This window comes from Pinus tabuliformis, chromosome J (assembly GCF_031772625.1).
Source record: "Pinus tabuliformis cultivar Carrire ecotype Pingquan chromosome J, CPIR1, whole genome shotgun sequence".
NCBI classification, from domain to species: Eukaryota; Viridiplantae; Streptophyta; class Pinopsida; order Pinales; family Pinaceae; genus Pinus; species Pinus tabuliformis.
Window position 1 is genome coordinate 1,541,742,941 of NC_142295.1, and position 72,089 is coordinate 1,541,815,029.

At 39.5% G+C, this 72,089-nt stretch overlaps 1 protein-coding gene across 4 annotated transcripts; it reads right to left on the reverse strand.

Moving 5' to 3' along the window:
• Positions 1 to 13,999: 13,999 nt before the first annotated feature.
• On the reverse strand, positions 14,000 to 53,410 carry LOC149233381 (uncharacterized). Of its 4 annotated transcripts, none has more exons than XM_089379739.1 (2): positions 52,427 to 53,409; positions 14,000 to 14,222 (listed from the first exon to the last, which is right to left on the reverse strand). In XM_089379739.1, exons 1-2 carry the CDS (start codon positions 53,066 to 53,068, stop codon positions 14,184 to 14,186), a joined length of 681 nt encoding a protein of 226 aa, XP_089235865.1. In that variant the 5' UTR covers positions 53,069 to 53,409; the 3' UTR covers positions 14,000 to 14,183. The 4 variants fall into 4 exon arrangements, with proteins under 4 accessions (XP_089235865.1, XP_089235863.1, XP_089235864.1 ...); XM_089379737.1 differs by lacking the exon at positions 14,000 to 14,222 and adding an exon at positions 15,780 to 15,927 and having other exon boundaries at positions 52,427 to 53,410; XM_089379738.1 differs by lacking the exon at positions 14,000 to 14,222 and adding an exon at positions 37,897 to 38,069.
• Between the last annotated feature and the right edge of the window lie 18,679 nt (positions 53,411 to 72,089).

Here is a 72,089-nt window from a genome sequence, read left to right on the forward strand (position 1 = left end):
CATTAGGAATTCCAACTTGTGGAATTCATGGGATGATGGTATGATATCATAGGAGGTGAAGCAGATCAAGGGATTGAAGTTTTTTTTCAATCAAGGAAGTTGTTGAAAAAAAGTCCAAGATGAACTAAAGTAAAATGAGGTATGTATGTTTGTATTCGATATTTTAGAGTCATGTCATATGGTTGCAGGTATCATGAAGAAATGCTCTATCTCAAGAGCATGATCAAAATAAAGGATCTCCTTCCTCGAAAGGACGCGAGAACTCATGAATCACACATTCACTAGATGAAATTAACATAATATGTCCTCATATGCAATATGAGGTGGTTGACAATAATTAAAGGAACTCTATTGGAAGTTCCTAGGAATGAAATGTGTAAAGAAAGGAAGAGATCGTGGAATATGTTACCATGGAAAAGGAAATCAACATCCAAGGACTAGAAGATTTGACTAGGATGTATCCATGTAAGATATGAAGACTCTAATGAATTCTAAAAAAGAAAGAGACCCTTGACAGTATATATCTTTTGGAGATGTGTCAACGCATATGCAGGATGTTGATGCAAAGTAAGAGATGTCATAATGAAAGACCATCACAAAGGTAATTTTGATTGAAGTGTTCATTTCTTATTTTTGAACAAATATATGGATGGGCTTATGCAAGGCGGCCGAGGGAAGAGCTATGGATGTCTTCCACCACTGTTGACCATGTAGTAGGAAGGAAGTTCCTTCAGGAAACATGGCATGAAAGAAGCAACATAGCATGAAAGAAGGCAACATGGCATGAAGGAAGGCTAGATATGAACTAATGGATCACTTTTTGATGATGACATGACTAACTCTAGATGAAAGTGTTGAATGATATGTGCCCCTATGAAGAACTCCCAAAAGATGTAAACTCTATGACAAATAATAAATTCACGACATCAAAGGAAGGAGTTCTACAAGCCATTGGTTGTCCCATGATATCCACCTTGAGAGTTGTTGGAAGCAAGTCCCTGCTCAAGAGGGAGTTTGGGTACATTCCTTTATGGAATGGGTTGGCCATCCCTAGTTAAGAGGGAGTGATAGTTGTGGTTCTCTATCTCATGTGTTGTGCACTAGACCAGGACTAACAATTGTAAGTTTTAATGAAGGCCATGAGGAGAGAGGTAGACACATCATTCTTGTATTCACTTGGGAAGACATAATGAAAGATTAGGTAAACATCTGGCATTTGATGCTCTTCGAGGATGAGTTAGGGCATCCAAGATAAGAGTAGTCGTAGAGGACCGACATTCTTTGAGGACTAGGAATCCAAGATAAGAATATTCCTGGTGGAACACACCCTGAAAACCCGGGTGGGGTATGTTTCGAGAGAGACAATGATGAGGGTATCCATATATCATTGGTCTCACCAGCATTGAGCTCAGATCTTGTGGAGAAACAGAGTTGTTAGTCAAGGCCTTGCTATGTGACATTGTTGGTTGATATGATGCTATACAAATGGGTTACCAATCCGACTCTTCTTATGAGAATTCTTCAGATTGAGAATGACCAAGTACCATTATGAATACTCCCTAGTTAAGAGGGAGTGTTGAAAAATGTAACTAGGTTTGGTCTTCATAATGACGTGTAATTGTGATTTTATGTAATTGATGTAAAGAAGAAAATAAAATCATTATTGTAATTCTTGTCTCACGGGTTTCATGAGCAAGAAATTTTATTTTTAGTAATGGCTCCCATTGTGAGCCCTTAGGATTGGTCATAAAGTCAAATTGATTCAATGTCATGTATGGAGGACCCTTCTTGGGCATGTTACATTTGTATGAGTCAATGAAAAAGCCAAATAGCCCTCCAAGACCAAGCTCAAGCATCTCCATCAAGTCGGCCTTAAATGAAATAATGAATTTGCTCCAAAAGACATGTCAGTTCACCCTTAGTTCAAGTCGGCCTATTATGGATGTTCCAGCCATTATAAATAGGGCAGCTTGGCCTCATTTCAAACACATATTTTCGATCTGCAATAGGAAGTGCGAGATTCACCCAGAAAGAAGTCTCATAGCCGGGCGACAGGAAGGAAGGAAGAGCAAAGGTGTTTTTGGGTTTGTTTTTGGGTTTGTTTTAGGGTTGTTCTTCTATCACACATGCGAATAAAGGGTGTTGTCCACTGCAATAGAAGTCAAGGTATCACAATCTTCTTTGAAGGACAGAATAAGGAAGGGAATCAAGGTTCCATAATTGATAATTTACACGTGCTAGGGTTTCTGAAGGAAGTTTAGAAGTTGCAGCTCTGAATCAGAGAAAAGGAAAGCCGAGATCTAAAGTATAGTTGAGGTACAAAGGAAGGCAAGCAATTAGACCAAGTGTGGACTTGGGCACGAAAGAGAAGCAGTGAACGATAACTTGTGTCTTGGTCTTGGAGTGGCAAATAGGTCAAGGGTATTGGTTTTGGTATTCGTCAATTGAAGTCTCTTAAGAAGAAGAATTTGTTTGGGTTTTCCTCTCAAGTGGGGGAGGTTTTGGCCCTGGCTGATGGCCTATATTCTGTGTCTTTTGTCTCTTTGTTGCTTATGCATTGGCAGTTCTTTGATGAAGACGAACACTATAATAATCTAAAGAAAGATAAGATCCTAATTTAAAGAAGTAAAAAGCATTCACAAACAGTTATCAACAAAAGAGAAATCACCTAATCGCTATGCCCTATATTTCTCAACAGATGTTTTTTGGATGTTCTTCAAGGATAAGGATTTTCTTTTGAGATGAAATCCTTTGCTTCAAAGAGAGGGAAATTGATGACAATGCCTTTGATTTAGCTACCCTTGGATGAGTAGTCTTCAAGATGCTTCAAATCCAAGTCCTTCCTTTCTTGAGTAGAGATAGGGTCTTTGAGATCTCCTTCTTTGAGGTGATGATTGAGTGTGGATCCCAAGAATGCTCCTTTCATCGAACTAGGGTTTTGACTTTCTTCAAGATGATGATGTGATCCTTGTCCTTGAAATGCCTTGGAGATGAGGGAATCATTTTCATTCTTTGATGTCCTTTTCTCAAACTTTGATCCTTGAGTGCCCTTTATTGAGTTGTCACTTTAGCTCTAAAACCATGTTGAGAAATCTAGGGCATAGAGATTAGATGATTTCTCTTGTAACAATAACTGCTTGTGAGGACTTTTTACTTTTTCTTAATTAGATTATTCTTGTACTTGATTATTATTATGTGTTCTTCTTCATCAAACAACTACCAAACCATAAAGAACAATGGGACAAAAGACACAAGATGTAGGCGATCAGCGAAGGCAAAAACCTCTCCAATCTTGAGAAGAAAACCAAAACGAATTCTTCTTCTTATAGAAACTTCAATTGACGAATACCAAGTCCAATACCCTTGACCAAGCATCCTCCAAGACCAAGTCAATCCTTAAGTCAAAGCAGCATCTTCCCTAACCTTACTTTTTGACCTCAGCAACACTCTTACTACAACTTTGTCCTTCCTTACTGCAATTTCCGCTTTTCTGCAATTTCTGCAATTTTTCAACCCAACTTCAAAAACCCTAGATCACATGAGAGAGAAGATAATGGGGAGATTTATCTTTCTTTGCCTTCGCTATGCCTCCTTCTCTTTTCTAGTGAACTTTTCCTTCAAACTAAACGTTCTTGACACCACTCTTTGACATTTCGATGTTACTGCAACTCGGCCTTTCTGCAGCAGATTGAAACCCTAAACCTTTTTGCACATGTGGAGAGAAGTAACCCAAAGACTAATCCAAAAACTTCGATCTCTTTGTCTTCTGTCATCCTCCTTTATCTCGCCCATTTTTATTCTTCCTTGAGCTCGAATGATGAGTGTGAAGTGTATCCTTGAGGGAGATCGAGTGCCTCTTTATATAGGCTTCTAGACCATGACTTGATGTTGACTTGCAATTATTTCTAGGTCGACTTGATGGTTGATTGCTTTGATGAAGGCCGACTTGTGGGAGGTGCTTTGAATCGGTCTTAGAGGAACTTCTAGACTCAAATACATATGTAACATGCCCAAATGAGTCTCCAATCCTTGACATTGATACACTAGACTTTATGACTTTATGACCAAGCCTAATAGCTCACAATGGGAGCTTCAATTAAAATAAAATTCTTGAGCATGAAACCCATGACTTTGGCATTACAAAAATAATTTTATTTTCTTCTTTACATCAATTACATAAAATCATAATTACACATCATTATGAAGACCGAACCTAGTTACACTTTTCAACATTCTGAAGCGGATTTTTTGCAACAAATTGAAGTTTGTGCTCCAAAATGGGTTGTAGCCTCCTTCCTATTGGAGTAGGGAAACCCAAGGGAGTTGATGCTCCTTGTCAGTTGCAGTGGACAAAATATCAAGGGGTTGTAGCCTCTTTTGAGTTGGATCTCAAAAATTTTGGAGATTGTTATCGCCGTATGTATTTGTAATAAATTATGAGTTTATTAATCTACTCTCATTATTGAGTTTTCAATGTAAATTTCATGCAATATTGATAATGATCTACTGCATATTGGTTTATTGACTTTAAATGAGTCTTCAATCCTTGACATTGATTCACTAGACTTTATGACTTTATGACCAAACCTAACAGCTCATAATGGGAACTTCAACTAAAATAATATTCCTTGAGCATGAAACCCATGACTCAGGCATTAGAAAAATAATTATATTTTCTTCTTTACATCAATTACATAAACTCATGATTACACATGTCATTATGAAGACTAGACCTAGTTACATTTTTCAACATTTTGATGCGGACATTTTGCAACAAGTTGAAGCTTGTGCTCCAAAAGGGGTTATAGCCTCCTTTGAGTTGTAGCTCAAAAAATTTGGAGATTGTTATCTCCATATGTATTTGTAATAAATTATGATTTTATTATTCTAATCACATTATTGAGTTTTCAATGTAAATTTCATGCAATCTTGTTAATGATCTACTGCGTATTGGTTTTTTGACTTTAAATGAGTCTTCGATCCTTGAAATTGATTCACTAGACTTAATGATTATATGACTAAACCTAATAGCTCACAATGGGAGCTTCAATTAAAAAAAAATTCCTTGAGCATGAAACCCATGACTTAGGCATTAAAAAAATAATTTTATTTGCTTCTTTACATCAATTACATAAAATCATGATTACACATCATTATCAAGTCCGAACCTAGTTACATTTTTTAGCATTCCAAAGCAGACTTTTTGCAACAAGTTGAACCCTGTGCTCCAAAAGGGGTTGTAGCCTCCTTCCTATTGGAGTAGGGAAACCCAAGGTTGTAGCCTCCTTTGAGTTGGAGCTCAAAAATTTTGGAGATTGTTATCTCCATATGTATTTGTAATAATTATGATTTTATTAATCTAATCTCATTATTGAGTTTTCAATGTAAATTTCATGCAATCTTGTTAATGATCTACTACATATTGGTTTATTGACTTTAAATAAGTCTTCAATCCTTGACATTGACTCACTAGACTTTATGACTTGATGACCAAACCTAATAGCTCACAATGGGAGTTTCAACTAAAATAAAATTCCTTGAGCATGAAACCCATGACTTAGGCATTACAAAAATAATTTTATTTTCTTCTTTACATTAATTACATAAAATCATGATTACACATCATTATGAAGACCGAACCTAGTTACATTTTTCAACATTCTGAAGCAGACTTTTTGCAACAAGTTGAAGCTTGTGCTCCAAAAGGGATTGTAGCCTCCTTCTTATTGGAGTAGGGAAACCCAAGGGAGTCGATGCTCCCTGTCAGTTGTAGTGGACAAAATCTCAAGGGGTTGTAGCCTCCTTTGAGTTGGAGCTCATAAATTTTGGAGATTGTTATCTCCATATGTATTTGTAACAAATTGTGATTTTATTAATCTAATCTCATTATTGAGTTTCAATGTAAATTTCATGCAATCTTGATAATAATATACTGCATATTGGTTTATTAACTTTAAATGAGTCTTCAATCCTTGACGTTGATTCACTAGACTTAATGACTTTATGACAGAACCTAATAGCTCACAATGGGAGCTTCAACTAAAATAAAATTCCTTGAGCATGAAACCCACAACTCAGGGATTACAAAAATAATTTTATTTTCTTCTTTACATCAATTACATAAAATCGTGATTTGTTAATTTTAGGTATGTTCTATGCTTAAAGCAATTTATTTCAATTTTTACAGTTAGCTCAATATCTTTTCCATATTAGCAATCACATCATCATAATAGTAGATTGCAGATAAAATATAAACATAAATCACAGAAGACAAGCCAAGATAAGAGGACACAAGATGCGGCGCTAGCCAGGGACAAACTCCATTGTGGGGGAACCCTTGATCAATTATTCTTATATGTTCTTCAATAGTTCAGTAGAGAGAGATAGTACATATACAACAAAAGTCAACACTTTGACTTATCTAAATAGGAGCATAGATCATCTCTAAGAAGATGATACATGACGTAGTTGAATTCAGTTGAAGACATGTTGCTTCAACTGATTCTCCAAGGTGACACCATCATCATGTTGCACCTATCATTAGGTCGCACCTCATCATCATGTTGCACCTCACTGTGTTGCACCATGCTACACCCATCATCACTATGCTGCATTTCATCATGCTTCACTAATCATGATTGTACCCATCATTGTATTGCATCTCCTCATGTTGCACTATGTTGAGCTCTTCATTGCACTATGCTACATCCAAATGCATGCTGCAATACATTCTCGTTGTTGCTATATGCCCATCATTACCATGTTGTCCCATTGTAGCACCATACTATGTCCAGCAACACTGAGCTACACCATGTTGCACCATCACTACCACTGTGTGCGCTATGATGCATTGTACATCATGTACCCATTGTCGCTCCTATGTGAACTATGTTGCATTGTACATCATGTACCTATAGTTGCTCCTATGTGCACTATACATCATGTACCCATTGTTGCTCCTATGCTGCACTATACATCCCATAGTGTTGTCTATAATGTTACGAGATTCATTATAAGACTTGGATCTATCATTCATGATTGTGATTCAATCCAAACAGCAGATGGAGCATCCTTACGTAGAACAACGTTAAGGATAGCTGAAGGTGTGGCTTCTTTATCTCAGCGTTAAGTGTGAGAGCATTCCTTCCATGACAGCGAGGGTATTCCTTTCATCACTATGTATACGATGAGGGCTCTTCCTTTCATGATACCAAGGGAATTCCATGTGTAAAGCACTTCTTCTAAGACAGTGTTTAGGTGTCATCTCCATTAGGCAGTGTAGCAACTAAGTTTAGGGCATCTGTTCTCCTTAGACCTGCAGCTAGGGTTTCTACCTTCATTTCCATGGTTGCGTATTTAGGGCATCTCCATAACTGCGGTTAGGGTCACCCTTGGGACAGTGTATTAGGTGAGAGTTGTCTTCCTTAACAATGTATTAGGTGAGGGTTGTCTTCCTTGACAGCGTAAAGGATCTGCATCTTCCTTGACAGCGTATTGGATTAGGGTTGTCTTCTTCACAATATGACTGCATCCTAGATCTAGGCCATGCGTAGGGCTGCTAGGGCATCATCTAGGATTGCGTTTAGAGCATCCTTTAGGACAGCGTTTATCCCTTAGAGATTCTTCTTTCCACTAAAACCCAAGACAAGTGGAGAAGAAGAAATCTCGAAGAGTTGTGTGTACAAATGACTTACAAAGCACTTGTATTTATACCAAAACATGGAGCACAAGTGCGAGCAGTTTAGTTGCTAGCCGACCTTGACGAATTGTCCCATAACACAAATAAATTCATATCTCCATGAATACTTATCAGAATCGAATGATCTTTAGATCGATCCTACACCTCTCGATGAGAGGAATCCAAGAAAAATATTAGCTACCATAAATAAGATGACCCACATGGAGTTTGGCCCTCCTTGCTAATTTTAACATGATTAAACATGGCATTATGAAGACTAAACCTAGTTACACTTTTCAACATTCTAGCACAGACTTTTTGCAACAAGTTGAAACTTGTGCTCCAAAAGGGGTTGTAGCCTCCTTCCTATTGGAGTAGGGAAACCCAAGGGAGTTGATGCTCCCTGTCAGTTGCAGTGGACAAAATCTCAAGGGGTTGTAGCCTCCTTTGAGTTTGAGCTCAAAGATTTTGGAGATTGTTATCTCCATATGTATTTGTAATAAATTATGATTTTAATAATATAATCTCATTATTGAGTTTTCAATGTAAATTTCATGCAATCTTGTTAATGATATACTGCATATTGGTTTAACGACTTTAAATGAGTCTTCAATCCTTGACATTGATTCACTAGACTATGACTTTATGACCAAACCTAATAGCTCACAATGGGAGCTTCAACTAAAATAAAATTCCTTGAGCATGAAACCCGTGACTCAGGCATTACAAAAATAATTTTATTTTCTTCTTCTTTACATCAATTACATAAAATCATGATTACATGTCATTATGAAGACCGAACCTAGTTACACTTTTCAACATTCTGAAGGAGACTTTTTGCAACAAGTTGAAGCTTGTGCTCCAAAAGGGGTTGTAGCCTCATTCCTAGTGGAGTAGGGAAACCCAAGGGAGTTGATGCTCCCTGTCAGTTGCAGTGGACAAAATCTCAAGGGGTTGTAGCCTCCTTTGGGTTGGAGCTCCAAATTTTTGGAGATTGTTATCTCCATATGTATTTGTAATAAATTATGATTTTATTAATCTAAGCTCATTATTGAGTTTTCAATGTAAATTTCATGCAATCTTGTTAATGTTCTACTGCATATTGGTTTATTGACTTTAAAAGGTTTTAAAGGAACTCAATACTGATTCCCCCCCCTCCCTCTTAGTATCGCATACATTTTCAACAATTGGTATTAGAGTCGATCACCCTCAAAATAGTTTAATTACAGGAGGGAAGATCAAATGGAAAGAGAATCTCTTCAAGAACAATTAAGGTATTTTATGGAAATGATTATGCATTATGGAGCAACAACGTGGACACCTGATTGAAGGCTTTATGAGTGGATGTTTTGCTCTCCATTGTTAACGGCTACAAAATTCCAAAAAAATCCTCCAACTAACCCAAATGAGAAATTGTTTAGTTGTAATTCAAAGGCTCATCATGCCATCACAAGTGGATTGTCAAGAACCGTTAAAACCAAAGTGATGACATGCACCACAACTAAAGAGGTTTGGGATAAACTTAAAAGTATTTATGAAGGTGATGATAAAGCCAAATAGGTCAAACTTCGATGATATATAGCCCAATTTGAAAATATGAAAATGGATGAAACAGAAAATATTGCATCCTATTTACACAGAGTAGATGAAGTTGTCAACGCCATCAAAGGAATAGGAGATGTCAAAGAATCCTTGATAGTACAAAAGGTGCTAAGATCACTTCCTTTGAGATACAATGCCAGGGAATCTGTCATAGAAAAAAACAGGGATTTGAACGAAATGACGTGGATGAATTTAGGTGATGAATCAAATGAAGAAGAAGCGAATTTTGTCAAGAAGCTCAAAAGGGGAACCGGAAAACACAAAGGTAAGTTACCCTTTAAATGTTTCAATTGTGGCAGAATAGGTCATTATGCTAAGAGATGTCCTTTTGGGGAAAAGAAAAGCTTCCACAAGAAAAATCTTTATTCTAAAGAAGACAACAATTCTTCAGATGAGAGTGATACAAAAGAAGGGGATGCAAGAGAAGTTCTCTTCATAACCCAAGAAACCCAAAATGATCATGATGTCAATTTTGATGAAGAGGTCATTGATTCAGATGAAGAAACAGAAGAACCAAACATGAAAATAGATTCTTTTTGGGGACTCAGAAATGATTCAGAAACCGAACAGGAAGATGAAGATCTTAAAGAAAAATTGAAGAATAATGAAAAGGAAAATGGCAAGCTCATAAACAAAAATAGAGAATTGAAAAGCCTACTTGAAAAACGTGATGAAGAAAATATCTCTTTAAAGGTCCAACTTGAAGAAGCAAAAAGAGTTGAGGAAGTAATGAAGATCCAAATGATGAAGAAAGAAGAAGATTGTAAGAAGCTTGAAAAGGAAGTTGTGTCATTGAGGGTTGAAGTTGACAAGCTCAATAAGAACTTGAGGAGCTCGCAAGTGTTGGATAACATTCTCAGTTGTCAAAGGTCACCATGTGATAAAACAGGTCTTGGCTATATAGGTGCATCTTCAAGCAAAGAGGACACAAGTTCCAAGCCTCCGAAGAAAGAAAATGAAAAAGAGTTTAGAAGTGTTGCTCATCACAAAGAAGACAACAATGAAATCAAGGACAAAGATCAACAATAGATTGAACCTCCTCCAAGGCAGAACGATTTCAAAAGATCATCATGGCAATCTTATTCTCCTAGATATGAAAACATTTTTCTTGGTCATTGTTAGTCCAACAGAAATTTTGGGCATAAAGCAATTCATTGTAAAATTAATACAAGATGCAACTATGCAAGAAGCAGGAATGATTATGGATATGCAAGAAATGACCATAGATCAAGAAATGTTCATGGATCTACTAACAAAACTACAATCCATTTGAACCACTGCTGAATCAGAACATTGTATACTGTAAGAGAAATAATCATGGTCACGAGGCAAAAAATTGCAGGTTTATAAAAGAAAATGCTCCAATCATAAAGACAGAAAAGCCAACTATGCTATGGGATAAGAAGAAGAAGGAAGATTGCAATCTAGTGTTGATAAAGAAGAGGAATGGTATATACACAGTGTGTGCTTGAACATATGGCAAGAGATCAAAACAAATTTGTTAGTCAAAAAGGAAAAAGCAACAATGTTGCATTTGGAGATAAGTCCTTGGTTAAGATACTTGGAAAAGGTGTAGTAAATATTGGAAGTGAACATGTAAAAGCAGCAAATGTTTTGTTGGTTGAAGATTTGAAACACAATCTTCTCAATGTCAGAAAATTGTGTGATCAAGGGTATAATCTCTTTTTTAATCCCCGGAAATGTGAAATCGGAGAAGAAGACTTGGGAATTAGTTGCAATAGCTACAAGAAGACCAAAAAACATATACATTCTAGACCCAACAGAGCCAAAGAAAATTATAGACAAGCAAAAGAGTGTTAGGGACAACAAAGAAGGGAAGGGTAAGAAGACAGAAGTCATGTTGAGTGTCCTGTATTCAAAGGGTGCAGAGCCAAAGAAATAAGTCACCCTTTGCCATTGATGTCAAAGGGGGGGATAAAAGAAGTGAAGCATGGACATAGCGGGAGCAACCATATTGACATCAATGACAAAGGGACAGATTATTGGAAGAAAGTTGTCATTGATGTCGAAGGGTGAATGGGTCATTAAGCCAAAAGTAAGAGCTAAAGAAAATCAAGAATTTGGTGGACAGAATCAAACCAAACACAAGAATGGATTACACCATCTCGTAGTTCTCGCTGAGACCTTTCCAACAGTGGGTGGCATGCCCTCTAACTCCTCACAGTTGAGGAGATTTGAATTTTTCAAGATAAATTTTGAATTTCTTTGGCCCTACTTGGGTTTAAGTCAGCCCTGTTTGGGGGGTCAATCAGGCCTCTAGATAGGTCATCCTCTCTCCCATTTCTGCCAAGTGATTTGGCCAAGCAAGCAAAGAGTCGCAAGACCAGTTTCTGGGCAGCAGACCGAAGTTTTTGGCAGAAGGACAAAATTTTAGGGGGCCGAAATTTCTCAGGTTTGACCTAGGCTTGTTTACTGGGAAGTTTGACATTATTTGATGATAAAAGACCACATTGTATCTCTTGTTGAATTGAATAAGTTCTCTAAGAAAAGGCTGTTGGGTATTTTTCCCTAGAAAAGGGTTTTCCTAGGGTAAAAGTTTGTGCCTCTTATGTTTGGTTGTCTCTTTATGATCCTGATCCTGATCCTACTGTCATTATTGTTTCTACTATTGAGATCTTTTGTGTAATTGTTTAATGATGAATGTTAACACAAGGATTAAACTAAGAAATCATTAGAACTAATTATCAGATTAGAAGGTCTTTGAAAATCAACAGTTTGGGGGGTCGATGAATCCTATAAATAGGTCATCCTCTCTCCCATTTCGGCCAAGTGATTTAGCCAAGCAAGCAAACAGAACTCGGATCTGTTGAGCAGAAAAGAAGAGAGGTTCATACCTTGTGAACTTAGGCAGCAAAGAAGTAAGGAGTAGAACAACGAATTTGTAAGATCCTTTTCAGTTTGGTTAAGGCACTCTTGATCCTTAAGACTTTGAAGCGGGTTTTTTGGTTATAAGAAGACCTTGGTTACAACCCTAAAATTCAGCCCTGTGATAGCTCTGAATTTTGAACTGTGGAAGTCTGAGATTCAGCCCTATGGTGGCTCTGAACTTCAGGCCTGTGGAAGTCTGAGATTTGGCCCTGAGTTAGACCGAAATTCTGCCCTTGTAACAGCCTTAGCCTTGACCCTGTTGGAGCCACAGTGACTCCCATTTTTTGTGGTTTGTCTCAGCATGTTTTAGAGTCAACTTGAAATTGTTTGATGCTGACTTGGAGCCTGATTTGAAGCTGATCAAAAGAAGTCAGATCTGAAGCTGACTTGAAGAATATGGACAGAGGATCGATGATATAAGCAGATTTAGACAATAAGTTGAGGTCTGATTTAGAGCAGACTTGAAGGTTGATTTGAAGGCAGTTTTGGACAAGATTTCAAATCAAATTTGTAATTGTTTACTATACTTCTGATGGATACTTTTTGCAACAAGTTGAAGCTTGTGTTCCAGGGGGTTGTAGCCTCCTTCCTGTTGGAGCAGAGAAACCCAAGGGAGTTGATGCTCCCTGTCAGTTGTAGCTGACAAAATCTCAGGGGGTTGTAGCCTCCTTTGAGTTGGAACTCATAAATTTTGGAGATTGATATCTCCTTATATATTTGTAATAAAGTATGATTTTATTAATCTAATCTCATTATTGAGTTTTCAATGTAAATTTGATGCAATCTTGTTAATGATCTCATGCATATTGGTTTATTGACTTTAAAAGGTTTTAAAGGAACTCAATACTGATTCACTCCCTGTATTGCTGACATTTCCAACATTCACTTACCAGAATTTTCATAATTTATTTATTCAACGACAAGTTGTAACACTATTGTTGTTTAGATTTATTTTGTTAAAAGGTTTTAAAGGAACTCAATACTGATTCACTCCCTCTAAGTATTGCTGACATTTCCAACATTCACTTAACAGAATTTTCATAATTTATTTATTCAACGACAAGTTGTAACACTATTGTTATTTAGATTTATTTTGTTATGATAAAATTTTGATATTTTCCATCTTGGTTTTCAGTTGCCTCCATTATTATGTGTAAATACATAAAAGTCCCACACAGATGAGACAACCACAATATCTCGTATACTTCGAATTGTTTTCAGGAATTGGATTGTTCCCCACATCTAATCGTAGGTCCACATCTAAGACATAGTTATTGTTTTTACTGAAAATAAGCTCCTGCATGTATTTACTACAAGTGCATAGGTTATTCTGGCTCTATGTTTTTTATATTGAATAATTGGTACACTAAGCTCCTTTTATGCATTTCACTCAAAGAACATAGGTTATTTGGGCTCTATGTTTTTTTATATTGAATAAGTGTTGCAATAAGCTCCTTTTATGCAGTTTACTCAAAGAACATAAGTTATTTGGGTTTTATGTATTTTATATTGAATAATTGCTGCATATGAAACCATCAAACTTGGCTAACTTATATAGTGATCCCATGCCATCACTTACTGGTTGGAAAGAGGTGCCAACAATGCATCCAAACAAGCAGGGTTCAAACCTCAGCGGGTGTATGATCCTTATGTGTGTAAGAGAAGGTGTTTGACCTTTTCAAGTTGGTTTCCCTCCATTATCCAAGAGAGCTAACACATGTCAATTTTGAATACTATAAAATAATCCTTTTTTATATAACCATCAAATTCAATAAACGTATATTTGAGGGCTCTGTCTGCCAAAGTTTGAACATGGATCATTAACGTGGCAATGTCTATGTTTCCCTTAATACTCAACTTCTCAACATCAAAAATCGAAAGGAGATCCTTTGTAATGAGTTAATGGCATTCCTCTAGAAAGTAAAAGCACTATCAGCATAAGCATTCTATCCTCCAAGATAATTATTAGTTATACGTTTTCTATTTTTCTGCATAAATTATGTCATCCCAAAATTCAAGTAAAGAAGATATTTGTGTGTCCCGATAAAAATCTCTGTCATGCAAAAACCAAAAGCATGCATTAGCAATAGTTCTTTGTTTAACTTTCAGGTTATGTGGAATGAAAAAAATTGTGAAAAGACAACCAGAAGCTCGAAAGCACAAAGACATTTGTATGAGCCATAAATGTATTAGTAGATTTATGGCTTTATTTCCCTACACATGCAGGTAGCCTGACTACTTTGTTTGATTTTGTATTTCTATCTTTCTTATAACAGGAAACTGCTATTGCAACTTGCAAATATTGAAATACAATCAATACTGTTGTTATAAAATAGGCTGTTACGTTTTAAATACTGCAATACAATCAAATTTGCTGCAATATAATAGGTTGTTACATTTTGTGACAGACAATTATAAGGAATTGCTAATATTGGCAACTAGAGACAAATTCCATCTTGGGACAGCTCATTTGATGGAGATGATGATTGCATTGGATACTCTTTTCGAGAGGTCCAAGATTGATATAAAGACCATCTCATTCGGACAAGCAAAAGTGTGATTTTGAATTTATGCCCACTCATGTGCAAATTGATCAACTCAACTTCATCATTATGTAGGCTCAAGAAGCCCAGTGGATGTGTTTCTTCACCCACAATAAAGTGTATAAATAGAAGAGACCTCGCACCTCATTTGGACATCCATCACTCACACATTCTTCTCTCTTCATTAGATTGGTTCGTACAACTTGAGGCAGCCTCTCTCTCTCTCACATGTGCGGCTAGGACAGAATTTCTGGGCAGAAATTACCAGCCGAATTTCAGACAGTTTGACCAGCATTGACCGAGGAAATTTTGACCAGTTTTGACTGCGATTTTTTGGGCAGAATTTCGATTTCCTTTGGCCGCATGACTGGCACAGAAATCGAAGTTTTCTGGGCTGTTTTACCTGCGTTGACTGCAGGCCTCTTTGACCTGCATTGACCACAGGCCTGTTTGACCACAGAGTTGACCGCAGGTTCAACAAATTTGACCAAAGTTTTTGTGACTGTTTTGGGTTGACTTTGAGCATTGCCGGAGGCCGAGTTTGATTGCCTTTGACTGAGCTTTAAAGGAGGTATTTGACTTATGTTTTGACCAGCATTGACTTTCTGGTTAGCGCTGAAGTTTGACTGCAGAGTTTGACAGGGTTAATTTGACTTTGTATTGGGCTAGTCAATTTGACTTTCGTACTCTCTATTTGAACTATTGAATAATAATAAGAAGAATTGATCAAAGGGTTTTCTTCACATTGGGGTTTTTCCTTGGCATCCACCAAATCTGGTGTCCTCTTGTCTTGGCTTGTCTACTGCATTTTGTTTTATATTCTATCTGCATTTAATGTCAATGTGATTAATGGTTAATGTGATTGCTACTGAAAATAATTGGAAATTGTTATTGGGCTGCTAAGGTAACATTGAAGTAAATTGTGCTAAGCATAGAACATATGATTGTTGTCTAAAATTAACATGGTATCAAAGCCCAGGTGAAGACAAAGCCCAAGCAAGAGTGAGAAAAGAAATCACTAAAGAAAGTTGTTGGACAATAATTTTTAGCTAGCTTCAATGACGACTACATCATACTTCAAATCCGAGGACAAGCTCAAGGACAAATCCAACTATCATGCATGGAAGATGTCTTTGGATTTGACTTTGGAAGAGAATGATGCTATGGACTATGTAAAAGGAAGAGTGGTGGAGCCTCCTTCAAATGCACCCACTGCTGCAAAAACAAAGTACAAGAAAGGTGAGGTCAAAGCTAAGAAAATTATTGTAGATTCTATTCACAAGCCTTTGGTTGCCTATATTTTTGATTTGGAAACATCTAAGGAGATGTATGACAAGTTGGTTGGGATGTTCAAAGTAAACAATGCAAATCAAGTCCTCTTTCTCAAGAACAAGTTGAAAGACATCAAGATGGATAGAGGAGAGTCCATTCAATCCTACTTCATGAGGATTATTGAAATTAAGAATGATCTTCTATCTATTGGAGAAGTTGTTGGTGACAAGGAGCTCAATCTTATTGCACTTGGAGGTCTTACAATAGAATGGGATGTGTTTAACACCACCATCATCAACAATGACAGGATTACAGGTTTTGATGAATTATTGGTTAGATGCACTCAAGAAGAACTAAGGATGATAGAAAGAGATAAGCCCTCAAATGGAAATAATCCTACCGCATTCTCTGCTTATGTTAAAAGGAAGAACAATGTAGGTCCAAGAAGACAAGGTCAAGGATTTAAGCCGGGATTCAAAGAAGAAACAAAAGGAAGATGCTTCACTTGCAACAGGTTTGGCCACTATGCTAGAAAGTGTCCTCACAAAAAGGATACTCCAAGGGATGATGACAACAACCACCACAACAAGTTCAAAGGCGATGGCAATCAAAGAAACAACAAGTTCAACAACAAAGGAAAGAGGAATGCTCCCGCTGCTCGATATGGAAATGGTCGTCCTCCCCAGTGTTACTTGGGAGCGGGAGCGAAAGCGGGGAGCAGGAGCGAAAACGAGAGCGGGAGCGAAAGCGGGGAGCAGGAGCGAAAACGAGAGCGGGAGCGACATTTTCAGAAGCTCCCGATTTGGGAGCGAATCCCGGAGAGTTTTTTATATAATATATATATTTTTTATATTTTGCTACATATATGTCAACAAAAACATGTAGATTAATGAATTAGATAATATATATATAGAAAATAAATAAATCAATTAAAAAAAAGAAAGAAAGAAGAAGCCATAGATTGAACGATATAACAATCATAGAAGTTATAATCTTCATCAACCATGTCCACAAGTTAGTAACATAGTAAAATACAACAGATTGAGTCTCATGATTCATCAATCTTAAAGTTTCAAGCCTTCAAAATTCAATATATAACATTTATCATCATTGATCACCAAAGTTGTACTTGAAAGCTAAGTGTAACCATTACAACAAATAATATCTAACATGAAATGAAATGAAACAACTATCAACTTTCATGAAGCATCATATTTATAATTCATTACTAATGAGTTATAATTGCCAACTTCATGCTTAAATTGTCATATATTGTTTAAAAAAATATCATAATAAATATGAAAGAGTCAATAGTTATAAATACTACTAGAAACTAGAGAAGAGAAGTAAATCTATTATCTATTTCTTATGCTTGGGCCTCTTGCCACCACAAGAAATGTCTAAATTTTTAGTCTTGTTGGAAAATCAGGATCTTTGTCATTAATATCACCCTCTAAGCATTAATATCCAGAGGTATCTTTGTCATTACCTTTGTATCTGTATAGGGATATTTGTAATTAATATCACCCTCTAAGCATTAACATAAGATAGAAAAATCATAGCATCTCAAGTCAAGATTTTGTTTGAGTGATGCGTACATTTTTAAGAGGGTCATGATAGATGAGTTCGACAACCAATGTCACTAACATCAAGGTACATAGAGGGATTGGTGCTCTTGATTAAATACGAGTTCCATACCCTAATACATGACAAAGCTCAATGGAAGCATTGCAATCCCCCAATCCTGAAATCTTGAAAAACTGATAAGTCTGCTGGATTTTGAATGAAATCTAAAATTCTACATTTTTCATATGAAATCCAATGAGGCCGGAACCACTCTCAAACATCCTGAGTCATTTCATGGTAATGTTAAAAATTTAAGTAAAAGGATGAAAATGAAGATTAAGGAGAATGTCACTTTACATTACCATGAATAGCATATCAATACTAGGGCCATAAACCTGATCATGAAGCTGCCCCACTCAAAAATTATTTGTTTCTTTAAAAAAAAATGCATTTCGAATATTACTACAAAAAAAAATTGCAAAAAAGGCAAAACGCTCCCAAAAACGCTCCTGAAAAGGCATGGAGCGAAAAAAAATTTAGGGAGCACGCTCCCGAGTCGCTCCCGCCCGGAGCGCGAATTGGGAGCAAGATCGAGGAGGGGCGCTCCCCCGCAACACTGGTCCTCCCAAAAGGTCGAGAAACTCCGGGTATGAGGAAATTAATATTGTAGATAAGCAAAAAGAATTTTATCTTATTTCTGCCCTCGTCATTGCCTCTCCTCCGGACACTTTGGATAATTGGTTGATTGATAGTAGTGCCTCAAGGTACTTCACTGGGTACAAGGAGGCCCTCCCAAATTTGTTTGAAAAGAAGAAAAATTTGGAGATCATACTTGGGGATAATGCCACCTACCCCATGAAAGGATTACGACCATCACTCCTCACTTGAATCAAGGTCAAATCCTTCATCTACAAGAAGTATTGTATGTAACTGATTTGAAAAAGAACATGGTATCTATTTCTGCAATAGAAGATAAAGGCTTCAAGATAACATTCATTAATGGGAAGGTGTGTGTTTCGCAAAGGAACCCGAAAGATGCATCAGGTTGGACGAAGTCCTTTGGGAGCTATGACTTGCGATACTTCTCTTCAATCCGAATTATGGCACCAAAGATTTGCTCACCTTCATTGCATAGCCACACCTGATGTAAGGAACATGGTCACAGGTATGCCCGAATTCAGCATAGATCATGGAGTTTGTCAGGGTTGTGCAGCTGGAAAACATACAAGGGGATCATTCCCTTCAAGCAAAAGTTTGTTAAAATTGGCAAATAGGGCCAAACTCCATGTGTGTCTTCTTATTTATGGCAACTGATATTTTTCTTGGATTCCTCTCGTCGAGAGGTGTAGGAATGATCTAAAGTTCATCTAATTCCGACATGTATTCATAGAGATATCAATTTATTTGTGTTATGTGACAACTCGTCAAGCTCGGCCAACAATCAAATTACCCCAACCTATCCTCAACGTTTCACCATAAATAGGAGAGGTCTTCAAGTCATTTGGTCACTCATCTCTTGTGATCCCTCTCTCCACTCGTTTGGGTTTTAATGGAAAGAGAGACCTAACAAGAGAAAGTCTATACGCTGCCCTAGAGGAGATGCCCTAGCCCTTAACGTAGTCATGGAGGAGAGACCTTAACACAGTCATAGAGACTCTAACATAGTCATATGGGAGAGGCTTTATAGTAGGTCTAGAAGAGACCCTAAGCCGTTGTTCTTAAGTGACCTAAATGTTGTCCTGAAGGAGTCATAACCGCAGAGAATGAAGACACCTAGGACACAGTCAAGGAGTGTTTATCTACACAGCAAGGAGAGGCCTAAACGCAAGTCTAGAAGAGACCCTAATTCGATGTCCTAGAAGGCTCCCATATGCAGTCCTAAAGGGAGGGATCTAACCTTACCCTAGCTGCAGTAAGGAAGAGTCTTAGCCACAGAGATCTGGCCGCTGTCCTAGCCCTAGACGCAGTCCCCTAATCCGCAGTCTCAAGAGGCCTCTATGCTGCCCTAGCCGCAGTCCTCAAGGGTGATCTAATCGCAGTTAAGGGTGACCCTTACACGCTATCTAAGGAGACTCATAGCAGCTAGAGGAGGCTCCTAACCGCAGCACTTAAGGGTGCCCTAGGACGCAGTCAATGAGTGTTTTATATGCTACAAAAGGAGGCACGTATACGCAATAAAGGGGAGGCTCCTATCCGTTGTCCTAAAAGTGCCCTAAACGTAAGCCTAGAAGAAACCATTATTCGCTGAAAGGAGAAGCCTTAGCAGCAATGAGGAGGTCTGGCCACAGGCTAATGGAAGACCTATGAACTGTCTCTCATCCACAGCTAGAAGGGTTGCTAAGTCACAGCCAAAGGAAGCTTCAGCACATCAAGAATAAGCATAGTCAGATAGTTGTAGGTGACAACTCATTGTTGTAGATGTTAGCACTATGATAAAGGTTGTTCCAAGTATGGGAATGCTTGCAAGTGGAAGTCACAGTCATAAGGTAAACCTGTGTGGTGAAGGAGTCTGCACTCAGACTTATCTCAGACCTTGTAGGGTTGGCTTCAAATGCAGATTGGATGCTAATATTTTGAAGCATTGATGATGATTATATATTTGTGTTGCTATGTGCTAGGCCATAGGATATAGCATCATAGCAAGGGTTTCTTAGAGTTGCTCTATTGGACGGTTGGGAGATTATGAAGGAAGATTAGTACAGCCACAGGTGCCCTCATCAGATCAGCAGCTTCTCACTGTCAAGGGACATGCTACAGTACTATCATTGGTTGAAGACTGTCATGGGAATTCAAGATTCCATCTTCGAACTGTTATCATTAGTGGATTGATGATTTTGCTACTACTGTAATAAAATCTCAGATTTATGTATTTGTACTATCTCTCTCTCTACTGAACTATTGAAGAATATAAGAAGAATTGATCAAGGATTCCCCCACATTGGGGTTTGTCCCTGGCTAGCGCCACATCTTGTGTCCTCTTGTCTTGGCTTGTCTTCTGATGTTTATGTTTATGTTCCATCTGCACTTTACTATCATGTTGATGTGATTGCTAATCTGAATATTGTCATTGAGCTAAAATGTAAAACTAAAGTAAATTGCTCTCAACATAGAACATACCTAAAATTAACAAAGTCAAACTATCGATATTCTTCAATTGGTTCATTTTGATCTATCAGGTATGTTGCCCGTAACATCTTTGGGAGGATACTTGTACTATGCAATTTTTGTGGATGACTTCTCTCACAAAACATGGATCTATTTCTTGAAAAAGAAGGACGAAGTGTTCAAATGGTTCCACTCTTTCAAAGCCTTGGTCGAAAATCAAACAGGGCAGACGATCAAAATATTGAGGACCGATAATGGAACCGAATATGAGTCAAATGAATTCAATGACTATTGTAGAGAAGTTGGCATTAAGAGGGAGACCACTACTGCATATACTCCTGAGAAAAATGGAGTTGTCGAAAGGAAGAATTGAACAATCATAGAAGCTACTCATGCTATGCTTCATGACCAAGGCCTACCAAAGTTCTTATGGGAAGAAGTTGCCAACACTGTTGTATATGTCCAAAATAGGTACCCGCATCAAGCATTGGGCTTCAAGACAACCGAAGAAGTTTTCACCGGTAAGAACCCTGATGTTTCTCATTTTAGAATTTTTGGTTGTCCCGTATATTTTCATGTTCCGAAAGAGAAAAGAAACAGGCTATGTGCCTGGTCAAAGAGAAGTGAAAATAAGTCATGATGCCACCTTCGATGAAGATTCTACCCTTAAGAATGTCAGAGATCTTCTTATCCCTAGGAAGGACAATGATGACGATGCAGGAAAGAAGGATGAATCTCCGACAAATGATCTAATGCTCGATGTTGAAGGCCTGATGGATCCCATTGATTCACCTCCTAGTCAACCCTCTACTTCAAGGAAAAGACCTTTGTGGCTCAAAGATACTCTTGAAGATGTTGAAAGACATGTTGCACCAAGGGGGGCATTTCGTGAAAGCAAGAAGCCAAACAGGTACCAAGGGTACTTAGCTACTATGAGTACCATTGTTCAATCTGAGCCATGTACGTTCGAAGAAGCCGTGAAGCACCAAGTATGGAAGGATGCAATGAATGAGAAATATGAATCAATCATGAAGAATGATGTCTAGGATGTGGTTCCTAGACCCAAGGACAAGTCAATGGTCACTTCAAAATGGCTTTACAAAATCAAACATGGAGTTGATGGGAGTACTGAAAAGTTCAAGGCCAAGTTCGTTGCTCGAGGCTTCTCTCAAAAGGAAGGAGTCGACTATGACAAGATATTTGCACCGATTGCCACATACACCACTATTTGATCCATCATTGCTCTTGTTGCCTCTCAAGGATGGAGCCTACACCAAATGGATGTCAAAATTGTTTTCAAGCATCGCTCACTTAAGGAGGAAGTCTACGTAGAACAAACTGAGGGGTTCGGAGTCCAAGATCGTAAGACACGTGTATGCAGGTTGAAGAAAGCCCTCTATGGGATGAAGCAAGCCCCTAGGGCTTGGTATGAGAGGATTGATAGCTATCTTATGAAGTTGGGTTTTACAAGGAGTGAAGTTGACCCGACCCTATACTTCAAGGTTGAAAAGAACAGGCCTCTCACTCTGGTCCTTTATGTGGATGATTATTTTCTCGCAGGTGCAAACCCTCTCATTTATCAATGCAAGAGGGAGTTGGCTTCCGAATTCTAGATGAAGGACCTAGGTTTGATGCACTACTTCTTAGGCTTGGAGGCTTGGCAAAAGCCAGGTGAGATTTCCCTTTCTCAAGGAAAATACACTGTGAAGCTACTCGAGAGATGTGGGATGGTGGAATGCATGTTTGTGTCTACTCTGATAGAACTCAACTTCAAGAAGCTATATGGAAGTGTTGCTAGGCCCGAATTGGCAAATCCTTCCGAGCACGACAACTTGTGGGGGTCCTAATGTTCTTGGTAAATTCTCGTTCCAACATATGCTTCATTGTGAATATATTGAGTCAATTTATGGTCGATCCTCATCACATACATTGTATCGCTGCCAAGAATCTCTTGAGATATCTTTGTGGCACAATCAGCTATGGTATGAGATACATTGTCGGGAATTTGAGGCTACATGGATATACTGATGTTGATTGGGCTGGTAGTGTGGTGGATCATAAGAGCACGTTTGGATGTTACTTCTCATTGGGGTATGCTTCAATATCTTGGATGAGCAGGAAGCAGAAATCGGTTGTTTTAAGCAACGCCGAATCCGAATACATTGGTGCTAGTATGGCCTATTGTGAAGCTCTTTGGTTGAGGAAGCTCTTTAGTGAGCTATTTGAGCACGTGTTGGATACCACCATCATCTTCTGCGAAACCCAAAGACGGATTCGCCTTTCAGAGAATCTCGTGTTCCATGACCGCTCTAAGCACATTGATATCAGGTACCACTTTATCCGGGATATGGTACAACAAGGAGCAGTAAGGCTCCAACACATCAGGACAGTTGAGCAGGTCGCAGACATTCTCACGAAGCCCTTAAGGAAGGTCAAATTCTTAGCCTTCCATGAGAGACTTGGAGTAATGGAAAGAACCTCCTATGAGGGTCCCGCATGAGTTAGACATTGAGCTCTGGGGGCTCCTGGGGACTTGGGGTACTTCTTGGAGTTATGACCAACCATAGGGAGAGTGGTTCACCTTCCCCTAGTGGTGCGCTATGCGCGGGGTGAGTGGTTCACCTTCCCCTATCATACCCCATGATGGTTGACATGTGTGTAGGGTGAGTGGTTCACCTTCCCCTACGATTGCAGACACATGTATATAGGGTGAGTGGTTCACCTTGTTGAAGGAAGTGTAACTAGGTTCGGTCTTCATAAATGTACTTTCAATATTTGTACTTATTCAAGAAAAGAAATATTATTTTTATAATATATGTCAATGAGTTTCTTGCTCATTGAAGTAGGTCTAGCACATGTCAAAGTGCTATAGGTGAGTCAAATAGTCAAGAGAAAATATTGAAGGCCTTAAGGGCATGTTACACCATGTATAAATATATATTAAAGTCAAAGGGAAAAACCTCCAAGCAAAGTCAAGTCTACTCCTATGCAATGGCACCTTCAAGAAGCTCCTTCAAGCATACTACACCACCATGGAAACTATCTACAATCTGCTCAACAAATCAGCCTCCAATCTGCCCTCAAAGTTGCCTACAAACAGTTGACTAGTCGACCTTCTAGTCGACCTAAATGGAGGGACAGACCTCTATTTATAGAGGTTGTCCACTCCAATACAACGCATCAACTCAACTCTGAAATCTGCGAAGGGAAAGGCAAGAAAGAACGAAGTAAGAGGGTCTCCAAAGGCAACGAAGAGAAAGGGTACACCACCAAAGTCTAGAAGTTTGTTTTAGGGCTACTATAGTCACACGTGCGAGGAAATCTGAGGGTTGTCCCTGCAGCTAGGACAACAACAATCTATAGACACTCACCTACCTTCATTTGGGCTAAAACTAGGCCTACAAGGCCTCCTCCTCCAGCGTGGAAGAAAGACACTCAAGCAAAGGAGAAGGGCATATACCACCTAACAATACTCTCCACACATATGAGAAATTAGGGCAGCAGAATAGAAGAACAGTCATACATTCAAGAAGGATCTCGGTTGGTCAAAATTGAAGGATACTTGAGCAAGGGATAGAAGAGGAACATCTCATCTAGAAGACTCACTCAAGGAAGGTCTATCTCTAGACAAGAATCATAGTAAGAGAACAAAGTGCGAGAAGAGGGAGGGTGAAGTGCTGGAGAACAAAGTGTCAGAAGAAGTGTCGGGGAATAAGGTGCAAAAAGAAGGAAGGACTTGACTTGTGCTTGGAGGAACTCTTTGTCAGGGGTCTAGGGTTTGGCATTGATCAATAGAAGCTTCAATAAGAGAAATTCACTAAAGGGTTTTCTTCTCAAGAGAAGAGAGGTTTTGGCCCTGGCAGAGAGCCAACATCTTGTGTTCTTGTTTTTATGTTTTGGTAGTAGTTTGATGAAGTACATACATATGCACTAATAAGAATAAGAAAAAGAATAAGCTAACAAGAAAAGTAAAAAGACTCCACAAATTGTTATCAAGTAACGAAGAATCACACTACACTACTTTGCCCTAGATTCTTCAACATGGTATCGAAGCTAAGTTGACACATCAAGGAGAGGGCAACTCAAGAACACTCATCAAGGAGAAGCATCTACAAAGTTGAAGCATCAAGCCTAGAAGTCTCAATTACTTCAAGAACAAGAAGGGTCTACAATCCATCATTCATCAAGGAGGTCTACAAAGCTAGAAGAAGAGCCTTACATAAAGGCACCTACAAAGAAGAGCAGATTGAAGCAGGACCTACATCAAGCTACAAGTCTTCAAGCAAACCTCATCACCAAGCAAGTCCACTTGGAGAAGGCAACTTGAAGAACATCAAGATCCAGGGAAGACAAGCCATCAAGCCTTCAAGGAGGAAGCAAATCCATTACATCTCAAAATCTATCAAGTAAGTACATGTCCCCTTCTGAATATACATCAATGTCTTTTTGCAAGGAAAGCAATAAATTGGTAGGTACCAATAACTTTCTTGCATGGAAGAAGAGGACTGATCTACTTCTCAAGGAGAATGAACTCCTAGAACATGTCAAAGGGAATATCACTATCCCTGCTAAGGAACAGACTCAAGCCTTAGCCAAGTACAATAAGGATGAGACAAGAGCTCAAAGGATTTTGATAGAATCAATCAAAGACTCTCTCATTCCTTATGTCTCCAAGTTTGAGACATCAAAATAAATTTATGATAAGCTAGTAGAGCTATTCTCGGTATCCACAACCGGAGAAGTAATATCTCTGAGAAATGAATTATACAAGATGAAGATAACAAAGGAAGGAATAGCTCCCTACTTCATGAAAATCTCTGAAATGAGAGATCAACTTCAAGAGCTTGGGGAAGTCATGTCTGACAGAGAGATGACAACTGTAGTACTCAATGCTCTACCTGAGGAGTGGGGAAACTTCACATCAAGCATATATGCCAAGAAGGAAGCAACCACTCTCAGTGAAATGTGGTCTCTATGCAAAACAAAGGAAACCAGACTTAAGGCAAAAGAAGATGTGGGATCAAAGGAGCAAGCATTTGCTACCATGGCCAAAAGAAAGGGTAAATTTGGCAAGTTTGGTCCACGAAGAACAAACAACAAAGACATGTCCAAAATCTAATGTTTTGGATGCCAAGAATATGGACACTACAAAAGGAATTGTCCTAAGCTTAAGAAGGACAACAACAACAAAAGGAAGAGGGAAGAAGCTCACATAACTCAAGAGATGAAAGAAGAAGGAAAGAAGCAAAAGAAGGAAGATCCTCTAAATCTCTACTATGACTAGGTCAAACTCTTTACTTCTAGACTTATTCAAAGTTTTGAGTAATATAGGAGCATGTAGGAATAGAATAAAATTGCATGGCTAGAAACATCTTCTAGAATCTAGAAGCATGTAGTACATAGAGTTCTAGATACTCATGAAGATGTAGCATTTATAATAAGAATAAAAATGCCTAGGAAGAAATATCTTCTAGAATATAGGAGCACGGTAGATATAGCTCAAGATATTCATATAGAAGAAGCATACCTAGCATAGGACCTCATCCACGATAAAAGAAAGATTGATCATGATTAAGAATCTTAGAAGACCTCCATCATCAAAAGAAAAGAAACATTTACAAGGTAAGGGTCTTTAAGATCCTATAATGGAATCTTCAAAAGAAGGTTCATGGACCAAAGTAGATGTTTCATTGGGAATCCCACTCATGGGATTCAAGAAAAAGATGATATGCAGGGAAGCTAAGATGAAGCAAGAAGGGCCACACTAAAGGATGATCAAAGGAGAATCAAGATGAGGTATGTATGCATCAAAGTTTAGTCATGTTATCATTTGTATATTATTGATTCATGGGAATAGTTCTATAACATGATCAAGTATGAAAGAATCTGTTTCACCAAGGACGTGCTCGAAGGCATGTACTACAATGCTATGAAGGTCAACAAAAGAATATGCTCACATAAGGAGTATAAGGTTGCTGACTAAGAAGCAAGAAGAAATGCTGACAAGTCCAGGAAGCAAGCAATGAAGGAATACTCTCACAAGAAGCATAAGATGGTTGACCTATCTATCTTATAGGAAGCAAATGAAGAAAGAGATCAAGCATGTGGAAGAACACCATGATCACCGAGAATCACTATCTGATAAGATACTTTGAAGTTATCTCCCGAAAGAAGGCAGGACAACTCTGACAAAGAAAGAAAGGACCCTTGACACCTATGAAGGCCTTGGAGATATGAAAGATGAAGATAATTGATTCTACTCTACAAAGATGTTGTGATGAATAAGCCATCCAGCAAAAGAAAAAGCAATGTTGAAGCAATATCAGGATGAAGTCATAATGGGCTAGTAGGTCAAAACATATAAACAAGCAAGTACAACGAAGCATCCATGAGAAGAATATTCCAAAGCATGGACAAGATGACAAAGGAGTAGCCAAGATGACAAGATGACAAAGGAGTAGCCAAGATGACAAGAAAACCTAACGTATGACATGAAAGCCACTTTCCATGAAGGAAGCAATGACATGACAAACCAAGGAGGAAAGTGATCGATGGATGGTGCCCTACGTAGAAGAAGTTTGAACAAAGACTTCATGACATCAAGAAAGAAAGGAGATCAAGCAGCTGAAGGACCCACGAAGAAGAAGTTGTTGATGAAGGAAAGAGTCACCAGTTAAGAGGGAGCTCTGATAGGTCCCTGATCAAAATGGAGTTTTAATCACCCCTGATTACAAAGGAGTGACAATTGTGTTATTCCATTTCATGGGTCATGCACTAAACTAGGACTAACAACGGTAAGTCTAGATGAAGGCCATGAATGGAAATGTAGACACAAGATAGACACAACATTCTTGTCTTCACTTGGGAAGAAAGAATGGGAGGATTGAGTAATCATCTAGCATTTGATACTCTTTGAGGATATGTAGGGCATCCAAGAAAAGAGTAGGCAAGAGGATCGAAATTCTTTGAGGGTTGAGAACCCAAGATAAGAATAGTCCTAGAAGGTCATACTCGGAGAACACCCGGGTGGGTATGTACCTTGAGAGACAATGATGAAGGTGTCTATAAATCATTGGTCTCGCCAGCGTTGTAGCTCATGGTCTCGTAAAGAGATGGAGTTGTTAGTCAAGGCCTTGCACTATGACAATGCTAATGGATATGATGCTATAGCAGATGGACTTCTAATCCGGTTTCTCTTATGTAAATTCTTCAAGTTTGATAATAGCCAAACACCTTGTAATGTTGTATGAATACCTCCCTAGTTAAGAGGGAGCGTTGAAGGAAGTGTAACTAGGTTCGGTCTTCATAAATGTACTTTTGATATTTGTATTTATTCAAGAAAGAAATATTATTTTTATAGTATATGTCAATGAGTTTCTTGCTCATTGAAGTAGGTCTATCACATGTCAAAGTGTTATAGGTGAGTCAAATAGTTAAGAGAAAATATTGAAGGCCTTAAAGGCATGTTACACCATGTATAAATATATATTAAAGTCAAAGGGAAAAACCTCCAAGCAAAGTCAAGTCTACTTCTATGCAATGGCACCTTCAAAATGCTCCTTCAAGTATACTACACCACCATGGAAACTATATGCACTCTGCTCAACAAATCAGCCTCCAATCTGCTCTCAAAGTCGGCCTACAAACAGTTGATTAGTCGACGTAAATGGAGATGCAGACCTCTATTTATAGAGGTTGTCCACTCCAATACAACGCATCAACTCAGCTCTAAAATTTGCGAAGGAAAAGGCAAGAAAGAACGAAGTAAGACGGTCTCAAAAGGCAACGAAGAGAAAGGATACACCAACGAAGTCTAGAAGTCTATTTTAGGGCTGCTACAGTCACACGAGTGAGGAAATCTGAGGGTTGTCCCTGCGGCTAGGATAGCAACAATCTACAGACACTCACCTACCTTTGTTTGGGCTAAAACTAGGCCTACAAGGCCTCCTCCTCTAGCGTGGAAGAAAGACACTCAAGCAAAGGAGAAGGGCATATACCACCTAGCAATACTCTCCACATGTGTGAGAAACTAGGGCAGCAGAATAGCAGAACAGTCATACATTCAAGAAGGATATCGATTGGTCAAAATTGAAGGATACTTGAGCAAGGGATAAAAGAGGAACATCTCATCTAGAAGATTCACTCAAGGAAGGTTTATCTGCAGACAAGAATCATAGTAAGAGAACGAAGTGCCGGAAGGAGGACGAAGTGTTGGAGAACAAAGTGTCGGAAGAAGTGTAGGGGAATAAGGTGCAAAAAGAAAGAAGGACTTGACTTGTGCTTGAAGGATCTCTTTGTCAGGGGTTTAGGGTTTGGCATTGATCAATAGAAGCTTCAAGAAGAGAAATTCACTAAAGGGTTTTCCTCTCAAGAGAAGAGAGGTTTTGGCCCTAGCAGAGAGCCAACATCTTGTGTTCTTGTTTTTATGTGTTGGTAGCAGTTTGATGAAGTACACACATATGCACTAATAAGAAGAAGAAGAAGAATAAGCTAACAAGAAAAGGAAAAAGACTTGACAAATTGTTATCAAGTAACAAAGAATCACGCTACACTGCTATGTCCTAGATTCTTCAACACACCTTCCCCTACAATTGATATATGCATAGGATGAGTGCTTCACCTTCTCCTATGGCATATGAGCAGGATGAGGGGTTCACCTTTTCTTGTTGATGCCCTAGCATACATCCTAACCATGTAGTCCGAGACTCATGGGAAGTACCTCTCATCTAGCCAATGAATTGAGAAACGTGGATAGGGACCATAGCACTATTGATGGACGCAACGTGTACTATTGTACTCCCTATGTCTAGGATGCATGGTGTTCAACAACTTGATCTAGGATCATTTGAAGTTCTACCTCTGTACTGACTTTTGTCAGTGGAGAGTGGTAAGGTCTTGTGACTCACTCTCGATCAATTCTTCTTCATTATTACTTCATGGCTCAGCAGAGCAGAGTAGAGATGACAAAGATGGTACATAATGACAGGATGGCATGATGATGACAGATGGATTCGCAGGTGGAATTCTCCCTAGTTGAGAGGAGGTATTAAAATTGGCCTAGGGCCAAATTCTACCTTGGGATAGTTTATTTGATGGAGATGATGATTGCATTGGATTCCTCTTTTTGAGAGGTCCACGATTGATATAAAGACCATCTCATTCAGACAAGCAAAAGTGTGATTTTGAATTTATGCCCACTCATGTGCAAATTGATCAGCTCTGCTTCATCATTATGTAGGCTCAAGAAGCCTAACGGATGTGTCTCTTCACCCACAACGAAGTGTATAAATAGAACAGACCTCACACCTCATTTGGACATCCATCACTCACACAATCATCTCTCTCTTTCATCAGACTGGTTCGTACAGTTTGAGGCAACCTCTCTCTCTCACAGGTGCGGTTAGGAGGACAGAATTCCTAGGCAGAAATTACAGACTGAATTTCAGACAGTTTGACCAGCATTGACTGAGGAGATTTTGACCAGTTTTGACTGTGATTTTTAGGGCAAAATTTTGATTTCCTTAGGCCACACTGACTGGCACAAAAATCGAAGTTTTATGGGCTATTTAACCTATGTTGACCACGGGCCTGTTTGACCGCACATTGACCAATTTAGACCAAAGTTCTTGTGGTTGTTTTGGGTTGACTTTGACCATTGTTGGAGGTCGAATTTCAGTGCCTTTGACAGAGCTTCAACGGAGGTATTTGACTTGTGTTTTGACCAACGTTGACTTTCTGGTTAGGGTTGAAGTTTTACTGTAGTTGACTACAGAATTTGACAAGGTTGATTTGACTTTGTATTGGGCTAGTCAATTTGACTTTTGTACTCTCTCTCTCTCTCTGTTGAACTATTGAATAATAATAGGAAGAATTGATCAAAGGGTTTTCCCCACATTAGGGTTTTTCCCTGGTATCCACCAAATTTAGTGTCATCTTGTCTTGGCTTGTCTACTGCATTTTGTTTTATGTTCTATCTACATTTATTGTCAATGTGATTAATGGTTAATGTGATTGCTACTGGAAATAATTGGAAATTTTTATTGGCCTGCTAAAGGAACATTGAAGTAAATTGTGTTAAGCATAAAACATACCATTGTTATCTAAAATTAAGATGGTATCAAAGCCCAAGTGAAGATAAAGCCCAAGCAAGAGTGCGAAAAGCAATCACTAAAGAAAGTTGTTGGACAAGAATTTTGAGCTAGCTTCAATGACGACTACATCATACTTCAAATCCAAGGACAAGCTCAAGGACAAATCCAACTATCATGCATGGAAGATCTCTCTAGATTTGACTTTGGAAGAGAATATATGGACTTTGTAAAAGGAAGAGTGGTGGAGACCCCTTCAAATGCACCCATTGCTACAAAAACAAAGTATAAGAAAGGTGAGGTCAAAGCAAAGAAAATTATTGTAGATTCCATTCACAAGCCTTTGGTTGCCTATATTTCTGATTTGGAAACATCTAAGGAGATGTATGACAAGCTGGTTGAGATATTCAAAGTAAACAATGCAAATCAAGTCCTCTTTCTCAAGAACAAGTTGAAAGACATCAAGATGGATAGAGGAGAGTCCATTCAATCCTACTTCATGACAATTACTGAAATCAAGAATGATCTTCTATCTATTGGAGAAGTTGTTGGTGACAGGGAGCTCACTCTTATTGCACTTGGAGGTCTTACAGGAGAATGGGATGTGTTTAACACCACCATCCTCAACGACGATAAAATTTCGGGTTTTGATGAATTATTGGCTAGATGCACTCAGAAGAAATAAGGATGATGGAAAGAGACAAGCCCTCATATGGAAATAATCCTACCGCTTTCTCCACTCATGCTAAAAGGAAGAACAAAGTTGGTGGTCAAGGGTTCAAGCCAGGATTCAAAGAAGGAAGGACAGGAAGATGCTTCAATTGTCACAGGTTTGGCCACTTCGCTAGAGAGTGTCCTCACAAGAAGGATACTCCAAAGGATGATGACAACAACTTCAAAGGCAATGGCAATCAAAAGAACAAGAAGTTCAACAACAAAGGAAAGAGGAATGCTCCCGTTGCTCAATATCGAAATGGTCGTCCTCCCAAAAGGTCGAGAAACTCCAGGTATGAGAAAATTAATATTGTAGATAAGCAAAAAGAATTTTATCTTATTTCTGTCCTCGCCACTGCCTCTCCTCCAAACACTTTGGATAATTGGTTGATTGATAGTGGTGCCTCAAGGCACTTCACTGGGAAAAAGGAGGCCCTCACAAATTTGGTTGAAAAGAAGACAAATTTGGAGATCATACTTGGGGACAATGCCACCTACCCCGTGAAAGGGATTGGAACTATCACTCTTCACTTGAATCAAGGTCAAATCCTTCATCTACAATAAGTACTGTATGTACTTGATTTGGAAAAGAACCTAGTATCTATTTCTGCGATGAAAGATAAAGGCTTCAAGGTAACATTCGTTGATGGGAAGGTACATGTTTAGCAAAGGAACCTGAAAGATGCATCAAGTTGGAGGAAGTCCTTTGGGAGCTATGACTTGCGATACTTCTCTTCAATCAAAATTATGGCACCGAAGATTTGCACACCTTCATTACAAAGCCTTACCTGATGTCAGGAAGATGGTCACATGTATGCCCGAATTCAACATAGATCATGAAGGAGTTTGTTAGGGTTGTGCAGTTGGAAAACATACAAGGGGACCATTCCCTTCAAGTGAAAGTCAAACTACCAATATTCTTCATTTGGTCCATTTTGATCTATCAAGTATGTTGCTTGTAACATCTATGGGAGGATACTTGTACTATGCAATTTTTGTGGATGACTTCTCTCGCAAAACATGGATCTATTTCTTGAAGAAGGAGGACGATGTGTTCAAATGGTTCCACTCTTTCAAAGCCTTGGTCGAAAATCAAACAAAGAAGAAGATCAAAATATTGAGGATCGATAACAGAACCGAATATGAGTCAAATGAATTCAATGACCATTGTAAAGAAGATGGCATCAAGAGGGAGACCACTACTTCATATACCCCTAAGCAAAATGGAGTTGTCAAAAGGAAGAATCGAACAATCATAGAAGCTACCCGTGCTATGCTTCATGACCAAGGCCTACCGTAGTTCTTATGGGGAGAAGTTGCCAACGTTGTTGTATATGTTCAAAATAGGTACATGCATCAAGCATTGGACTTCAAGACACCCGAAGAAGTTGTCACCGGTAAGAAAACCTGATGTTTCTCATTTTAGAATTTTTGGTTGTCCCATATATTTTCATGTGCCGAAAAAGAAAATAAACAAACTAGATGCATCTGGGAAGAAAGGAACTTGTGTGGGCTACAGTGAAACTTCAAAGACATATAGAATCTATGTGCCTGGTCAAAGAGAAGTGGAAATAAGTCATGATGTCACCTTCGATGAAGATTTTGCCCTTGGAAAGTCAAAGATCTTCCTATCCCTAGGAAGGACAATGATGATGATGCAGGAAAGAAGGATGAATCTTTGACAAATGATCTGATGCCCAATGTTGAAGGCTCGATGGATCCCATTGATCCACCTCCTGGTGAGCCCTCTACTTCAAGGAAAAGACCTTTGTGGCTCAAAGATACTCTCGAAGATGTTGAAAGACATGTTGCACCAAGGGGGACATTTCGTGAAAGCAAGAAGCCAAACAGGTACCAAGGGTACTTAGCTGCTATGAGTACCATTGTTCAATCTGAGCCATGTATGTTCGAAGAAGCCGTGAAGCACCAAGTATGGAAGGATGAGATGAATGAGGAATATGAGTTGATCATGAAGAATGATGTCTGGGATGTGGTTCCTAAACCCAAGAACAAGTCAATGGTCACTTCAAAATGGCTTTACAAAATCAAACATGGAGTTGATGGGAGTATTGAAAAGTTCAAGGCCAAGTTCGTTTCTCGAGGCTTTTCTCAATAGGAAGGAGTGGACTATGACGAGATATTTACACCAGTTGCCCGATACACCACTATCTAATCCATCATTACTCTTTCCGCCTCTCAAGGATGGAGCTTACACCAAATGGATGTCAAAATTGCTTTCTTGCATGGCTTGCTTAAGGAGGAAGTCTACATAGAACAACCTGAGGTGTTCGAAGTCCAAGATCGTAAGACACATGTATGTAGGTTGAAGAAAGCCATCTATGGGTTGAAGCAAGCCCCTAGGGCTTGGTATGAGAGGGTTGATAGCTATATTATGAAGCTGGGTTTTACAAGGAGTGAAGCTGACCTGAACCTATACTTCAAGATTGAAAAGGACAAGCCTCTCATTTTGGTCCTTTATGTGGATGATCTTTTTCTAACAGGTGCAAACCCTCTCATTTCTCAATGCAAGAGGGAGTTGGCTTCCGAATTCGAGATGAAGGACCTAGGTTTGATGCACTATTTCCTAGTCTTAGAGATCTGGCAGAAACCAGGTGAGATTTTCCTTTCTCAAGAAAAATACATTGTGAAGCTACTCGAGAGATGTGGGATGGTGAAATGCAAGTCTGTATCTACTCCGATGGAACTCAACTTCAAGAAGCTATGTGGAAGTGATGTTGGGCTAAATTAGCAAATCCTTCTGAGTATCGACAATGATGTTCTTGGTAAACTCTCGTCTGAACATATGCTTCATTGTGAATTCATTGAGTCAATTTATGGTCAAGCCTCATCACATAAATTGGATTATTGCCAAGAAATGCTTGAGATATCTACGTGGCACAATCAACTATTGTTTGAAATACACTGTCGAGAATTTGAGGCTATATGGATATATTGATGTTGACTGGGTTGGCAGCGTGGTGGATCATAAGAGCATGTCTGGATGTTGCTTCTCATTGGGGCCTGCTTCAATATCTTGGATGAGGAGGAAGTAGAAATTGGTTGCTATAAGCACCGCTGAGGCTGAATAGATTGGTGCTAGTATGGCCTGTTGTGAAGCTGTTTGGTTGAAGAAACTCTTCCGTGAGCTATTTGAGCACGTGTCGAATACCACCATGATCTTCTGCGACAACCAAAGTGGGATTCGCCTTTCAGAGAATCTCGTGTTCCATGACCGCTCAAAGCACATTGATATCAGGTAACACTTTATCCGAGATATGGTACAACAAGGAGCAATAAGGCTCCAACAAATCAGGACAAATGAGCAGATCGCAAACATTCTCACGAAGCCCTTAGGGAAGGTCAAATTCTTAGTCTTTCGTGAAAGACTTGGAGTCGTGGACAGACCCTCCTATAAGGGTCCCGCATGAGTTGGACATTGAGCTCTGGGAGCTCCTCGGGGCTTGGGAGTACTTCTTGGAGCTATGAGCGACCATAGGGTGAGTAGTTCACCTTCCCCTAGTGGTGCACTATGTACAGGATGAGTGGTTCACCTTCCCCTATGATACCCCATGATAGTTGACGTGTGTAGGGTGAGTGGTTCACCTTCCCATACGATTAACATATGCATAAGATGAGTGGTTCACCTTCTCCTATGGCATATGAGCAGGATGAGTGGTTCACCTTCTCCTGTTGATGCCCCAGCATACATCCTACCCACGTAGTCCGGGACTCATGGGAAGTACTTCTCATCTGGCCAATGAGTTGGGAAACATGGATAGGGACCATAGCACTATTGATGGACACATTGTGTACTGTTGTACTCCCTATGTCTAGGACGCATGGTGTTCAACAACTTGATCTGGGATCATTTGAGGTTCTACCTCTGTACTGAATTTTGGCAGTGGAGAGTGGTAAGGTCTTATGACTCACTCTAGATCAATTCTTCTTCATTATTACTTCAGAGCTCAGCAAAGCAGAGTAGAGATGACAAAGATGGTACATGATGACAAGATCGCATGAGACGACAGACGGATTGGCAGGTGGAATTCTCCGTAGTTGAGAGGGAGTATTAAAATTGGTCTAAGGCCAAATTCCACCTTGGGACAGTTCATTTGATGGAGATGATGATTACACTGGATTCCTCTTTTCGAGAGATCCAAGATTGACATAAAGACCATCTCATTAGGACAAGCAAAAGTGTGATTTTGAATTTATGCCTGCTCGTGCAAATTGATCAGCTGGGCTTCATCATTATGTAGGCTCCAGAAGCCCAATGGATGTGTCTCTCCACCCACAACGAAGTGTATAAATAGAAGAGACCTCACACCTCATTTGGACATCCATCTCTCACACATTCTTCCTCTCTTTCCATCAGATTGATTCATACAGCTTGAGGCAGCCTCTCTCTCTCTCTCACACGTGCGGCTAGGAGGGCAGAAATTACAGGCCGAATTTCAGACAGTTTGAACAGCGTTGACAGAGGAGATTTTGATCAGTTTTGACTGCGATTTTTGGGCCAGAATTTCGATTTCCATAGGCCGCATTGACTGGCACAGAAATCAAATTTTTCTGGTCTGTTTGACCTGCATTGACCGCAGGCCTGTTTGACGGCAGAGTTGACTGCAGGTTGACCGAGTTTGACCAGAGTTTTTGTGACTGTTTTGGGTTGACTTTGACCATTGCTGGAGGCCGAGTTTGACTGCCTTTGACCAAGCTTCAAAGGAGGTATTTGACTGTTGTTTTGACTAGCGTTGAATTTCTGGTTAGGGCTGAAGTTTGACTGCAGAACAAGGCTGATTTGACTTTGTATCGGGCTAGTCAATTTGACTTTTGTACTCTCTCTCTCTGCTGAACTATTGAATAATAAGAAGAAGAATTGATCAAAGGGTTTTTCCCCACATTGGGGTTTTTCCCAGGCATCTGCCAAATCTGATGTCCACTTGTCTTGGCTTGTCTACTGCATTTTGCTTTATATTCTATCTATATTTACTGTCAATATTATTAATGGTTAATGTGCTTGCCACTGGAAATAATTGGAAATTGTTATCGGGCTGCTAATGGAACATTGAAGTAAATTGTGCTAAGCATAGAACATACCATTGTTATCTAAAATTATCAGGAAGGCTTTTACAATTATAACTGAAGGTTCTTTTGCTGTAATTGGCATAGGGGATAGGAGTTACATAAAAGGAACAGAAATGCTTTGTAACAGATAAGGAATTTGGTGAGACTGAATGCCCCTTGTGGATTTATTAATTGCACCTAATGTAGAGAGTGGATTTAATGCAATTCTCTCATTTATCCTCCAGATATATGTTCATATTCTATTCTTGAAATCTGTGTTCGTTTTTGCTGCTTATTATCTCGCCTCTGTTTTTCTAACGTACTGTGTAACACGGTATGAGGCATAACTTTTATTTTTAACAATTATAATTAATGTCTAGCCTTATAATACAAGCCCGAGGTTAGTAGCCGTTTCCCATTCAAAAAGGGCACATCTTCTAGATGTACTTTCTGTTATCTCAATAACAGATCATTTACATGAAAAATGACGACCTTCTCAACATAAGCTCGGCCAATCTTAACATACTGTAACATGGTATGGGAAAGCATTTTTGAATTTTTAACTACTGTAATTATGTCTAGCCTTTTAATGCAAGCCCAAGATTGGTACTTGTTTCTCATCTGTTGTCTCAATAACATACCATTTTTGTGAAAAATCAATACCCTCCTCAATGCTCACTATAAACTCAGCCTCGGAATCGGCCAAGGGTACACTCAGAATTGGACCAGTTTGAATTTTGTGACAAAATTTATTAAAAAATGAATAAAATATTAAAATTTTAATGAAAAAAATTGAAGATTCTAAACCATTAGGGACAAAGTATGCAAAGTTTGTTCATGTATATACATGTATGAGTGAATATATCAAAACAGCACAAAGTACAGTAAATATGTGAAATAAAATACATAATCAAAGAGGCTCTAAACGGCCTCTAGAGTCCAGAAAACAACACATTACAACTTACTATATAACTGATCAACATGATCACCCATTAGACTCATCACTACTGCTAGAAATGGGATCATCGACATGGACTAAAGGACCATTCTCTGGCTCGATGCCTACAGATTCATCAAACTTGTCAAGGACATCTACAATTGCACTAGATGCCCTAGTAGAAGTACAACTCAGCCATGTTAGACTGGTCCAGTACCAAATTGGTCCTTGACCCAGTTTGACGGCTAAGTTGGTACCCAAGATGGTCAACTCAATCAACTCAGCCAAGTTCAAGTCGGCCAAGTTTTAAATCACTACTATAAACTCAGCAAAAGGGTCATATTAAATAGAAAGCTAATTAAAAAGCCATCACAAAGACAACAATCATAAGTAAGGGGGCTCAGAACTGAGAAAACACACATACACCTTTGAGCTATGTTAACACCAGAGTGAGGGAAGATATATTTACATCAACCTCAGGATAGTTCTATCGGCTCCCCACAACCTAAGCAATTCTCCATACATCATATTTGACTCTACCTCAAAGTCATCCTATTTATTTGAGCTCAATGCAACACTTCTTGTGCTTGCCTCATGCTTTTCAGTTCTCCCTAATCATAGGTGAAATTTTACCTGAAACATTAGAATCTTAACAAAATGATGCAATCTACTCCAAAAACATAACGAACAACATCCAATGTTATGATCACAACCGAACTAAACCCTGCAAAAGCAGTCAATGGAAGTAGTTTTCGAAGGTTTCCAGTCATAAACTATGAAACCGGATTCGTCCAAAACAGGCCACGTGTCCGAATCCCACAAATCCGACACGATTCGATGGGAATTCGAATTCTAAAATGGGACACCAAGTGTCCTAACAAGACACCATCGAATCCCGGTCGTGTCCCATTAGGACACATCATGTCCCAATTTTGGGATTCGAATCCCAAAAAAGTGAGGGTTTATGAGGGAGGGTTTATGAGGTTTGTTAGGGTTTATGAGGTTTGTGAGGGTTGATGCAGATATTTGAATTTTGTATGTACTATGCATGCTATAATGTTACTAACTTACTTTGTAAACAGTAAAACTAACATCTAGATGAAGATCTATGTTTGAAATCAATGAATTTGTATCATTAATGAGAATTTGTGTAAGAAATATCTAATTTTTAATATATATATATAACGAATCCTACGTGTCCTGTTCCGGGGGTCAACGTGTCCAAATCTGACACTCGAATCCCCGTATCCTACGAATCCCGAATCCCCGTGTCAGGTGACTTAGGTCATAAATGATGCTCCCAACTGATTTGGACCAATTTTGTCCTTAAACCAATCAAAATCAGCCAAAAACGGTTGGTTGGACACATTCTGTAACTTTGCATCTCCAACCCCCCGCCAACTAAAAAAACATAAACAATATCCAATGTTATCAAATCTGGACTAGAACGGACAAAATCAGCAAGACCCCAGCCAATCGAACGGGTTTCAGAAGGTTTCCAGTCAAAACTGGTAATCCAAACCAATTTGGACCAATTCTATCCTAAATCAACCAAAACCCGCCAGAATCAATTGAAACCAACCAGTTTCACAGGTTTTGTTCAAGTGCATCTCCATCAACCTGGAAAAGCCAAGAAACAAATACTGTACAACTATCCTCAAACCTATTTTTCATCTATTTAATGATGTCCCCTTCTATCATGAATGGACTTACTTATCCCAGATGACTTGCAACAGCTTCCATTGCCACAGAATACAAACATTGATGTTGGACCTTCAAGGGCATCAAATCACAATTTCAAGTCTACCCATACAGAGGATGAAGATCCAAATGATTCAAATGAATGGATTGTAGAGTTATTAGCATGTTGATTTTTGGACAATAGAGGACATTACGGCCTTTATTTCTACATATTTGGTTTGATATGGAATGCACTCTGTTATTTTGTTATATTCACCCCTACACGTCTATATACATGAGACAAGTATGCATACTTGGTGTCTAAGGAGATGTTTTAAAACTCAAACTCAAACTTGGAATTAGCTAAGAGTCAACTTAGACTTTGCCCAATTTTTATAACACAGTTTACTAAAAATATATATAAAATAAAATTTTAATGACGAAACATATTTTAAGATTCCAAAACATGAGAGACAAAATATGCAAAGTTTGCTCATGCATATATCATGTAAGGCTGAAAATATCAAAATAGCACCGCGTGCAATACATATCTGAAACAAAATACACAATCAATGAGGCTCTAAATGGCACGAGAATGAGATCAATGGGCAAAAGAATCCAATCAACAACTCCTCCAAGCTTAGAGATGGGATATAGCCTCCTAACTTAGATGTCAAATCCACCACAAACAGGATACGAGGATTGCCAAACAAGCTCCAAGCTCACTCTAAATCACATCTCTTCAATACTGCTCCAAAAAGTGCGACTGCTCACAAATGCTCAATGAAAGAGGTGTGAGGGAACTAGGAGGAAGAGTCTATATAATGTATTTGCTTAGTTTGAGATGATAGAATATATGTTTTTGGTATAAAAGAAAAAAAAAAAGTTTTTAAATTTTTTCCCAAAACTATGTGCCATGGCCTGTAGGGTTCCAAATCGAGTATCAACTCAATCGAGTAGGTGCAAACTCGATCGAGTTGAGCCGATTTGGTAATGTAGTAATCCCCGATTTGTTGAGGAAATCAAGCCAATACAAATGAAGATTGATTCAATCAACTCGATCGAGTTGATATGGCCTGTAGGGTTCCAAATCGAGTATCAACACGATCGAGTTGAGCCAATTTGGTAATGTAGTAATCCCCGATTTGTTGAGGAAATCAAGCCAATACAAATGAAGATTGATTCAATCAACTCAACTCAACCAAATCCGAGTCCAAGTCAACCATTTTTCAAAACACTGATTGAATGGTTTCAAAATATATATGTGTGTGTGTGTGTGGAGTAATAAAGCTAGAAGAATCAGTAAATGGTATTCTCACCTTATCTACTTTTCCTTCATCTTGAAGACATTTAAGATCAGTTGTTGGTGAAAGGTTCTATCTTTTGTTTATGTTTAATCTTGAAGAAAACGGTATACTTATTTTTTGATGAGTCTGTACATGGTCCAACATACTTAGACAAGTCAATCCAATAGCTCAAATATGTGAATCGTTTTGAAAAGGAGGTCTGTCTACATCACATACTCTTTATGTTTATTTTTGAGACTGTAAAGATGCAAACAGCATCAATAGAATCTTGTGACAAGTACTGAGGGCACATTAAGAATGTAACTTTCCATTCAACTATGAATAGATATTACGATTTTTTTCTATAAAAAAAAGGGTGTGTGTGTGTCAATTGTGTCTAGCTTGGGTGGTTGAAAGGAATGATTGTTATCTTCCCCACTTTGGTTCAATCCCTGCAAGCGACATGTAGAGCTTTTATAGTGTTGCAATGGCCTTGAGCCCTACATTGACAAAGGCTGGAGCTTCTGAGAAATCCGATTTACTCTCAGTACCATCCTCAAAATGAGGGGAAGTACAAAGCAGATTTCCTAGGGATTGAGAAATACTCAAAATATTTTCAATGAACTTTTCTTTGGAAATATATAAAGAAAATAATAAATTTTAAAAATTTTAAAAATTTATATACTTTTGATCAATCAGTTTTATGTTCTACTCTAATTTTTGGGGTCAATCAATGCAATCATGATATCATTGCATCTTACAACTTGATGGTATTGATGCTTCTAATAATACTTTGTGATGCTTAGTGAGAATAACTAAATAAGCTATCGGGACACCTAGGATAGAGGGGGATACAGCATACCCCAATTTGAAAGTTGAAACGACTTACAAAGGACATCTAAATGTTTCCAAACAATAGCCCAAAAACAGAAATGGCATTTCTAGTACCTGATATGCCAAACCCATATTTCGACATGATCTTGAAATGTTTGACTGCTACTGGGGATGTTTCTGACCGGAGAAAAAAAAAAAATAATAAGATAAGATTTTTGGACATGAAGGAACCAAAAAAAAGCACACACACTGAAACCCTAACCCTAAAACTTAGACTCGAAACTTCTAACTTGACATTGAAACCTTAACCCTAAATTGATGAATGGTAATCTGCATATTTTATTCTCATAATTTTTTATACACAGATAATTGAGATGGAGTGGATGGCGAGGAACAGGAATTTGGAGTAATACGGAGCAGTAAATATGCTAAGGAATTCATAGCCTCCTTTCAAAATATTTACTTTCAGCAAACAAATTGAGGGAGCACAACCTGGAGTTTGAGAAATTATCAAAACAAGCATGCCATCTTAATTTTGGAGTCTGGACACCAAAGTTGATTTCTTTCACTGATGGGAGTGAAAAGAAGCTTCCTTCAATGCAGATATCACCATAGATATCTCATACCGAGAGACTGGCTAGATTCTTTTTATGAGTATTATGATATTTGTGACACTGGCGTGGTCCCTTTAGCTTTAGGCAGTATGCTCTCTTTTAGGAGTTCTAGAAAGATTTGCTGCATATGTTTTGTAATTTTGTGTACAGAATGCTTGTCAATTTTAAGTCATATAGCCTAAGTTCTAACCCTTGGATCTGATCAATACAAAATGTATCCCTTTTTTATTTTAATGGAGAAACATATGGTTTTTTCCATGGAAAACCATTTCCCCACCGTTTCTTATCTAACGTTTCATAAATTTGTCATATCCACTCTTTCCTCAGAGTCTTTGTATCCATTTTAATGAAACTTAGACAACCACGCATAGATGCTTACACTAGATCTGCAATGTCACCACCCACCCCTTTTGATAACCAGGTTGGATGGGAGGTGTTACTTTCATTTAACCCGACTTCCAAGGTCTCATTATGGAAATGGAGTCACAAAATTCCTCAATTTTTTACTTCTCCAAAATTTAAAACTAACACCACCATCACATCTGCCTCGTCAAGAGCTTTCCGGCGGTAAATTTTATCTCGATGCAACTTACGGATCAAAAGATATGGCCATTCAAGGGTTGCCCAATAAACCTTTGTCGCATCAGCAGGTACTGCCACGTGGCACCCACATAGTGCTCACATGGCAACCCCACCTCACCTGGTAGGTCCACATCATCAACTCAGCCATTTGCTTGCCCCTGTGGCACCTGCCATCATCCCCCTCACTTCGTGCCTCACCAAACCGATCCTTAACCTGGTTTTGTAACCAAGTTACATATAAGGGTTTTTGGGGTTTTCGTGTCTGCAATGCTAAACTCATGCCAAGCCTCTGCGGCAGGACGAAAACGCTTGTCGTCACATATTGGGAACTATTCCTATTCCCTAACCTCATTAATCACGGCCATCTTTACCACATGCGTTACCACAACGAGAAACCTCTGAGGTTCGCGACCCCACGACATACATATTGCCGTCAAGTGTCCGGGAGACTTCCCATCCCCCGGCCTCCAACAACCTCGGCTTTCTCCACCACACATAGACATGACAAGGAACCCCGAGGTCCAAGGTCCCTAGACATAAATTCCCGTCAAGTGTCGGGGAGATTTCTCATCCCCCAACTTCTGTCAATTTCATCTTCCTCTTATGATGCTCCTCTCTTACCTCCCGAGGTCTAGAGGTGATGTCATGCTAGCATCATACCTAATGTGGAAAAAGTCAAAGTTGGGATTAAATCAGCAAGGGTCCAGAAATCGAAAAAGTCATTAAAGTTGGGAGATTTTTTAAAAAGTCAGCAAAATTAAAAAAAAAAATACAGAAATATTCTTTTATTTTTTATTATTTTGCATCTAAAGTATCCACAACATCAAATAAATGCATTTCCACATAAACGTATAAAGAAAGCTAATATATAATATGTATATGAATTCTAGTGCTACATCACATATCAAACTAGTGAATCGTCCTGAATCTTGAGTCCTGTCTCAGTCTCAACTCTCAAGAGTCAAAATATCAACAAAAAATATAATAAACGTATATCATGAGTCATCTACATGTCATAAAGGAATCAATCAATGAGATCCTCTGCCACTTTTACAGAAATAGAGAATGGCTTTGCCTTTTCCTCTAGAGGAAGAAGGCCTTGCCCTTGGGGATACAAATGGACTCAGTCGTCCTCTAAAGGCAATAAAAGAGGTGGCCTTTGTCCTCCGTTGTTGCCCATACTAGATGGTGTCACCTCCTCCTCCTCATCATCCTCTTGCTCTACCCCTTGACCCTGCTCCTCCTCCTCGTCCTCCTCCTGCTCTACCCCCTAACCCTGCTCCTCCTCCTCATCCTCCTCCTGCTCTACCCCCTGACCCTGCTCCTCCTCCTCTACCTCTAGCTCCACCTCCCCTGCAACTGCTACCTCCTTTGCCGCTAGTGCCTCTAGATCCACATCTAACCAATCAGGGATCGAGCCCATGGTCAGTCTCTCAGTCTCAACCCTCCATGCAGCAGTGGTATCAATATTGTCCAATGAAATGGCTTCCAACATCAGGAGTTTTCTAAAGTTGTCTCACCCACAATCGAGGATTGTAGTAGATGTAGACCATGTCATTGAGGCATTAGGACTCCAAACTATATTAGGGTCATAGATTGTAAATTAGTACTTAGAAAATTTAAATATTAAAAATAATCAAATGAATTCAAAATTTTAATTTGAAATTTTTTTGCCTATTGCGCTTTTTGTTGTGTATTTTGCACTTTTTGTTGTGTGTTTTGTCAAATACACTCCAGTGGCACTTTTTGTTGTGTATTTTGTCAAATACACTCCAGTGGCACTTTTTGTTGTGTATTTTGTCAAATACACTCTAGTTGCACTCACACACAGAGGAACTGCATGTTTGGTTGAGCACTCGAATGGCAAGCTTTTGGAGATGGGGTACTCTGCCACCATAGCGTGTCCACCAAGCATATACAAGTTAAAAGAAAAATGAGAAACATAAAAAAAAAAAAGTTAAAACATTGAAATTCTAAACTTGAAGCAAATTATGAAGGGACAATCAGTTATGAAATTTGAAAGTTGAAACTTGAAACAAACTGAAGCTTACGTGGCATTTTGGTCGTCCTATTCTTAATAGCCATGGTAAAACCAAATGTGCCACCTGCAATTCTATATATCTCCATTTCTTTAGAAATATCTTCACGTTCTTGCTCAGATGACACCATTCCCTCAACACAAGTGAAGAATCCATCCATCACCTCGGCATCAAATCTGAAACCACAGGAGTAAGAAAATGCGGGGTTGAGGTAGATACCTACAGCGTGAATGGGGCGATGGAGGGTATTGTTCCATCGCTCATCAATCACTCTCTATATGACTTGTTGTTCCTCTAACCCCTCGTCTCCCTCATCTTCATAATAAGCACGAATGGCTTCTTTGGCCCTATCCATGGCCTCATACAAGTAGCCCATTGCGGGCTTGTCTCCGTCAACCAATCGCAGAACCCTTACCAAATGTTCTGAAATGGCACACACCTCCTCTACTCCTACCCAAAAGCTTTGATCATATAAAACTAGTCTGCATATGCCTTCCCCCTCTGGTTTGCGGCTAATAGATAAAGCACGCCAATCTTGTAAAAGAAACATGCTCTTCACATCCCACATAGAATTCAACAAAGGCTGAAGAGATATGAAAGTAGTGGAAAATCATGTAATGGAAGGACGCACCAACTCTTTGTTGTCCGTGAATCTTCTCATCAAGCTAAGCACAGATGCATGATTATATATAAATTTTGTTATGCTCCTGGATGATTCAACAATATCCCTCACAAGAAGAATCTTACCTATATCCTCCAACATCAAGTCAATATAATGAGCAGCACAAGGTGTCCAAAACACGTTAGGATACCTCTCCATAAGCAACCTGCCAGCTGCAACATAATTTGCAGCATTGTCTATTATGACTTGGACAACATTTTGTGGGCCTACTTCCTGAATGAAAATGTCCAACAACTCACATAATAAACGTGAATCTTTAATGTGTGCGGATGCATCAACAGATTTCATAAACATTGTCCCCTTGGGACAACTAACCAAGAAGTTAAGATGAGTCCTACCCTTCTGGTGTCTAACCATCTAACATGATTGTGCATCCAGTGTGTTCCCATGATGCCCTAAACTCCTCCAATCTATCTGTGCAATCAATCTTTTCATCTTGAAGAAGAGGCCCTCTCAACTCTACAAAGGTAGGGGATTTGTACCCCGGGCCAACAACGGCAACAACATCAAGCATAGGTTGGTAGAATGGGTTTGTCTTGGCAATGTTGAAAAGAACATCACTCCGTAGAAGACACTTCATGACCAACCTATCAACTTCTACCTTTTCCTTTTTTTTAAGTGTCGATTTCATGCCAGGTTGTGCACCAGGTGTGGTTCTAGGAACAAAAAAAGATGAGAAAGTTGAGGGGTTGGGACATGTGGGTGTGGAAGGTGATGTTGAAGAACCACTCTCACTTCCCCCTACTCTTGAGGCCCCTACAAGTTGGCTTTTTAGTGTTGCCCTGGTGTCTTTGCCCTCCTCTTTATCCATCAACGATTTAATGGCCTGTCGGATGATTTATGGAGATGGATTTGGGCAAAGTTATATATTTTCTCCCAGAATTTTCCCCAAATGGAATTTTAATCTGTTGACACCTCCTGACATATGCTTGCCACACAACTTGCAAGTCAAATACATTCTATTGACCCCCCCAGATTCGAGTATAGTATTAGGTTTACCATATTCCCACATAGGGTCCAAAAACCTTGGCATTTTGTTTGAAACTTTGAACTTGAATTTGAACCTGGCATAAAAAAAAAAAAAATTGAACAAAAAATAAAAGTTGTTCATCACATAAGAAGCAAACACAAATGTAATTGTTGATTTTAAATTTTAAATGCCTCTTCTCACTCACTTGAACACACTCAGATTCACTAAACAAGGGTTTGAATTTTTGTCATTTGATTCTTAAAAGTTGAAAGTTGAAGTTTTGATTCAATCTAGATTCTAAACAATGTTTTGATTCAAATTTCTAACCAAAAATAAGATAAAAACAAATTAATAGAATTTTAGAAAGATTTAAGAAGCCATTTGTGCAACAGAGACTAAGAAAGAAATTAAAATACATACCTGGCAACAACAAATCGGCACCTTCAATCTCTCACGTTGAGCAGTGGACAAATCTCCAAATCCACACCACAAAACTAGCAAATCTCCTCCTCTTGGGCAATGGCAAACACCTCCTCTCTCCACAGGGACGAATGGCAGCAAGAAGAGTGACAAATGACTTTTTTTTCCTTTTTCGCCACTTATCCGCAGCTTGAGTGGGCTCCGCAACTTTTTGGGTCGACCCTCGATTAAATCGCGACTTCTACGATTTAATCCTGACTTTTTCAATAGCGAAAAAGTCACCAAAAAGTTGGCTGATTAAATCGGCCAGCCCAAAAAATCAGAATTTGGTGATTTAATCAAGACTTTTGCCGACTTTTTCCACACTGTGTATAATTGCTTAATGATTGGAATGTTATAAGAAGATTAATTGTATCATTGGAAGTAGTTACAATTTTGAAAAATTGTACTAATCTTAATTGCACTAGAAATTCAACAGCTCCAAGGCTACACCAGGTGTTATCAATCCAACTAGCACTAAGGTGCCTCAACCTTTCAGTGAGTTCTCAACCAACTAGTCTCTAGTGGTTTATCGGCCCCGATTCAAACCACGACTCAAGTGATTCTCAGCAAGTAAGCCCCACGGGTTTCTCAACTTGGCTATCACTAGAGCATCACCACTCCATTGAACTCTCTTTTGGCATTCAACACACAGGCATGCTTAAGCCTCAACGAGCAATACACAACACAAATGTTGGCCTCTTGAACTTAGGGAATACACAAGCACTTAACACAAGGAAACACACAGGCAATTACACTAGCCTGCACAAACACAGAGAATGCACAGGCACATCTACAGGCCTCCTTTAACACAAGGAAACACACAGGCAATTACACCAGCATGCATGAACACAGGGAATACACAAGCAAATCTATAGGCCTCCCTTAACACAAGGAAACACACAGGCAATTACACCAGCCTACGCAAACACAAGGAATACACAGGCAAGAGAAAACACTAGTCCCTTGTTCTTCTGCCCAATGCCTCCTCTCCCATTATTCATTCGTTCCTCTCCACTTTCCTTTCTCGGCTTACCCATACACACATAATTCCCTCTATCTCTCCTCTTGTGTGTTGACTCTATCAACACAATCCACGAGGCAGTCTACGGACTCGTCCTCTCATTTAGGAGCCCATTCTCCTCAGTTAATGGCTACAAATAGTGCCATCCCTCTCAAGAGGAATTTAGGTGATAATTTAAATGCAAGGTATGAGTTTACAAGCAACTCCTCCTCCTATAGACCTCTAAATCCATGTCCCCTCTTGTTAAGTTTAGGTATGTTCTATGCTTAGAGCAATTTATTTCAATTTTCACAGTTAGCTCAATATCTTTTTCTGATTCGCAATCATATCAGCATTAACGTAAACTGCAGATAGAACATAAACATAAATCACAGAAGACAAGCCAAGACAAGAGGACACAAGATGTGGCGCTAGCCAGGGACAAGCCCCAATGTGGGGAAACCCTTGATCAATTCTTCTTATATGTTCTTCAATAGTTCAGCAGAGAGAGAGAGATAGTACATTTAAAACAGAAGTCAACACTTTGACTTATCTAAATAAGAGCATAGATCATCTCTAAGAAGATGATACATGAGATCGGTTGAAGACATGTTGCTTCAACTGATTCTCCAAGGTGACTCCTGCACCTATTATTGTGTTGCACCTCGTCATCATGCTGCACCTCACCGTGCTGCACCATGTTGCACCCATCATCACTATGCTGCATCTCATCATGCTTCACCAATAATGACTTTACCCATTACTGTATTGCATCTCCTCTTGTTGCACTATGCTGAGCTCTTCATTGCACTATGTTGTACCCAAATGCATACTGTAATACCTCTTCATCCTGTTGTTGCAATACCTTCTTGTTGTTGCCATATGTTCATCATTACCATGTTGTACTATTGCTGCTCCATCCTGCACTATGTTGCCTTCATCATGCTGCCACTCCTTTTATCACAGTGCTGCACTTTGTTACCCAACACACAACATGTTGCACTACACTTCTTTATGATGTCTGTGATGTTGTAGCAGCGTTCCACACCATGCTGCTCCAACACTGTCATATCTTATCATTTGCTGCATAGTTCACTGTTAAGAGGATTCTTCTATATGCTGCACTGGAATCATTCTAATACTAGGTGGACAACCTTCATGTTAAGACAGTCCTATATATTCTCACATAGCAACATCAAACTTGTTGCTCAAACTTTTATATGGTTGTAGCCTTCGATTCTCCAACAGACTTCCAAACGTCCTTTGAAGGACTGCAGCATACCTTAGGGCATATGACAGCCCTTTTCTGCCCTACGCAAGCCCAGTTGTGGTGTTATGCCCTGCGGCCTAGCACAACAACATTCGGTCCTCAAAACATGTCACAATCATCATGCGTTTAGCCCTCAAACTTGGCCTAACAGCAAGCTAAGATGACTGCGATTTAGGCCTGCGTTAGAAGTCTCTTTTGTTGTGATGATACCTGCGACTAGGGCACATTTAAGGCCTCCTCATGACAGCAGATTAGGGCATCCTTTAGGCAGCGTATTAAGGTAGATTAGGGCAGCGTATAGGAGCAGGTTTAGGCTGTGAAGGAGCTTCTTTACTGCGGCCAGATCTCCTCTCTTGGATTGCGGTTAGACCACCCTCTGCAGCTAGGGCATCATCCTCTAGGACTATGTTTTTCCCTTAGAGATTCTTCTTTCCACTAAAACCCAAAACAAGTGGAGAAGAAGATAAGATAAGATAAGATAATTTTATTAATGTCCAACAAATGACCATAGTAGGTCAACAGGACTGTCAGTTACAATGATTACATCATGCAAGTCGGTGGACCAAACGGTCCCCTTTAACATTTCTTTTAAAAAGCAGGAAATACATATAAAATGTAAATGAAGAAGCAAGGAGCTCTCAGCTTCGAAACAGAGCGCTGCGATGAAGCAGAGATGAAAAAGAAGAAGAAGAGGGGGGATGGAACTCCTGTCTATCCCCTACTCCTAACATCCGAGGTCGAGAGAAGAAAACTGAGGGAAGCTTGTCAAAGTCTGTTGTCTTGTAGATATATTGGGCTGTCGATGATGTCGCCTGGAAGTTCTAAGGCGCCTCCTTGGGGTGGAACTAATCCTGGAGCACTAGTGCAGTCTAGTGAGTCGGCCCCTCCAGGACCGCACTGATCTGTTTTCAGTATCAGTGGGATGGTCCATGGTTCTTTTGGTGCCCCGTGCTGAGGGTAGCGCCCTAAAGAAGTCCATGATCTTCTGCGTAGTGTCCGATCTGGTGGGAGGTTGAAGAAAACGGGCCCAAAATCTGAAAGCCTCCTGGAGATAAAGTGCTAGGCATCTCGGATCAACATATCTGAGGAAGCTAGACAAGGTCTGAGAAGACCTGAAGAGACAATGGAAACGGCCTCAGATCTCGTAGTACGCAGGGCATCCGAAGATGAAATGTGTCTTTGTTTCTATCTCCTGTAAATGACAGAGCTGGCAAATCCTATCTACCCTATCGATGTGGTGATCTGTTTCCACCCGGAGTCTGTGAGATCCGACTCTGAACTACTCGAGGGGGATTCTAAGGGCATGCATCCAATGCTGGAACGTGTACTGAGGTTTGATGATGAGCCCATCCCTGATCTCCAGGCAGTGCTCCGCGTAGAAGGCCATTTTTGGGCGCAACCCATTGGGAGGATTGGTCCATGTAGTCTGAATGTATCGTCTGTAAATATCCTCCTTAATGATTTTATTCAGCTCTTGCTGATTGGGAAGAAGGTGGCCAGGAGCATTTAGAGAGTACTGAAAAGGAGGGAGGTGGTCAATTTGAATTCCTGAAGCCTCCAGAATCTCTGTCACACCGGTGTACCAACATTTGGATAGGCCTGTCTGCATACGGGCGATGTGCTCCGAGGAGCAATATACTAAATACGGGTATCTATCATGACCCTTCCTCGCGTCTGCCAGGCCTCGGAGTCTGTGCGGGAGGGACACTAACCTAAAAATTACCTCTAGACGGAAAGGCTGAGCCCCGAACTCAGCTAGGATGATGTGCTGGGGAACTGTCTGCCTGCATCTGATGAAACAACGCAAAAAGAGGGTTGGACTCGCCCTACTGAAGCCCAATTTGACTCTAGGAGATAGGGACCCCAAATCTCTGAGCCGTAAAGCACTATGGGGCGAATCAAGGTGTCCATGCTGCTCATTATGGACGAGATGTCCTGGAAGTGGTGCCGGAAACATTGCCTTTCTAGAAGGGCTAGGGAGCCATACCCTTTGTTGATCCGAGGCTGAAGGGCTGGCCGCAGGCTGAAGCGAGGCCCTGAGAACTGAACTCCCAAATATGTATAGGTGCTGACAATCTCGATCTCTTCTCCTTTAAATAGGAAGTGGAAATCTGAGGATTTCTTGACTCCATTGAAGATAATCACTTTGGTTTTACCCAAGTTTACAGTTAGATGCCTCCGGTCACAAAACGCTGCGAATGCATCCAGCTATCTTTGGAGGCCTTCTTGGGAGGAGGTAATGAGGGCAATATCGTCTGCAAAGAGGTGGATGGAAATCAGGACCTGGTGAAGAAGACATCCATCTGTATCCTGGATATGCTCTCGGAGGAAGGACTCAAGAGAGTTGTGTGTCCAAATGACTTGCAAGGCACTTGTATTTATACCAAAACGTGGAGCACAAGTGGGGGCAGTTTAGTTGCTGGCCGACCTTGACGAATTGTCCCATAACACAAATAAATTCATATCTCCATGAATACTTATCGGAATCGGATGATCTTTAGATCAATCCTACACCTCTCGATGAGAGGAGTCCAAGAAAAATATCAGCTGCCATAAATAAGATGACCCACATGGAGTTTGGCCCTAGTTGCCAATTTTAACCCCTCTCAGCAAATTATCATCTATAATTAAGCATTATTTACATGAATTTACAACTCAATAAAATTTACAAGAGAGTTGACAAAAAAGTTGTCACTATGGTGTGGTCCCTTTCGCTTTAGGCAGTATGCTCTCTTTTAGGAGTTCTAGAAAGATTAATATTGCTGCATACGTTTTGTAATTTTGTGTACAGGATGCTTGTCAATTTTAAGTCATATAGCCTAACCCCTTGGATCTGATCAAAACAAAATGTATCCTTTTTCATTTTCATAGAGAAGCATATGGTTTTTTTCTGTGGAAAACCATTTCCCCACCGTTTCTTATCTAGAGTTTTAGAAATTTGTCATATCCGCTCTCCCCTCGGAGTCTCCGTATCCATTGTAGTGCAACTTAGACAACTACGAATAGATGCTTACACTGGATCCTGTTTGAGCTGTACTCTTCTAGCTGTTTTAGCACGTTCTCTCATGCTTTGGTAACAGCTTTCTACTGTATTTGATTTTAGTTTATTAGATTTTAGGTTCCTCCGAAGACCCATTAGATAATCCCTCTTGACTATTTTATGGTAGTCGTTAGTTTTACAGTCCCAGTGACCTATTTTGGGCATTTGGGTATCGTTAGTTTTACAGTCCCTCACAGTTGTTGCCGATATAGTATTACACTCGTTATCATACTCTCATTTTTTCCTTTTGCTTTGTTAGCCACGTTACCCATACTAAATGATACAGAGAAACTGCTTTAGGAGCAGAGAGGAAATTTTGGTAGCTTGCACCATACTGATCCCAATCAAAAACATATTACTAGTATTATTGCTTACATTTTGAATACAATGAATTTTATGAATATTAATGATACAAATACAAAAAACAAATTTCAACCCTAAATGTTCTTCTTGAAAAGCATTTGCGTGGCGAGGGGCAGTCCAGAGAGCGTGATGTTTTTAGTACTGACCAATTGGAAGGAACTGAACAATGGAGTGATCTGATCGACATCAAGCGAGGATGTAGACAGAATGAGGATGACAGCAACGCCACCTGATCTGAGAGTGCGTTCAATTTCTGAAATAAATAGAGAAGGAAAGAGGGCATCCCATAAGTGTGCACTGAATTCCAAATCGAATGTGTTGTTGGGGAAAGGGTGGTGATGAGCATCTCCTCTGACCACCAACGGTGGAGATTCAACGACCTCGATTCCAATGGCATCCTCCACTCCTATTTGCCTCAATGCCATTACTTCTTGTCCGATGCCTGCGGAGATGCACAATGCCCTTGAATGTTGACTCAGTACGCCTGCTTCCACGAGATCCCTGAATAATACGGACATGGAATCCACCCTTTTTTTCCAGCTCCTGCTTGCCCACAATTTCGTCATCTTCTTTGCTTTTCTGTCAGGCTCTTCAGATGCGTCGCAAGCCCCCAGTTGCTGCTGCGATTCCTCATAATGGTGTTGGCGAGTCATCGATGTTGGTGCATCACAGGAGATCATGCCGGTTTGGCTGTGAATGATAGAGGAGAAGATGAGGAGGAGAGCAGACATAGGTAGCGCTACCCACATCAGCCTCTTTACCATCACCCTGTTACCAATGTTCTCCATGACCCGTCTTAATTACTTCCCTATGGACATGACCTAAGAGTTATGGAGCAATAGTTGCAACTTGAAAAGAGGGGAGTAATACCTTCTGCTTTTGCTCAATGGAGGCGTGGATCAGAGTGCCCGCACTCAGCCTATTTGTTCTCGTACTTTATTCACCCACGACGGCCTTTGCCTCGTAAGTTTGGCTTCCATCGTATCCATCCAGGCTCGTAAGTTTGGCTTCCATCGTATCCATCCAGGTGAGAAGATTTAAGAGCAACCAGCGCCACTACAGTTCATATTGTTCTAAAAAGGCCACATTGGTACCCTAGATGAACCCCTGCATTTCAAGTGCGCCTACTTAAAACTTTTTTATGTGACTTCATTTTGCTTTCTAAACCAGTCCAAAGTTTAATTATTGAATTTGGAAAACCATTATTTATTATGAAATATATTTGGATGGTGAGGTAGAAATTTGTTGTTTTTGGTTAGATTTTTTTGGAGTATTTTGGGTAGGATTCTCTCTTTAATTTTTCTAAAATTTGGTGGGAATTTATTGGAATCAGAAGTTTGATGGGTAACCTCTATACAATGGAAGTGTCTTAGGAGTTTTCCAGGGTGCTTAATCCATATATATATAGTCAAAAACCTATTTTAAATAACACAAATCAAGATTTCACGTCAAAATTTACCACTTGAAAGTCCAAAAAGTAGCACTAAAGACAACTCCTTTATAAAATAAAGAAAATTATGTCAACATTCTTGTTATCATATTCTTGCATTTCACATCATTATTTTAACAAAAAAAAACAAACTTTAGAGGTTTATTAGTTGTGCTTTTACTACCTAGGTGGAATTCTTCTTAAAATAAATAATATCAATGTGTGAAGGTCATAATGGGAATTTCCTTCCAAAAAAATCTCTTATCCTAAACATAAAACCAAACAATATCAATGTCCAAGGTTATAATGGAAATTTTGTTCCAAATAACTTTAATTTTGTGAAATATGTTGTATAATTTATAAAGAATACTTATTGTTATACTACCTAACATTATTAAAATAATTAAAAAATAATAATACCAAATTTCATATGCTAGTCACAATAATATTTGAAATTGTAAGTGTAATAATATTGAGAAATTAATGAGACAGCATTTCTTTTAATATAATATACTTATTTAAAAATGCAATTCTACGTTTTATATATTGGCACACTTCAAAACATAATAATACAAGTTAAAAATAATACATTCACATTTCACTTGATATGTTTTTGAGTTAAGCTTTTTTTGGGCATGTTTTTGTAGTTTATTTAAATTTAGATTTATTAAGTATTGGAAAGACTACAAATTTTAACTATTTAATTTTAGGTTACATATGAGTTACAATTTTTGAGTTAAAATTGTAACTTATATATAACCTAAAATTAAATAGTTAAAATGTGTAGTCTTTCCAATACTTAATAAATCTAAATTTAAATAAACTACAAAAATATGCCAAAAAAAAATGTTTAACTAAGTGAAATGTGAATGTATTATGTTTAATTTATATTATTATGTTTTGAAGTGTGCCAACATATATATATATATATATACATTAAAAATGTATACATTAATAAATTTGATTTCTTTGAAATGAGCTCCTGATTCTTATGATTGAAATGAGCATTAGAGTTGTGAAGACAATCAAATTTAAAAATACCTCATATTTAAAATACTTACCATATTCATAAATCACAACACTAATATTTAAATGGGAAAGTGGTAAGTATTTTCCAATACATATGGTATTATAATTTGAGAAGAGTAAAACCTCTAATTTATTTACTAATCATGTTTTAAAAATATAATTTTTAGGATCTATATATATATGTAAATATTAAAAATTATATAAATCAAAAACCATTAATAATAATCAAATATCAAATTAATTGCTATAGTTTTATTTTGGCAAAGACTAATAAAATAACAACTTAATTTCATAATTTGGAATTGCTTTTATAAGCTTCTTATTTGCCACAACCATAATCAAAATTAAATTAAAATTAGATTTTATTTTTATATAAAAATAAATGTTTGAAAGATTTGCGCATTTTACCTTTAACGTTTTTCATGATTTCAACTAAATATAGGCTTTATAAAAAGTTTGAAAATATTGCAAATGTCACTTTCGAATTTTTAAGACTTTCAACTAATTGTGTGTGCTTCACTCTGCACATTGAATACAAACTCTGCAAATTCCTGCCAAACCCGAAATAAAACATGGCAGCCATGAAAAAACAACAAAGTCGAGGCATGTAGGATATTAATAGTAGTTCTGCAAATTCCTGCCAAACTCGAAATAAAACGTGGCAGCCATGAAAAGACAATGGAGTTGAGGCATGTAGGATATTAATTGTAGTGGCTAAGAAAGGTAATGGTATGTCATGAAAAGACAACGTAGTTGAGGCATGTAGGATATTAATTGTAGTGGCTGAGAAAGGTAATGGTACGTCTGTACATAAGTTATGATTACAAAATAAGAGGCAACTCAAGTGAACCAATAAGAATTAATATAAATAACATTAAAATAAATGAAAAAAAAAATGATTATTTTTGTTTTATAATGTTACCTTTACGTATTGTAATTTGATTTTTGGTCAAATAGAAGATTAATTCAAGATTTAGCGAATAAGGGATAATAAATGATATCATAATGTCATGTGAACCACTTTAAAACTTAAAATCTTTGTCGAACAAAATAAATAGCCTTAACCTCATTTTGGGTCTTAAAGAAGAGAGTCTCATTTTAATTTAATGTGGAGTAGTTAATGTTGCCTTTGTTATAGGATATCATTGGATATATAATAGTAAATTTGTATACAATTTTATATGCGTGGAAGTAAGTTAATAAGTGGATAGTTTAGAAAGTAAACATGGAGAGGATTTTTGAGATTGTGAGCTCGGATATTCCACAACCTGCATTTTTATGTCTACATTTTGAGTCTAGAACAAGACTCATCCTCAGGAGCCGACCAATTCAAGGTGAATAATCACTTTTTGTTTAAACGTAATTATTATTTGGACATATTTTATTCTAATTCATTATTTATTAAGACCCTTAATTAATAACATATATTTTTAATTTTATTATAAATATGTACGATTTTCTATTTTATTTGAATAATGAAAGAACTCTGAAATGAAAGAACTCCTTCTTTGGATCCCACTGGAGCATGGACACTATGGATCTCGATGAAGTCGACTACACGGCTGACCCTAACCCTAACCAGCAAATTTTCAGGCGACCTAACCCTTCACCGACCCTAACCGTCCCCCGTAACCCCTCCGCCTCTTTCCGCAACGACCCTCCTCCTATGGTTACCCTACCTGGAACATCTGCCTCCAGCCTACATTTTGACTGCCTCTCCATCGCCTCACCGGAACTGGACTGCCCGCCTCTTTCTCCGGTGACCCTTCATCTCCTTGTTGCTTGCTCACCCTCCTCACCGCCCTTCGAACCCTCCACTCCCGGCGATCACCTCCACGCTCCCCGCATTCTTTCCTCATCTGAACCTGCCCCCCCAGGAGATTCAGAGCAGCACCCCCCACCGAATATTCCATCCACCGTTGCAGAGGTCACAAATACTGGCCTGCCTTCTGGGTGTTTCGAAACCCCAGCCGTCAAAGTTCGTCCATCTGTACAAGGACCACAACACGCGCCTCTGGGTTCTACTACCCGCTTTTGGATCACCCCACCGCCCCTAGAACTAGCAAAAGGAAATCAAAGTGTGTGAGGGCTTCCCGAAAGGATTTCACCCTCACGTTCGGCGAAGGTCTCACCATGGGTGAAGTGGTCAACACGGTCAGGAAGGTCCTGGTGGGTAGGGTCAGAGGCCGAGCCTACTCTGCAGAGCGGCTCAATCGATGGGTAAAGGAAATCTGGGGAAACACCTTCAAAGACCTCCCTGAGGTACAGATTCTCCCCCGAGGCTGGTTTGCACTGCATTTCTCACTGGAAGAATACACCTCTCTGGCATTATCTCGCTATTGGCACATTGAAATGGCCCCAGTATTACTGAAATGATGGAGTCCGCTCTTCGACCCTGAACGGGAGCAGATCGGGGCCGGACCACTATGGGTGAGACTACCGAGGCTCCCATTGCAATACTGGTCTGAGGATGTTTTCGTTCGTTTTGGGAATACCCTAGGTACCTATTTGGACTACGATAAAACCTACATTCAATCCGGGAACAGAACATTAGCTTGCATTATGGTGCACCTGGACACTAGGGAAGGCCTGGAAGAAAAAATCACCCTACAATGGAGGCATTTCACCAGAATAAAAATTATGAAGGAGTCCCTTTCAGGTGCCAAAGATGTCACAAAGCTGGACATCTATATAAGGAATGCCCTCTGGTGCAAAAGGACAAGGAACCCTCTGCAGGAGCCAAGGAGGCCACAGGGCCGCACATTGAACCCACTTAGGGACCTCCTGCATCTTTTGTTGCAACAACTATCAGGTTGACATCCTCCTTTCCTCTGGACACTCACAACGGACCTCGTCCACCTTCCTCGCCGATGACCAGATCACAGGCTGCTACTGAGGCTGCTCGTACATCGGGTACTCCCTCTTTCCCTATCTCTGATTTTATTTCCTCACTTGCATCCTCTGCATCGCATGTGCATGCTGCATCTCTGGGAGACACTCTTACCCCCATTCCCTGTCCCCTCACCCCTCTTTCTCCTACTTTCTCCACTACCCCCCCATCCTTCCCTCTTGATCCCCCCCTTGTCCCCTCACGCTCCCCATCCCTCCCCCCAGTCTCCCCCCATCCTTACAACCTTAGATCTCACCTTGTCACCCCACAGGACGACAGATCCAGCTTGGGCCTAATACCCTCCCCTTTGAACCATAAACCCATCCATGGTCGGAAATCACATCTATCCAAAGCTATCCTAATAGCAGAGGCGGAAGTCGCCTCTGGCAGACAAGCCTCACTTGACCGGGTTCTTAGAGCATCGAACACCCTGCTCAACTACCTCCATGAAGTGCCTATCCTTCAATTGTAGGGGCTTGGCTAGTTCGCCCAAAAAACTAGCCCTAAGAAGACTTCTCGACTCCGAATCTTTAGACATCATCCTCCTTCAAGAAACCTTGGGAGAAGCTAACCTCATCTCCCGCACTCTCAGCTCCCTAAAGCCTGGCTGGATTTTTCAATCCCTGGATGTTATCAGACGATTTGGAGGTTTGGCTCTAGGATACAACCCCCGCACCATAAACTTGAGGACCTCTTGGGGTGGTGACGATTTCATTGGCATGGATATCTTCTCTTCTGATCTGGGAGTGGACCTTCATATTGTCAATGTCTATGGACCATGCCACCACAGAGAGGCTTACTGGAATCGATTACTCAACCTATTGATTATGTCCTCAGACAACCTTATCATTGGGGGCGACCTAAACTTCTCCATTGGATATGGAGAATCCTAGGGTACCAATGCACAAGTTGACAGGCTCACTGAATCGATGGAGAGGCTACTGGAACAACACCATCTGACAGACATTCCCATGAACAAGCCCCTTCCCACGTGGAGAAATCAACGTACAGGAGAAGCTGCATTAGCTAGAAGGCTGGATAGATTCCTGATAAAGGACACTCTGATACAAAATCTATCTCTCTACAGACAATGGGTGGGATCTGGTGGAATATCGGATCACTCCCCCATATTCATGGAGATCTCGGGTCCACAAAAAAAATTGGGGGCACCTTACAAATTTAACTCCACCTGGTTAAATGACCCATCCTACATTCAAATGATAAATGAATTCTGGAGACTCCATCCCCCATCCAGAAGCAATACTTGGGCTGAAGGTTTCTGCTGGAACCTCAAAATGCTCAAAAATCTCTCTATAAAATGGGTCAAGGAAAAGTCCAAGAGAGATGATAATACCCTCATTACAGTGGAGCAATCTCTGGCCACACTTCAGGATGAGCAGAACAGAGGGTTTACATCTGCTGAAGCCAAGGATCAGCTAATTGCTCTAGAAAATCAGAAGATCAAAATCCTAAAGGAGAGAGAAGAAACCTGGCGACTCCGAAGCCAAGCAATCTGGCTGCAAGCAGGGGATGAAAACACAAAGTTCTTCCAAAACTACGCTAAAGGAAGGAAAATCTCCAACACTATCTGGCATATGCCCCGGGAAGATGGAAGCATGGCATCTACTTTCAGTCAACTCTCTCAGTTAGGGTCTACACACTTCAGAAATCTCTTCAGGGCTCCCTGTGAGGCATCCATTGCTGAAATTGTCCAAATAGCTGGACACTTTCCCAGTTTCGTTGATGAGGACTCTTATGAGGAACTTAATTCCCCGATCACACTAGGGGAACTGGAAGGAACGCTAAAATGGTTCAAGAAAGACAAGAGCCCTGGACCGGATGGATGGCCCATAGAATTCTTCCTTGCTTTCTATGACCTCATTGGCCCTGACCTACTTAAGGTGGTGGAAGAATGCAGAACAATAGGGCATATGTATGATGCCATCAACACTACTTTCATTGCTTTAATCCCAAAATCCGACTCCCCAACATCTTTCAATGACTTCTGACCCATCTCTCTCTACAACAACTTGTATAAAATCATAGCCAAGATCATAGCAAACCGGCTCTGCCCTATCCTGTCTAGACATATTTCCTCTGAACAATTTGCCTTCCTACAGAACAGACAAATTCATGAAGCTATCGGCACTACACAAGAAGCCCTTCACTCTATCAATCATAAAAAGATCAAAGGTGCCATTCTTAAAATTGATCTAGCCAAAGCTTTCGACAAGGTTAGCTGGCTATACATCAAAATGATCCTCACCCACCTTGGGTTTCCCCCTCCTTTCATCAACTAGATCATGTGCTGCATAACCTCTGCCACTTTCAGTGTCCTCATAAATGGCTCTGCTTCACATTTCTTTCATGCTGAGAGAGGCCTTCGGCAAGGATGCCCACTTTCCCCTCTTCTCTTTCTCATTGTTATGGAGGCCCTAAGCAGGCTCCTCACATCAGCCAAAAGGGATGGTCGACTACATGGATTACAATTGAATGACCTCTGCCACCTTACCCATCTACTTTTTGTCGATGATGTCCTCATCTTCCTCGATGGCAGCCAGAGGGACTCATCTACCTTCCATGACATCCTCAAACTCTTTGCAAAAGCCACTGGCATGGAAGCAAACCACTCAAAGTCTACCATCACTCTCTCCTACACTTCTCCCTTGGAAGCCAGATTTGCATCCCATCTTTTTCCTTTCCAGCAACATCTTTTGGAGGATGGTCTAAAATACCTGGGCTTCAGGCTTAAACCTCACAGCTATCATATTGCAGATTGGATTTGGCTCGTTACTAAAGTTGAGAAGAGGCTAAAAAATTGGAACCATCGCTTCCTTTCAAGAGCAGGCCGGCTAGTGCTCATAAAATCTGTTTTGGAAGCCACCCCTGTGTATTGGATGACTTTGGCATGGATCCCTAGAGGGATACTCGCTCGCATCCAAAAGATCTGTTGCAGATTCCTTTGGAATGGATACAAAGAAGGCAAGCCCTATGCATGGGTGGGATGGAATCAAATCGCTCTACCAAAAAAATGGGGAGGATGGGGATTAAAAGACCTCCCTGCATTTGCACATGCTCTTGCAGCTAAAATGGGATGGTCCTTACTCACTACTCAGAACCTCTGGACCAAGGTCACTTATCATAAATACATCTGGCCTCAACACCTCATGGACTGGATTCATAACCCAACCTGGCCTCGAATTGGGATATCAATTGTTTGGAAATCCATCCTCCATACCATGCCCAGCATCTGAGAGGGACTTGCTTGGAAAATCAAAGAAGGCAACATGGCACGCATAGGTTTGGATCCATGGTCCAGTGGGGGCAATATGCATCACTTACCACCTGATCTTATACTATTCCTAAATCAGAGGCAGATTAAAACGATCAGACAGATCACAGACAGGGGAAGCAGCTCCATATTTGAACAAGTCTGGTACTCTGCACGGCACTTGGGCATACCTGAACCCTGGCATCATTTTTGGGAGGGTTATATACATGCTCTCAATGAAGCACATGTCCACATAATAGAGGGATCTGACGAACTAATCTGGTCCCCAACAGAGAATGGAAAATACTCTCCCAAAATAGGATATCAACACCTGATATTGGATTGTCAACCACCTACTCTCCTTGAATGGTGGTCAAAAATCTGGAAACTGAAAGCCCCCCCTTGAGCCAGACTTTTCATGTGGAATGTGCTGCGCAACAAGACTCCAACTGGAGAAAACCTCATGCGCAGATCGCAATTTGGGCCGCACTGGTGTGTCCTCTGTACACAGGCAGCAGAGACCAATGAACACCTTTTTTTAACCTGCCCTCTCACTGTTCAGCTATGGCAACAAATAATACACCTCCTCAAAAAACAAGGCAGTTGGCATGGACTGTCGATCACTGAGGCATGGATAAATTGGAATAGAGTGCATTTGGACAGCAAGACTCGATGCATACCCCTCCTCGTATGCTGGAAGATCTGGTTGACTAGAAACAAAATCATCTTCCAAGGTTCCCCAGCTCGATGGCCTCTCATCACTGCAAATGTTATTGTTGCTTATCATGAAATCCCTAAAGAGACACAACCCTCTACAGCACGCCCTCATGCCCCTGGAATTATTGATCGAACTACCCCGTGGGCATACTTCGATGGTGCAACCCAATCTCATGGATGTGGGGGAGGATCTCTTCTATACCTATCTGATCAACACTATTACAAAATAAAAATGGGATTGGGGAGGGTACAAACAATTTTGCAGAACTGATTACTCTCAGACATTTATTGCACTTTGCACTTGCACACTCATGCAATAACATACAAATTTTTGGGGACTCAAAAATCATCATAAACTGGTTCAACAGCATAAATACATGTCATGCACATTCCCTCATAAACATTCTGGATGAGATTATGGTTTACAAGGCCCAATTTAACTCTATCATCTGCCAACACATTTACAGGGAATATAACGAGGCTGCTGACAAGTTATCCAAGGAGGCCATGACACAACCCAGAGGACTGTGGATGATACTAGAACAACATGGAGCAGAACAATATTAGTTCTACCACCAGCCTTACATCGACAGATCTTATCCTCGGAGGGACCAGGCACAAAATTTTTGATGGACATAACAGCTCAATTTTTTTCATATATGTATATATTTATGTTGATAATCTATCTTTTTACGCAACTCTGAACACCCTGTGTGGTGAATATGTACAACACTCTAATGGTTATGGCTTCGGCACATATATTATTTTTTGACAACTATGAACCTGGTTTCGACCAGCAGTTATGCATATGCCTATGGCATCTACTACATGTAATTTTTCAAATTAATGAAAGATTATGATTTTCCCTGGGAAAAAAAGAACTCATTCTTCAGCTTTAGCAGATCATGCAGGCAAGACAAACCACCATATCTTCTTGGAAGATACAAAGGTCATTGCCAATGAAAAACATCATTTTAGACGTAAATTGTGGGAGGCACTTGAAATCATCAAACACCCACACAACCTCAATAGGGATGGAGGCTTGGAAGTTAGCAGAAATTGGATTTCACTTCTCCCCCGCAATGAATAAAATGCTCTCCCCTTCATAACATTCCTTACCATTCTTCATCATTTCGACACCTCCGCCCCCTGACCCAGTCCTTTGTTTACCTGCCCCTACCCCTCTCTTAACCCTAATAATAATATTAATTAATATTGCTTATATAACATAAGTGGAAATTAGGTATAGTTAAAAATTTATATTGAAACATATTATCAATTAACTATTAACATGGGTCTATAATAAATAATAATAAATAAATAAATACCAAGTAAAGTGATAAATGAATGCTTCAAATATGTTCTAATTAATATATTCTAATATACGTAGAAGTTAGGTATAATTAAATTTATATTAAAACATATTATCAATTAACTAATAACATAGGTCTCAAAAAAAAAATTATTAGTGAAGTGATAAATGAATATTAGTCATCAATAAATAAGAAATCAAAAGATTTATAATTTAATCAAAAAGAAAATTTATTGAAAGAAAAAAATAGGATATATTCATTACAATAATATTCTCTTTAAAAACATAAGTTTCGTCATGTTAATAACAAGATCTACATTAATTAAAAATACTATAACTTACATTGATAAATATATATAAGCAATATATTGAAGCATTAATTCATAAAAAACCATTATTCAAATAAAATAGAATATCATACAAATTTATAATAAAATTAAAAATATAAGTTATTAATTAAGGGTCTTAATAAATAATGAATTAGAATAAAATATGTCCAAATAATAATTAGGTTTAAATAAAAAGTGATTATTTACCTTGAACTGGTCGGCTCCTCATCTTGGTAGCACAACATATCATATATATAGCCCTATTTCTCTTCTTTGTAGATTTAATCCTAAGGATGAGTCTTGTTCTAGACTCGAAACGTAGACATAAAAATGCAGACTGTGGAATATCCGAGCTCACAATCTCAAAAACCACACCACAGAAATCTTCAATCCATTATGGAGAGAATTTTGATGGAAGTTTTAAATCTTGCGGGTGTTGTCATGTTTCTAGGGGATTTTTAGCTTCAAGACTCTTCTCTTCATCTAGAGCTTTCTCATTGTATCACCATAGTTGCAGATTCGTTAAATAGTGAGGAACTTTTTTTTTTCTAGCAAGATTCTTCTCTCCTTCATGGTGATATCACTTTAGATCACCTAAGATTTTCAGTCTTTGTGAGGTCACTCTCAAGGGGTACCCTTTGTTTGTAGGTAGGAGCGATCGACTTTGTCTCTACACTCGCAGCTAGAATCCAAGATCAAACAGGAATCCCTTTCATCTTAATGTAACTCCGACATGTGGGTAGGCAGCTTCAAGAAAAGCTTTTGCTTAAAGATTATGGTATAGCCAAGGATGCCTTAATCCTCTTAGTCTCAAGACTGAATGAAGAAGCCAAAGGTTGGGGTGCATCATCTTCCTTTCAGCCACAATCCTTTAAGGATGCTTTGAAGCCAGGGCTCTCGCAACCGACTTACAAAGATCTCTTAGGGTTAGCCTTCATTTTAGAACAAGTGGAGGATATTCCAGAATTAGAGGTGGAAGACCCCCAATTTGATATTTTATACTTATTCTATGAGTGAAATGCCATGATCTGTTGTTTTAATGGGATTTTTCCATCAGCATCCGTGCTTCAATAATGGGTGCATCAAACTTGGTCCTTGAATACAGATTTGTATTTTTGTTTAAAGGGCTTCTTTATGGTTTATTTCAAAAATCCAGAGGAATGACAAAGAATTTTTTATCAAGGACTCTGGTTTTGGGGTCACTCTGGGCTTGCAATGGTTTCATTAATTCAACCCTTTATCCATGACAGCTTTAGCCACTCCAATATGGGTAAGACTTCCTAATATGTCACATACATTTATTAACTTTGGTTGTCTTAGCTTTTGTATGGAACTCTCTAGGTTGTTTTATTAAGATAGATCTAAACAAAATTGCGAGGGGTATTGTAACCTTTGCACGCATTTGTGTCAAAATAGATCTTAACAAAGGACTGCTTGATAAGATCCTTATCAATTAGAATTGTGTAACCTTTTTGCAGTCGGTGGATTAGAAAAACCGAGCTTTCCACTATAGGTGTCGGCAATAGCCAGGTCATCTCCAGAATGCTTATCCTTCTTCTCAATGGCATTTTCATCCACTTGATGCCAAGAAAATGAATCAAGCGTGGAAAGACGCAAAACGATATAAGAATTCCACATCTCACAAGCAAGATAATAGGCAACAACAAAAAAAATTACAACCAAACCTAGTCCTTTGGCCTCAGTTCAACCCCCCATAACGCCAACTCATCCCACAAAATTTGAGATCCCTACACCTGCCTTGCCATTTCCCCACTCTCATCTAGGTCCCTCAGATGGAGAAGAGAGAGAGACAACCGTGATCTTGGCTTTGTCTATGAGTAGACATAAACATATTAATGAATAAGATCACTCGAATAGTGATAAGGAAGTAGCCATTGTTGCAAATCCTCTACAAAAGGAAATGTAGTCATTGTCTCCATGTCATTTGCTCCTGACAACTTCTTGGGATGGATTGACATTTCTAAGAAAAAGGAAAAAAATACCTTCGAACAACTCAATGAACAAATTTTTGTCTCTTATTGTTGGGCTACCCCTAAGTGGGAAAAAAATGGTTTTGGTCTTTGTTTTTAATGGACTCTCTAATTTTGCAAGTTCTTGACTGTCTACTTTACTACCTTTGGTCTGGTTTCCAAGATGGCAAGCCAAAGATAGAATTTTTGCTATATTGATTTAAATATTTTCTATTAGAATACAAAGACAACTAAAAAAAAATTAATAGGTGGATAAAAAAAAAATTGGTAGAATTTCGTTTTAAATTGGAGGGAAATTTTATCAAAAGTTATAGTTTTTTTTGTGAATAAGATAGAATTTATTACTGTAATAAAAGAGTAATTACATAGGTTGGGTTATGCCAGGAGGAGAGCCCGACACAATAACCAACAAAACTGTCTGTTCTAGCTTCGAGATTATTGATACTACAATTCAACCTTGCCAAAATTGGGTTTTGTATACAAAGGTAAGTAACCAGAATGCTTTCACGAACCCTTTTTACAACAAACGCAAAAAGGAGAATGATGGACTAAGGCGTTACTAAACAGACGAAGCCAGGGATCATTATTTCTAAGACTACACGGTTTATAGTAGTCTGAGGTCCGCGGTAGAGATGAGACAAAAGGGAATAAGCAACTCTCATTCTGGATTGTTGGTGGCGGGGTCATCATCTAGATTGATGGGAGTTTCGTGTGTACTCCCCTCATGTGACACAGTAGCGTGCAATCGACTAGAGGAGGCACTGGCATTTTCTTTCTTAATGCTAGGCAGTGTTGAAAATAACAACAAGAAATGATAAAAATAGAATCCAGAATATTCCAATTTGTCCTTGAATTAAAATTGTGAAATAAATTTGAATTTAGTATCACCAACTACTTGAAAAATAATTAATTAATTCATCTTGAGTTAATTAGTTGAAGAAATTTAAGCTAGAAGTCTTTCTGAAGTCATGCAACAGTTATCCCTTAAATTAAGGAGATTATCCCTTAATTAAGGAGATAAGATTGAGTTGTAATTAGTTAGCTCAGTTTACTGAGTTAAGTCCAGTTAAATTAGTTCCAAACTAGTTGAGGAACTAATTATGAGTTCAGTCAGTTAATGCATGCATGCATCCAACTAGTGTACTCCAGATAACTACAGATTCTCTCATCAGAAACTCATGCATGTCTATTTAGAGAAAGACCCAGTTGAGCTAAATGTCAAGGACATGTTACTATTAGTTGCATGAGTTTTCCTATAAAGGAAACCCATCCATGCAGAAGGAATAAGGTTCTTTGAGGATTGCGCAGTTTTACAGGGTGTGAGATCAGTGTTACACTTGGTAACAATAGGATCACCCAGGAGAAACTGCGCAAGGAAATAGGAGGCTTGGAGGGCAGAGGAGAAGGTTTGTGAGAAGCCTTGTTTGCCTGTGAGCATCCAGGAGGATTGTACTGAGAGCTGGTTAGCTGTGAGAGCTAAGGCTTTGTATTATTCTGATATATTTCCACCTTGTATGATAATACAGATAGTGGGGTTTTTAGCTGAGGCTTTCCCCTGAGTATTCTTCTGTGTTTCGTGTGCTTTGATTCTTCTTATGGTTATATGTGTTCAGCTCGATCTTTAAGCTTCCACAAGTTTGATAGTAGAAGTAGATTATAGTATTTTGCTTTGGTATATTGCATTATCGAGTTAATCTACAGTCTAATTTTCTACATAGATCTCAAAGGTATATTTGTAGAGAATTTGCAAAATTTCTACATGGTATCAGAGCAAAGGTTATCAGAGCTGTGAACAGTATACTGAGAAGAGAATTCGAAGTTTGAAGTTCAGGGTTGCAGGTACAAATCAAATTCATCTCATACTTCAGGTTGGTCAATGGCGTTCTATGGCTTGAGACTCGAGTATGCCTTGGATGGAAGCTTGAATTACATAGCATGAAAAGATCACATGGAGGCTGTATTAGAAGACAACGGCTTGAAGGATTTCATTGATCAAGAAATCCCAAAGCCAAGTTCAACTAATGCATAAGAGTTAGCTGAATGGAAGAAGTGTGTGGCGAGGGCGAGATGGATCATCCTTGAGGGAGTTCGAGACCATATTGTCTTGAGTCTCCATGGGAAGGATACTCCATATTCAATGTGGAAGACATTGAAGGACCTCTACCAGAACAATAGCGACCAAAGGAAATTGGCGCTGAAGGACAAACTTTGAAGAATCAAGATGGAGAACGGCGATACTATTTCCACATATCTGAACAAGCTCACCACTTGCAAAGATGAGCTTAGCAATGTGGGAATAACTATTGCTGATGATGATATGGTGAGCCTCACTCTCCTTGGCCTTCCAAAGAGCTGGAATAGCTACCAAGACTCTGTGAATGGAAGGGAGAAACTGTCAGATTGGGAACGACTGTGGTCGGATCTCATGCAGGAAGAGATCAAGAGGAGCACACAAGATGGTTCTTCATCCAAGGAGGATGAAGAAAAATATGGCCTTAGCGAGTAAGGCAAGGAAAGGGAAGGAGAAGGATTCTCATCCCAAATTGAATTTTTCTCATGGAGGGAAGAAGGGTGACAAATCTAAAGTGAGATGCTTTAATTGTCACGAGATGGGTCATTATGCAACTAATTGCCCATCGAAGAAGTCCAAGAAGGGATCCTCGGAAGGATCGGAAGGTGAGGCATTAGCCTCTTAGTTCGAAATGGACTTAACCCTCATCACATGCATGGTGTCATCGATGATGGGTTGTGGTTGGTTTCTTGACAATGGGGCCTCATTCCACATGGTCGACGATAAAATTTTATTCAGTACTTTGGAGGAGAAAGACCTCAAGATGCACATAGAGATGGGTGATGATGAAAGGTATATTGTTTCAGGAGTGGGCACAGTTGCTTGTCAGAGGGAGCATGGAGCTCTTATCACCTTGACTGATGTGAAGTATGTGCCTGGACTAAAGAAGAATTTGGTATCGATCGCGATGTTGGAGGACAAAGGCTACAATGTTGTCTTTAGTAAGGGAAAGGTTTTCCTTAGACACATCACCACAAGACAGGTGAAACAGATTGGTTAACGAGTTCAGAACCTGTATGCTTTTGAGGTTCAAGATGCGTGCAAAGCCTTGAGGAGCAAGGAAAATGTTAGAGACTTGGTGGTTGAGAGGGAGAGTAAATTACCTCTTAACATGCAGCCCCAGAAGAAATCTCAGACAATTGTGGAGGAGCCTCAATTGGAGATGCTGAGAGGAGACTGAGTGGAGGCATCCACTCATGCAGAGACCTCCAGTAGGGGGAAGTTTTGAGCCAAGTGGGCTGAGGGATCACATGCAGCCATACCTCCTAGTGTGAGGTGGGGCGATGTGAAGTGATAGTCCCAAGAAGGCTAAAATTGGGTAGGGTTCATTGAGAGGTTTTATCTCATGGATCGTACCTTGCTATGGGAGCCCAAAGTACATAGTAGCGGGAGGAATCAATAGGATTTATGCAGTCAGAGACTTTGATGACAGATGCATCATACTGATTCTGGTTGGATATTTTTTGTTTTTGGGATTGCTGGAGCAACAACACTAGAGAGAAGTGTTGCATGCAAAACATTCCAAAGGTTTTGGATCGGGATCGAGTTGAATTCCTTTCTTGTTGAGAGGGAGTGTTGAAAATAGCAACAAGAAATGATAAAAACAGAATCTAGAATATTCCAATTTGTCCTTGAATTAAAATTGTGAATTAAATTCGATTTTAGTCTCACCAGCTACTTGAAAAATAATTAATTAATTCATCTTGAGTTAATTAGTTGGAGAAATTCAAGCTAGAAATCTTTATGAAGTCATGCAACAGTTATCCCTTAAATTAAGGAGATTATCCCTTAATGAAGGAGATAAGATTGAGTTATATTTGAGTTGTAATTAGTTAGCCTAGTTTACTGAGTTAAGTCCAGTTAAATTAGTTCCAAACTGGTTGAGGAACTAATTGTGAGTTCAGTCAGTTAATGCATGCATGCATCCAACTAGTGTACTCCAGATAACTGAACTTTCTCTCATCAGAAACTCATGCATGTCTATTCAGAGAAAGACCCAGTTGAGCTAAATGTCAAGGGCAGGTTACTATCTTTTTTTTCCCATGGAAAAATTCGTAATTTCATTAATAGAAAGAAATTACATTTTGTAGATGCATATGCATATTCCGATATTTCTATCAATAGAAATTGATCCAATGAAACATCAAAGCCTACTACCTCTGCCATAGTGAGGTAGTAGTCCAAACAGAGTAAGAGAAGAGTCCAAAAATAAAACAAAAGTACGACAATGTAAATATTATCTTAATCCACGCAGGGAGATAATACCAAAAATATGTACTGTGTCAATCATAATGATCGCATAATAGTTCATAAACAGCAAAATAAATATGTACAATAATCTGAAAGTAGTGTCCCATGATTAAGCCAAAATGTCCATAAAAGGTCTGTGCTAGTACTGGTAGAGTTCTCCATCGATCTGTTCACTGATCAGCCACATGCCCTGCTTCCGGATCGCGCCTTCTTTGGAAAGACGGTCAGCCTCTGTGTTCTGCTCCCTGTAGATATGATTACATGAAAAAAAATCAAAATTGGAGATCAATCTTAATGCTTCATCAAGTATGTGTCTCAATGAAAAAGACCAGTAATAAGAACGCTTATTCAACCAGTCGCAGACAATCTTAGAGTCACCGAATAGTTGTAGTGCATGACAGTTCTTCTCCAAGGCAAATCAGATGATATAAAAAGCTGCTGAAAGTTCTGCAAAGTTATTTGTTCCCCTTCTCAACCCAATAGATAGACTGTAAGAGTGCCTCCCAAATATGTGTAGGTTAGCTCCCCCCCCCCCACCACAACCTTCATCATGTGCAGCCCCATCAAAATATGCCCAGGGTTAGTTGGGTTCAATCAGTTCATGAGAAATGATCTGGGCTCTAGTGGGGGGTGGGTCATCAGGGATAAGGTCATAATCCGCTTTGATCATGGCAGCAACGATAGTCCACCTAGGAGGGGAATCTTGAAATATTAAATGATTGCAAGCAATCCAAACAACCCAACAAAACAACAAGGGGAGGTTCCTCAATTTGTGGGGAATGACCGTGGAAAACCAAATGTTCCAGGCGTCGACCAGTATGCCCGGTTGCTAGTTACAGTTTGTGGGTACAGCGACCGTCACAAGATCCCATAATTAGCGAATGACATGGCAGTTCAGGAATATGTGGGAAGCAGATTCACCATCCATGTGGCAGAAATGACACTAGTGAGGTCCAAAGAAGGATCTCTTCATTAGGTTATCCCCCGTGGGTATTTTATTTCTTAGTATGCACCACAATAATAATCTAGATCTTGGTGGCGCCTTGAGCTTCCAGAGGTGTTTCCACCACTGGTGTAGTATGTGTGGCTTTCGCGGATCCGCCAGAACAATGTAGCCCTCCTTAGGCGTATATCTCCCAGATTTCGCCAGTGCCCAGATAATCTCGTCATCGCCATCTATTAATCGAATATGAGCCTCTAGGAGGGCTTGTACATAGTCCCTCCAATTCTGCTGCCATGGAAGAGGTATGTTGAGTTGAAGATCTATTTTCCATGCCTGTTGAAGAAATGAGGAGTTGTGCTCATCAGCAATGTGTGCAAGGTGTGTAACATGTTGCTCCCTTAGGTGAGTTAAGAGATTCGGAGGTAATTTGTGCATATTTCCACAGCCAACCCACGGGTCTATCACAATGCGCACTCTGTTCCCCGAATGGATTCTCTAAGTGATGCCAGAGCGGATGGGATCCAAAGCTTTCAGGACAACCTTCCAAATTATCGAAATACCGATATAGAGTCTAACCGGTCTTCTGATCCATTCCAGTACCTGAGTAGGGGCGATATATTTCGAGTAGGCCACCCTTGTCCACAAACTGTTCGAAGCTACCAATTTACAGCCCAGATTTGCTGCCAAGGTTGAGGAAAAATCATCAAGCTTTTTTATCCCCTAGCCACTCCATTTTTTTGGGAGTGTGAGGGCATCCCATTTTGCCCAAGCTTATATTCTTCTCGGTTGATTACCTCTCCATAAGAATGTGCAACAGAGATTTTGTATCCTTGTCAAAATGCCCCGAGGAATCCAGGCCAGAGCCATCCAATAAACCGGGGTCGCTTCCAGTACACTCTTGATGAGTGTCAATCGGCCTGCACGAGATAAGAATCTTAAGTACCATATGCTGAACCTTTTTCCCAGCTTACCAATGAGCCAAGTCCAATCTGCAATCTTGTATCCTATTGGCTTTAACTTGTATCCCAAATATTCTAGCCCCTCCTCCAGAGCAATCAATGTAAAGTTAAATTTGTGGAGAGCATAATGAATTTCGTGCTGTGAGCAGGCTGCGATCGTCAAAGTAGATTTTCCATCATTAATGATCATCCTTGTGGCCTTCTGAAATAAGGAAAATATATCTCTGATCGAAGTCAAATCCCCCATGCTTCCATTGAGAAATACCAGCACGTCATCCACGAATAGGAGGTGTGTAAGCGTGCAATCATCTGTAATCTTAATACTAATGAGTCTGCCTCTTCTATGAACTTCCGTTATTATCCATCCAAGTCCTTCCATGATCAGGAGGAAAAGCAGAGGTGAGAGAGGAACCCCTGACGCAAACCACGAGTCAAGGTGAAGAATGGGGATGCACTCCCATTGACCAATACACTGAAAGATATGTTAGTGATGCATCCCATAATCCATTTAATGAATATAAAAGGAAAACCAAGGTGGGTAAGAAGCATTCTCAGGTATAACTAATTCACCCTGTCAAAAGCTTTGGATAAATCCACTTTCATTATCATACCTTTGCC

Coding starts and splice junctions, on each gene's coding strand:
- LOC149233381 (XM_089379737.1), bottom strand. CDS start 53,068: ATGGAGAACATTGGTAACAGGGTGATGGTAAAGAGGCTGATGTGGGTA. Junction 15,928..52,426: donor TGTTCAGTTCCTTCCAATTG/GTCAGTACTAAA, acceptor TTGTTTTTGCAG/CAGTGGGTGCATTTGAAGGA.